Source organism: Suncus etruscus, chromosome 14 (assembly GCF_024139225.1).
Source record: "Suncus etruscus isolate mSunEtr1 chromosome 14, mSunEtr1.pri.cur, whole genome shotgun sequence".
In the NCBI taxonomy this organism is placed as follows: Eukaryota; Metazoa; Chordata; class Mammalia; order Eulipotyphla; family Soricidae; genus Suncus; species Suncus etruscus.
In genome coordinates, this window is record NC_064861.1 from 63,058,724 (window position 1) to 63,129,262 (window position 70,539).

At 46.6% G+C, this 70,539-nt stretch overlaps 3 protein-coding genes and 1 non-coding gene across 4 annotated transcripts; 3 read left to right on the forward strand and 1 right to left on the reverse strand.

Annotated features, from left to right (window-relative positions):
- The first annotated feature begins 4,269 nt into the window (after positions 1-4,269).
- On the forward strand, positions 4,270-20,408 carry ZFP90 (ZFP90 zinc finger protein). Its single transcript, XM_049786400.1, has 5 exons — positions 4,270-4,518; positions 4,654-4,715; positions 7,431-7,557; positions 7,878-7,973; positions 18,136-20,408. Exons 2-5 carry the CDS (start codon positions 4,683-4,685, stop codon positions 19,776-19,778), a joined length of 1,899 nt encoding a protein of 632 aa, XP_049642357.1. The 5' UTR covers positions 4,270-4,518; positions 4,654-4,682; the 3' UTR covers positions 19,779-20,408.
- On the forward strand, positions 11,522-11,653 carry LOC126029324 (small nucleolar RNA SNORA13). Its single transcript, XR_007502940.1, has one exon. It is a non-coding gene; the product is annotated as a small nucleolar RNA SNORA13 (small nucleolar RNA).
- Positions 20,409-31,797: 11,389 nt separating the features above from the next.
- On the forward strand, positions 31,798-34,143 carry LOC126028445 (skin secretory protein xP2-like). Its single transcript, XM_049787426.1, has 2 exons — positions 31,798-31,864; positions 33,551-34,143. Exons 1-2 carry the CDS (start codon positions 31,798-31,800, stop codon positions 34,141-34,143), a joined length of 660 nt encoding a protein of 219 aa, XP_049643383.1.
- A 16,252-nt stretch (positions 34,144-50,395) lies between these two features.
- On the reverse strand, positions 50,396-51,385 carry LOC126028446 (TCF3 fusion partner homolog). The gene is made up of 2 exons (XM_049787427.1): positions 51,126-51,385; positions 50,396-50,879 (listed from the first exon to the last, which is right to left on the reverse strand). The coding sequence occupies exons 1-2, from the start codon at positions 51,383-51,385 to the stop codon at positions 50,435-50,437; spliced, it is 705 nt and encodes a 234-aa protein (XP_049643384.1). The 3' UTR covers positions 50,396-50,434.
- Positions 51,386-70,539: the final 19,154 nt, after the last annotated feature.

A 70,539-nucleotide genomic window follows, 5' to 3' on the forward strand; every position in this document is an offset into this window, starting at 1 on the left:
ATGTTGTCTGTAAGATACCAAACCCTGGATGGGACCTGGCTTTCAGCAGCTGGTTCCTAAGCGTAGAGGACCATGAAAAATTGCTCATTTGGCAAATGGCTTCCAGACGAGTGCTAGCTTTCAGGATTCTAGCTACCATTCAACATCTTTGATTTTGCTCTGGGTTTTTACTTCCTTGCCATTGTTGCAACTCATCAATGCATTTATTTTTGAAAAAGTGAAAAATGATTTACCTTAAGGCCAGGGTGATTGTACACACTAACCCTGGTACCCTATATGGTCACCCGAGCCAGCCAGGAGAAATTTCTGAGTGCAGAGCCAAGAGTAACCCCTGAACACCACTGGATGTGTCCCAAACATCACCACCCCCCCCCCCGGAAAAAGATTTACCCAGCAGCATTAACATTGTTTAGTTACACAGTAGAACTGGGAGATCCAACTTTAGCCACTCTCAACCTCCTCATGCCTTCTCACACCCCATTGACTCCACAGCTCTCATTGTTACCAGCTGCAGTTCTCCTTAGGGTGAAAGCTCATTGTGTTCCAAAACATCCACTCACTGCAGAGAAAAGATCCCCAGTTGTCTGTCCCCACCCCCCAACTCTCCTTCTCTAGGAGAAGCATAGGGGTAACCAGACTAGGTGAAGCACTTCTTGTGCTTAGGAAATAATCATCCTTTTCCACTCAATCCTAGAAAGAAGATTTTGGTTCCCAGTGTCAGGGCAAATTCGGCATCCCCCACTTTTGTAAAACTTGAGTTTCGAGGGGTCAAAGAGATAGAATATCGGGTAAGATGCTTTCTTACACAGGATGTACCCTGGTGCCCAGTAACACATGTGGTGGTCAGAGCACTGCCAAGAATCACTTCTGGGCATGGATGGATGTGGCCCAACCCCACCCTCAGGGGACTTGAATCTCAAAAGTTATGCCACTTTTGAGACGCAGAACATATCTGCAGTAGAATCCTGGTTACCAAATCTTGGACAACCGAAAAATTTCTCTTACACTCTCATGGAAACCATGAGCAATTTCCGTTACACAGTAAAATCCAAATATTACAGGTTTGAAAATCTTGCTCAAGAACTAGAGACCACGTGGAAGGCAACTGCCTTGAACACAGCCTTTTGGGTATGATCCAGGGCACTAGCACCAATAGAAGTGGTCCCTGAGCAAAGAGCCAGGAATAAGCCCTGAGCACAGCTGTGTATGACCTAAAACCATCTCCTCCCCTTACTCAAAAGTAAATCAGCATCTTGGGCCAGAGAGATAGCATGGAGGTAGGGCATTTGCCTTGCATGCAGAAGGTCCGTGGTTTGAATCCCAGCATCCCATATGGTCCCCCAAGCCTGCCAGGAGCAATTTCTGAGCATAGAGCCAAGAGTAACTCCTGAGCGATGCTGGGAGTGACCCCAAAACCAAACCAAACCAAACCAAACAAAAACAAACAAACAGAATTCGCTCCTGGCTTGGAGGACCATATGGGAAGCTGGGGGAATTGAATCGCGGTCAGTCCTAGTATAGCGCGGGCAAGGCAGACGCCTTACCACTTGTGTCACCACTCTGGCCCCAAGGACCTATTTCTAGGATACAGCAAGTTTCGCTCCCTTTCTCATGACTTTCCCATCCACAGTCCCAGCATCCTGGACTTTTTTCTTAGGCTCCAGAGTTGCCTGCTTAAGTTTCAGCTCCTAAATCAGTGCCTTAGGAAGGTCTACAAGACAATTCATTTTTATTTCTGTTACACTTTTTTTTTTACTAGTTCCAGGGCATTTACATGGAATGATGGAAAAAATTAGGTGTTTTGGGCTGGGCGGTGGCGCTAAAGGTAAGGTGCCTGCCTTGCCTGTGCTAGCCTTGGACGGACCGCGGTTCGATCCCCCGGTGTCCCATATGGTCCCCCAAGCCAGAAGCAACTTCTGAGCGCATAGCCAGGAGTAACCCCTGAGCGTTACCGGGTGTGGCCCAAAAACCAAAAAAAAAAAAAAAAAATTAGGTGTTTTTCAATTTACTTTATCATACATGTATCATATAATTGACATAGTTGATCATAATACGTGTGTGTCCAGGCAAGTGAGAGAGAAATTTTAAAAAGAATAAAAAGGGGGCCCAGAGAGATAGTACAGCGGTGTTTGCCTTGCAAGCAGCTGATCCAGGACCAAAGGTGGTTGGTTCGAATTCCGGTGTCCCATATGGTCCCCCGTGCCTGCCAGCAACTATTTCTGAGCAGACAGCCAGGAGTAACCCCTAAGCAACACTGGGTGTGGCCCAAAAACCAAAAAAAAAAAAAAAGAATAAAAAAGGAAAAATTATGGGCCAGAGAGATAATACAGCGATAGGGCGTTTGCCTTGCCAACAGAAGGATGGTGGTTCAAATCCCAGCATCCTATATGTTCCCCCAAGCTTGCCAGGAGCGACTGATTTCTGAGCATAGAGCCAGAAGTAACCCCTGAGTGCTGCTGGGTGTGACCCAAAAACAAAAACAAAAAAGGGAAAAATTACAAAATAATTAAAAGGAAGAGAAAATAAGGAGTACAGCAACAAGAAAATTCGTGAAAATTATTATATCTCCAAAAAGGTCATTATGTCATTGTCAGAAGGTTTAGTAAACTCTTGTCAGTTGACCATTTTGTTGCTTGATTTGTTTCTGAACATTAGGAGCTTCAGATACACATTGGTATCTAAATTGTTGTGTTCCTACAGGGATGACAATATCAATCAAAAATGGTGTTGTCAGGATTGGAGCAATAGCACAGCGGGTACGGTGTTGACCTACATGTGGCTGACCCAGGTTCCATCCCCAGCATCCCATATGACCCCCCCCCAAGCCTTCCAGGAGTGATTTCTGAGCGCAGAGATAGGATTAATGCTGGATGTGCCCTTCTCCCCGCCAAATAAAAGGTGTTATCCAGGAACTCCAGCACTATTGTTGAGACTGGCTTTTGTGGGATCGTATTTTTTTTTTATTCTAGAAGTAGGAGAAGGCTAGGGGAGAGTGCCCTCACTCACTCCAAAAAATATTCTGATCATATCAGTCCAAATACTGGCCTAACTAGAGTTTTGGTCAGATTGGAATCTCTGCAGAGAGCCGTAAAAGAGTGGTGAAGCAGATTGAATCGTTGGCAAAGCAACGATTGTGGGATATGGGTGCAGAAGACATGCTTTGGTAGTGCGGGACTTAGCCTGCTCTCTCCTCCCAAACTTGAGAGATTTTAACTGCATTTTTAATTTGCTTTACATCTCTTTCCAGAACAGAATATGTCTATAGAGCTGGAGGCACAGATATGGTGACTGTGTTTGTGGGCGTCAGGTTTTTGTTTTTGTTTTTTGTTTTTTGCTTTTTGGGCCACACCCGCTGACGCTCAAGGGTTACTTCTGGCTATGCGCTCAGAAATCGCTCTAGCTTGGGGGACCATATGGGATGCTGGGGGATCGGAACCGTGGTCCTTCCTAGGTCAGCTCGGGCAAGGCAAATGCCCTACCACTTGCGCCACCGCTTTGGCCCGAATCTTTTAATCCTCTTGTCAAAATAATGTGACTAGGAATCTTTGGTTATATTCCATACTTTTCCATGTGGTGGATAATACTCTAATATTTATGCAAATCTAAATCTAGGACATTTAGGTGTGGAAAAAAGCACCACATCCAGAGGAACTAGGGGATTCATGTGCTGTCTTGGATGAAACCAGAGTTGGCTGCATGCAGTGTGGACCTTCCCACCTATACTATTGTTTGGGCTCAAGTTTCAGATTTTCAATCAGTTATTTGTGATATCCAAATACTGTATCTGTCTTTCACCTATCTTTGTGTCACTGACAAATTATCCCAAAATCATGACACCTCTAAAAGGAGTGAAATAACATGGTATTCACTCCATTCACTTTTGCACACTATTCAGGACACAACGGATTTACCTGGTTGCTTTTTCCTTCTTATTGTCTTGTTCCCTGGTGTGCATACTCGAGTCTAGAAATGAAGATCCTTTCCTGTCCGATCTGCCCCCTAGCAACATGCCTGGAGCATGAAGTGACACTCAATGACTACTGGAATAAGTGAACACCCGAGCCCCTAACACGAGCCTGGCCCCTTCCAAGCAGCAGCGCAAGAGGGAGGGAAACAAACCCTGAGACAGTCACCAGCCAGCTCCGGGCGCGGCGCGCGGGGTCCGCTGGGAAATGTAGTCCGCGCGGCCGCCACGACCCGGGGGCCCCGGGGGCTTCCTCCGAGTGCGCAGGCGCACTTCCGGTCGCTGCGGCCATTGTCCGGCCCTGATGCGCCTGGAAGAGGCCGCTCAGGGGCCGCCCCCTCCGTGCCGTGCCCCGAGCCTGCCGCGGGGACGACTGGGCCCTGCGTCGGCCCGAAGTGGCCGAAGCCGAAGCCGAAGCCGGAGGAGCCCCACGGGGGCGGCGATCCCGGAGCAGCGCGCGAGTTCGCTTCCGAGACTTGGCGCGTGTCGGGGAGGCCGCGCCCCCGTCCTGCGGGTGGCACTGGGCGTGGCTAGCGGAGCGGGTCTGGGACGCGGTGAGCCTCTAGTTGGCAGGAGGGGAGTCCCGGGCACGGGTGGGGTCCTGCACCCCTCACCTAAGGAGGTGTAACCCGAGGGGGGCGGAGGCGGTCCTTGCTTAGATTGAGCGCACCCCTTGAATCTCTCTGCAGCCTGCAAGCTCGGCCCGGACCACCCAGGAATGGCCCCGAGGCCTCCGGCCATCGCGCCGCAGGTAAGCGTGGGTTGGGAGTTCCAGGCAGATTTGGAGCAGTCATTGATTGCTTTCCTCCCTCGCTGATCGATCCCCCCTTTCCTGGCCCCCCTGCCGCCCGCCAAACCTCCCGATCTAGATCTAGCAAAAATCTAGGCTAGCCAGAACTGGGGTGGAGTGTAAACAGTGGAGAAGACACGGTGGAGAAGTGGGGGGCCCGGGAAGGTAGGGTCTTGGACAGTGTGGCCCAGTGGAGGAGCTGGAGGGAGTGTTTGGGAAGTGTCAGAGTGGGATGTGCTGATTGCATTCTCACAACTCTGGCCCTGGGAAGAGGAAGACGGGTGACAGAAGACAGAAGACAGAGGAGGAGGAAGTGATTGAAGACCTGAGAGAGAGAGAGAGAGAGAGAGTTCTTAAGGCAGCTAAAAAAAAAAACCTCCTTCCGGATCTCTATAAGAGAGATGCTGTAAATCAGCTCTGGGGTGAGGAGAGGAAACGCTGGGAGGACGTGTCCCATCTCTTTTCATGTTAGCTCACTTCCCCCTTGGTGCTAGGAAACTTTTCTACTACGAGAAAAGAATGTTTCAAGGCCTTTGCATTTGTTCGTGGAGCTTTAAGCCTAGAAGGAGAGTGAGTAACTTACTTCCTGGAGAGAGGGCTTAAAAGGCAGAGAGGGGGCGTGTGGATAATGGGGATATGTGAGAGGACACAGTTTAGTGGTCAAAATAGGCTGGTTGTCTCTTTCTGAGATGCTGACATCTGAACGACAGGAAGGAGGATGGAGAGTTTAGGACCTGGGAATGCCTCCCAGGCATTTGGCGGGCTTGTGGTGTGAGTGAGAGATCTCTGGCCTAGGATCAAGGATGGGCCTGGTGAGTAAGAGTCAACAGCAATAATGTTTCTTTTCTCTATATCACTCTTAGTCTCTTAGCTGTGCTGCTAGCTCTCAGCTCACCCAGCTTTATTGATCTGGTATCTTAGAGCACAGGGCAGTAGATGAAATCACCATAATGTAGTCAGTTACGAGCTGGCTGGGCTGGTAGGACTTGCACATGGCTGACCTGGGTTCAATCCCTGGCATCCCGTATTGTATCGCAAGCACTGCCAGGAGTAATTCTTGAGTGCAGAGTCAGGAATAAGACATGAGCACTTCTGGATGTGGCCCTAACCCCAAACCAAACCAAAACAAATAAACAAGTGTTCTAATCAGGCAAATTAACTCTGGTCTTTACTCAGCTGCTGTTCTCTGGTTTTCAGTGTTGCAATTTTCTAGGTTACAGTTTCTTGGTTCCACTTGCAATGGATTTCTCCTCTAGAGTGTGTGTGTATGTGAGTTGGAAGAGGATATTTCTTTGTATTTGTATTTCTTGCGCAAGTGCCCTTTCTTGGAAAAGGACATCTTGGAAGTGTCCTTTCACCCTTTTCTTTTTTTTTTTTTTTTGGTTTTGGGGCCACACCCTGTGACGCTCAGGGGTTACTCCTGGCTATGCGCTCAGAAGTTGCTCCTGGCTTCTTGGGGGACCATATGGGACGCCGGGGGATCGAACCGCGGTCCGTCCTAGGCTAGCGCAGGCAAGGCAGGCACCTTACCTCCAGCGCCACCGCCCGGCCCCTCACCCTTTTCTTAAAACTCATTTCTGTCCCATGTAGGTCTTTGAACATCGCCCTGAGTAATTCCTGAGTGCAGAACTAGAAGTAACCCTTGAGGGGCCAGAGAAACAGTTAGCATGGCAGTAGAGCTTTTGCCTTGCACACAGCTGACACAAGATGGACCTGGGTTCTATTCCTGGCATCCCATAAAATTCCCCTATCCTGCCAGGAGCGATTTCTGAGCAGAGAGCCAAGAGCAACTTCTGAGCTCTTTTGGGTGTGGCCCAACAACAAAAACAAAGGGGGAAAAAAAAAGAAGTAATCCTTCATCATCTTCAGATGTGGCTTAAAACAAAACTAAAGAAACATTCCCCCCCCCCGCCCCAAAATAAATATTTTTGGCTAGAGAGACAGTACAGCCTTGACAGTATGTACCTTGCTTTGATCTAACTAATCCAGCTTGATAACTAGCACTACATATGGTCCTCTGAATACAGAGCCAGGAATAAATCCTGAGGAATGCAAGTGCAACCCTCCACTCAAAATTTTTTTTCATTTCTTCAGGTGATTGTATATTAAGGAATTGGGAAAAGGGGACTTCAAGGATGTCTGTGATTGACTGTGTTAGTCTGCCTTTATTATTAGTCATGAGTCTTTCAGGAGCTCACAAGATTAAATCTTCTCAATTTATTATTTGCTATTTCTGCTAGTTTTGCTTTGGCTGCCAACTGTTTGATCATGGCCCTTTTTATGTCACTGTGGAGAAAGGGAATGTTTGATGTTTCCTGGGATTGTTTTGGAATGCTTTAGTTTGTTTTAGTGGGTTTTTTGTTTGTTTGTTTGTTTGTTTGTTTTTGAGCCACCGTTGGTGGTGTACAGGGCTTACTTCTGGCCCGGTGCTCAGGTGTGCTGAGCTAGCAAGGGTCAACTTCCTCCTCCCCTGGTGGTCCTCCTTTCCTTCCAGGAATACCAGGAGTGATCCCTAAGCAGAGCTAGGAGTAAGCCCTGAGCATGGAGGGTATGACTCAAACACACTCTTCTGCACCCACCCAACACCCATTTTCCCCTGAACTGCTAGTGCTATGGGGCTCATACTCAGCAACCTGTGTGGCAACAAGCACTGAAATCAGAATCTTCTCCCTACAGGAGTCTGTGACATTCAAAGATGTGTCTGTGAACTTCACCCAGGAAGAATGGCATTATATGGGCCCCGAGCAGAAGTGCCTGTACAGGGAGGTCATGCTGGAGAATTACAGCCACCTGGTTTCTCTGGGTAAGGACTCACGCGGTGCTGCCTGCAGATGGCGTTCCTTCCTCTGTTGCCAGGCTTATGCGATTCATTGCTTTGGTGATTGTTGCCTGGGGTCTATATCAGCTCATTCTTCATGGGTCCCCTGCCTGACAGGGGTCTGGGCCCACTCTTCCTTTAGGAAGCTCTTTTGCAAACAGGCCACTTGGTTGCATGACTCCTTAAGTTTCCCACTTTTCTTTCCTTCAGCGTTGCTGAGGATCAGGAACTAGTGCTGACTTGTCAGGAGGGCTCTTTGTCCTCTGGCACAAACAACCAGATCTTGTGTATTTACTCATGAGCAGGATATCCAGATTCCAAGCCAGAGGTCATCTACAAATTGGAGCAAGGACAAGAGCCATGGATCTCAGAGGAGGAAAGTCAAAGCCTTTTCTGTCCAGGTAAGTACTCGAGTTTGTGTCAGTCATGTTGGACCACTAACAGCAGCTCTGCTGAGGAAGGGGATGAGGCGTGAGGACAGCTGCTCACCTGCTGGGGAAGCAGAGCTGGGTCCCATATTCCTGTCACCCACATGTCTTCCTGCTGTGTGTGGGTACTCCTTCTGAGACATAGAAAGGTACCTGTTTCCTTTCTGAGAGCAGCCTTTTGTCCAACATTCAGAATCCCATCTCTCTCTGTTCGAAACCCTCCTTCATGTTTTTCTTTCCCCTCTGTCCACCTTCCCTGCAGAGGGAGCCCTTTTACTTGTTTTCTCTTCTTCCTTCTTCTCTGTGTCGATGCCCTGGTTCTCCCTCCCCTCAGCACTTTTGCCCATCACACCACACACCACCTATCTGTAAGCACAACTGCTCTCTGTCCCTCCTGTGGCTGGGACCTTGGCCCTAGTTCTATGCCTCCTGACCAGTTACCTGCCTCTGCTCTGCTTGCTGACAGTTGTTGGGCTTTAAGACTTGTTAGACTTTTCCTCTTCAGGGAATCTACCCAACCTTCCTCATCTTCCCGCTTCTTCCAATAATACCACCCTAGAGCAGCATTTGTCCCTGGATCTTTACCCTTCTGTGGAGACTCAGAATTTGTCCTTCATTGTAGTCTGGTCACTCTCACTTCTCACAGGAGATCTCCGGTTCTTATTGTTTGTTTGTTTGTTTGTTTGTTTTTGGGCCACACCCGGAGGTGCTCAGGGGTTACTCCTGGCTATCTGCTCAGAAATAGCTCCTGGCAGGCACAGGGGACCTTATGAGACACCGGGATTCGAACCAACCATTTTAGATTCTGCTTGCAAGGCAAACACCGCTGTGCTATCTCTCCGACCCCACATTCAGTTCTTATTAAATACAGAAACACTACATGAATACTCTTTTTCTCTCTCTTTCCCGTTACTCATTTCTCCCCTTGCCTGTTAAAAATCATCATTTTTCTCATCCCACAGGACAGAAACCATCATTGTTTTGATCCTTTCAATCCAGAGTATTTCCCTCTTTTGACCATGTATTAGATTTATCTTCCTTTTAACTTCCATTTGTAAAATCCTGGACCGAGTCCCCAGACTTAGATAACTCTCAGTCCTAATTAGAACTGGTCACTCATATCTTTTCCTTTTATAATTCATTCTTGGTATTTAGGGGTATTTTTTTTTGTCTGTTAGTTTGTTTTGTTTTTGTTTTTATCCCAGAGACCAAACTCAGCAGTGCTCAAGAGGCTGCTCTTGGCTCATGCTTTGTGCTGGGGATGTTTGGGGGACCATAGTACTGGGGATCTTTCTTCGAAAGATAAACCTTAACCCCTGTCCTATCCCTTTCCAGTGCAGCTCAGTTTGTTCTTCATCATTTTACTCATAGGTAATTCATATGCTTGACAATTCAGGGTTATCTCCCCACAGTCTTACTTTATTTTAAAGCGTGTTCATTGAAAGGAGCCCATACTTATTAGCCACTTTTTCGTTCCCTATTTTCCTTGGCTCCTGGCAACTAGTAATCTGCTTTTATCTTGCTTATTTGGGAAGCCTTATTTATAAATGGAATAATTTAATTTTCATTGACCTTTGGTAACTTCTTTCACTTTGCATATCTTCAAAATTTATTCTTATAATAGCCTATATTGGTTTTTAATTTATTTTCATTGCTCAGTTATCTTGTGTTTCATAGATATACTAAACTAGTAATTTGTTTATCACTAGGTAGTAGATTTTTGGGGTGGAAGGGCCAAACCAGTGGTGCTCAGGGATTCTTTCTGTGGATTGAACCCAGTTTGGTCTTGTGCAAGACAAGTACTATAACTGTTTTACTGTCATAATAGATTTTAGTGCTTTATCTTCATAAACCACCCACCTCTGACAAAATCTTCCTATTATTCCTTTTTCACCATAATAGGAAAGAAAACACCCTTAATATAAATGTACTCTTATTTAATCTAGTAATAGATTAAATAAATTAAAATAATCTAATATTAGTTTACAATACTAATATTATTCCAGTATTATTTTTTTTGTTTGTTTTTTTTGGGGGGGCCACACCCGGCGGTGCTCAGGAGTTACTCCTGGCTGTCTGCTCAGAAACAGCTCCTGGCAGGCACAGGGGACCATATGGGACACCGGGATTCGAACCAACCACCTTAGATCCTGGATCGGCTGCTTGCAAGGCAAACGCCACTGTGCTATCTCTCCGGGCCCCATTCCAGTATTATTTTTTGTTCCTAAGGTTGAACTTTTTTTGTTTGTTTGTTTGGACCACACCCTGCAGGACTCAGGAATTACTCCTGGCTCTACACTCAGAAATTGCTCCTGGCAGGCTCGGGGGGCCATATGGGATGCTGGAATTCAAACCACCGTCCTTCTGTGTGCAAAGCAAATGCCTTACCTCCATGCTATCTCTCCGGCCCCCAAGGTTGAACTTTTTAATGGTGTTTTTTGTAAGTTAGTTACACTTTTCTTCATCAGATTATGCTTGTCCAGTTCATCTGTTCTATAAATTCAACCTAATGTAAGCCAGGAAACCTAATTTAAACTGTTATATTTATTTCTTCCTTCCCTGATCACACATGATTCTCATCATTACCTTTCAAACTTAGATATAAGCGGGGGACGGTGTTGGATCATACCCAGCAGCACTCAAGGTATACTCCTGGCTCCTTGTTCAGAAATCACTCATGGGCAGCTTGGGGGACCATATGGGATGCCAGGAATCAAACCAGGGTTGTCCTGGGTTGGCCACATATAAGGCAAATGCCCTGTCTACTGCTGTACTATGGCTCTGGCCCCTGTCTTTATCTTCTTAAGGAAGAGCTTTGTGCTTTGAAGATAGTTGTAGCAATTTATAGCCCCAACCATGGGAGTTCCTTTTTCTTTCACATCCTCTTTAGTACTTGTTATTGCTGGGTTTTTTGTTTGTTTTGTTTTGAACCACACCAGGAAGTATTTATTGTTTAGGAGACCATATGGTGCCAGGGATCAAATCCTGGACCTCCTGAATGTAAGGTGTGTGCTCAACCTGTTGAGCTCTTTTTCCAGTCCTGTGATTGCTGCTTTTGATGGATAGGTATGAGGTGGGATCTCATTGTACTCTTATTTTTTTTTTTGTTTTTGACCCGCACCCAGTGAGCTCAGAAGTTACTCCTGACTATGCGCTCAGAAATTGCTCCTGTCTAGGGTGACCATATGGGATTCTGTGATGGGATCGATTCAGGTCTGTCCTGGATCTGCTGCATGCATGGCAAATGCCCTACACCTGTGCTATCTCTCACAACCCCTCATTGTACTCTTTATTTTTGGGGGGCTTTGGGTCATACCCGGCAGCACTTGGGTTACTCCTGGCTCTGTGCTCTGAAATCACTCCTGGCAGACTCAGGGGACCATATGGGATGCCGGGATTCGAACCACCGACCTTCTACATGCAAGGCTTTACTCCATGCTGTCTCTCCAGCCCCGTCAGCTCAGTTCTTAATTGATTGCTTTGGGGGGTTTATTTGTCATGTTTGTCTTTAAAAAAAAAGCCGCCTCTGTGTTGCCTGTTCACCTTGGAACTAGTGGACACGGTGTCAAATGAGGCGGAAAGGAAAGCTCTAGGCAGGGTTTGCTCGCCCGAGACCCACCTGTCTCGGGTCAGGAACTGCCTTGGGAACAGGTTTAGATGAAAGAAAAAAAAAATAATATCTTGGGTAACTCTCTAGTAAATGTATGCTGGGCAGTTATTTCCTCTCATTGAATAAACTGCTTTTTAAAAGAAAATTGGCCATACCCAGTGGTGCTTAGGTGTTATTCCTAGCTCAGTGAGCCCTATATGCTCAAGGAACTGTATAGGGTGCCTGAGATCAAGCCCAGGTATAGTCTACCCTCTGTTCTATGGCTCTGTCCCCAATAAGCTGCCTCTTTGTTCTGCTTATACATATATTTTTTTTTTTCTGTTTTGGGGCTACATATAGTGATTCTAGGGGATTACTCTCAGCTTCTTGAAGTACTCAGAGGACCATGCTGGGGATTGAACCCAAGGGCCCCTACATGCAAAGCATGTGCTCAGCCCTATAAGCTGCCTCTCCAGCCCAATGTTTTCCTTGCTGTACAAAGGCTTTTCAATGAAATGTAAACCCAGTTTTTACCTTTATGTTCTTTAGTCTTGATCAAGTCTCCAAAGAATCTCTAATTCTGTCATTGAATTTCTCACCTTTAATTACTAATTTTGGATCTTATTGTAATTAAGGATGTTAATCTATTTAAAAATTTTTTTTTGTTTTTTGTTTTTGTTTTTGGGCCACACCCAGCGGTGCTCAGGGGTTACTCCTGGCTGTCTGCTCAGAAATAGCTCCTGGCAGGCACGGGGGACCATATGGGACACTGGGATTCGAACCAACCACCTTTGGTCCTGGATCGGCTGCTTGCAAGGCAAATGCTGCTGTGCTATTTCTCCGGGCCCTATTTTAAATTTTTATATGTGGGAGTTAGTAGTCCAGCTTAGTTCTTCTGTATTGCTATCTAGTATCTCTATACTATTTATTTATTTATTGTTTGTTTGTTTGGTTGGTTTTTGGGTCACACTCGGCTGTGCTCAGGGGTTACTCCTGGCTCTATGCTCAGAAATTGCTCCTGGCAGGCTCAGTGAACCATATGGGATGCCGGGATTCAAATCACTGTCCTTCTGCGTGCAAGGCAAACACCCTACCTCCATGCTAAATCTTCAGCCCAGGTTTTTTTTTTTTTTTGGTTTTTGGGCCACACCTGGTGGTGCTCAGGGGTTACTCCTGGCTGTCTGCTCAGAAATAGCCCCTGGAAGGCACAGGGGACCATATGGGACACTGGGATTCGAACCAACCACCTTTGGTCCTGTATTGGCTGCTTGCAAGGCAAACGCCACTGTGCTATCTCTCCGGGCCCAAGGCCAGTTTTTTTGTTTCTCTTTTTTGGGTCACTCCTGCTAATGCTCATGGCTTACTCCTGTTCAGCACTTGGGGAGCGGTGGAGAGGAGGATCGTATAAGATGCTGAGACCAAACTTTGGTTGGCTGCACTCAAGGCAAGCACCATATTTAAGACAGTATCTTTCCATCCTCATGGTTGTTTAGACTCTTTAGGGGTCTATTTTTTTTGTTTTTGTTTTGGGCCACACCCGGCATTGCTCAGGGGTTACTCCTGGCTGTCTGCTCAGAAATAGCTCCTGGCAGACACAGGGTACCATATGGAACACCGGGATTCGAACCAACTACCTTTGGTCCTGGATCGGCTGCTTGCAAGGCAAACACCGCTGTGCTATCTCTCCGGGCCCTCTTTTCTTTTTTTTGGGGAGGTCACACCAGGCAGCGCTCAGAGGTTACTCCTGGCTCTACGCTCAGAAATTGCTTCCTGCAGGCTTGGGATGCCAGGATTTGAACCACCATCCTTCTGCATGCAAGGCAAACACCCTACCTCCATGCTAACCCTTCAGCCCAGGTTTTTTTTTTTTTTGGTTTTTGGTTTTTGGGCCACACCCGGTGGTGCTCAGGGGTTACTCCTGGCTGTCTGCTCAGAAATAGCTCCTGGTAGGCACGGGGGACCATATGGGACACCGAGATTCGAACCAACCACCTTTGGTTCTGGATCGACTGCTTGCAAGGCAAACGCCACTGTGCTATCTCTCCAGGCCCCCAGTATTTTTTTTAATATATATTACTCTTGTACTGCTATCTAGTTTTCCCTATACCTTTGAATTTCTTAGAATTGCTTTAGTTTGAATGTCCTTATGATCCATGTAAATCTCAGTGTTATTCTTTTTCTTAAATGTATTATTGGTGGCGCCAGATAGAATACTGGGTAGGGTGCTTGCCTTGCATGAAGCCAGCCTGGATTCAATCTTCAGCACTACATATGGTCCCTTGAGTCCACTAGGTATAATCTCTGAGCACAAAGATAAGCTGAGTACTGCTGGGAATGACCCCCTCCAAAAAAAAAAAAAAAAACCCAAAACACATCATTGGGATTTGTATTGGGATTACAGTAAATTTGTATATTACTTTTTAATAGAATGGACATTGAGTAATTAATTCTCCTTACTCACATAATGATGTTTTTTCTTCTCTGTCATATTCTATTTTTTAATAGTATCATCTAATTTTTATTTGTCTTCACTTTCTTTGTTCATTTTATTCTTAGGTGTTCTTTTTAATGTAATTGTAAATATTACTTTCTTAGTTTCTTTTCTTTTTTGGGGGGGGATTTTGGGGTCACACCCAGCAGCGCACATGGGCTTCTCCTGGCTCTATGCTCAGAAATCGCTCCTGACAGGCTTAGGGGACCATATAGGATGCTGGGATTCGAACCACTATTCTTCTGCATGCAAGGCAAACACCCTACCACTGTGCTATGGGACCATATGGGATGCCGGGATTCTCTCCGGCACCACTTTCTTAGTTTTTTCCTATTCATTCTTTGTATAGGAATGTACCAATATTTTGTGTGTAATTTGTAACCAGCCACCTTGCTGTATCCATTATTTTTATAGCGTTTTAATAGTCTTGAGGATTTTCTAGATATTATCATATCATCTGCACATAATTATAGTCTCACATTTATTCCAAGATCAATTTCTTTTCTTTGTCATTACTTAATTTCTCTTGCTTGGGTCAGAAAGATAGTACATATGCTTGCCTTGCATACAGCCTACCCAGATTCTATTCCTGGTACTTTAGATGGCTCCCTGAGCCCCACTAGGAGTGATTCATGAACATAGAATCAGAATTAATCCTTAAATACTACTGGGGTGACCCCAAAATTAACTAAGAAATAAATAACTGTTCTTGCTAAGATCTCTGATACTAAATTTAATGCAAGTGGCTGTAGTGTGCGGCCGGAAAGATAGCATGCAGGTAAGGCGTTTACCTTTCATGCCGGAGGTCAGTGGTTCAAATCCTGGCATCCCATATGGTCCCCTGAGCCTGCCAGGAGCAATTTCTGAGCCAGGAGTAACCCCTGAGTGCTGCCGGATGTAACCCAAAAATAAAAAAAATAAAATAAAAAAAGTGGCTGTAGTGGATACCTTCTCTTGTTCCTGATTTTTTTTGTTTGTTTGGTTGGTTGGTTTTTGGGTCACACTTGGCAGCACTCAGGGGTTAATTTTGGCTCTTCGCTCAGAAATTGGCCCTGGCATGGGGCTGGAGAGAGAGCATGGAGGTAGGGCATTTGCCTTCATGCAGAAGGATGGTGGTCCGAATCCCGGCATCCCATATGGTTCCTCCGAGCCTGCCAGAAGCAATTTCTGAGCGTAGATTCAGGAGTGACCCCTGAGCGCTGCCGGGTGTGACCCAAAAACAAAAAACAAAAATATCCACTCCTGACAGGCTTGGGGGACCATATGGGATGCCGGGATTTGAACCACTGTTCTTCTACATGCAAAGCAAATGCCCTACCTCCATGCTACTATCACTCTGGCCCCGTCTTGTTCCTGATTTTAAAGAAAAAACTTTGACTTTTTATTGAATATAAAATTAACTGTGTGTTTATAGTATATGTACAATATTAGTAGATGCTAAGAAAAAGTTTGACAAATTCCTCTCTCTTTTATTAAAAAAAATCATTAAAATGGAAACAGGTAATACATCTCACCACAATAAGAGACATATCTTTTCTTAGCATTTATGATACTTTATAATTTCTCTTTCCTTTTATTTTATTTGGGGGGGGGGGCGGATTTGGGTCACACCTGTGAACACTCAGGGTAACTCCTGGCTCTGCGCTCAGAAATCGCTCCTGGCAGGCGCAGGGTCATATGGGTTACCAGGATTTGAACCACCATCGTCCTGGGGTAGCTATGTACAAAGCAAATGCCCTACTACTGTGCTATCTCTTCGGCATCTTTCTTTTCTCCCCCCTTTTTTTTTTGGTTTTGGGGGACACACCCATTTTTTTTTATCTAAACACCTTGATTACATACATGATTGTGTTTGGGTTTCAGTCATGTAAAGAACACCACCCATCACCAGTGCAACGTTCCCATCACCAATGTCCAAAATCTCCCTTCTCCCCACCCAACCCCTGCCTGTACTGTAGACAAGCTTTCTATTTCCCTCATTCATTCTCATTATTAGGATAGTTCAAAATGTACTTATTTCTCTAACTAAACTCATCACTCTTTGTGGTGTGCTTCATGAGGTGAGCTGTAACTTCCAGCCCTTCTCTCTTTTGTGTCTGAAAATTATTATTGCAAGAATGTCTTTTATTTTTCTTAAAACCTATAGATGAGTGAGACTGTTCTGCGTTTCTCTCTCTCTCTCTCTCTCTCTCTCTGACTTATTTTACTCAGCATAATAGATTCCATGTACATCCATGTATAGGTAAATTTCATGATTTCATCTCTCCTGACAGCTGCATAATATTCCATTGTGTATATGTACCACAGTTTCTTTAGCCATTCGTCTGTTGAAGGGCATCTTGGTTGTTTCCAGAGTCTTGCTATGGTAAATAGTGCTGCAATGAATATAGGTGTAAGGAAGGAATTTTTGTATTGTATTTTTGTGTTCCTAGGGTATATTCCTAGGAGTAGTATAGCTGGATCGTATGGGAGCTCGATTTCTAGTTTTTTGAGCCACACCCGTTTGATGCTCAGGGTTTACTCTTGGCTAAGCGCTCAGAAATTGCCCCTGGCTTGGGGGGACCATATGGGATGCTGGGGGATCGTACCGCGGTCCTTCCTTGGCTAGCGCTTGTAAGGCAGACACCTTACCTCTAGCGCCACCTCACCGGCCCTCCCTTTTTTAATATATTATATCATACTGACTTTTGTATGTCTAACACAAGTTAGACCTTTTGTGCCTTGAATCAACCCCCCTTTTTCACGATGTGATATTTTTGATACATTGTTGGATTTGATTTAGTAAAGAATATTCTTGAGAGAAATTAATCTGTAACTTTCCCCTGGATTTTTTTGGGGGGAGCACAACTGGTAGGGTTTATTCCTGGCTGTACATACAGTGATCACTCTAATCCTGGAAGGCTTTGGAGACAATATACGGTATAGGTGATATAATCTGAGTCAACTGTGTGCAAGGCAAACACCTTACCCACTCTCCAGGCTCTATAACTTTCTTGGTTTTGAAGTCTTGTCTAGTTTTGATATAATGATAATGTTGGCCTTATAAAATATATAGGGAATATGTTCAATTCTTCTTGTAAGAAAACAGTGCATACCCAAAATTGTATTCTCTTTTTGTATCACTCCATTGGCTTTGACAAGGCATTCACCCATCCAATCTAAACCTCCACTGAAATAGAATGTTGGGTTTTTTTTTGGTTTTTGGTTTTTGGGCTACATCTGGCAGTGCTCAGTACTCCTCACTCTATGCTCTATGCCCAGAGGACCATACGGGATGCCGGGATTCAAACCAACATTGGTCCTTGATCTGCCACTTGCAAGGCAAACGCCCTACCACTGTGCTATCTTTCCGGCTCCTGAAATAGAATAAGTTATTCCCAGAAAGCGCCGTACCATGTTTTTAAAGGTTGTCATTCTTGTAGTGTAGAAATTAATTCTAGGGGCTAGAGAGATAGCATGGAGGTAAGGCATTTGCCTTGCATGCAGAAGGTCAGTGGTTTGAATCCCAGCATCCCATGTGGTCCCCCGTGCCTACCAGGAGCAATTTCTGAGCGCAGAGCCAGAAGTGATCCCTGGGTGCCACTGGATGTGACCCCAAAAAATAATCAGTTGCAGGTTTTCTTTCCAGGATTCCAGGTTATGGAGCCTCAGAGGTGGCTTTAAAGAAATTATAAATGGATTCTATTAAGACAGACTTCTGTGGTGTTTCATGAAATAGACAGAAGATATGGAGAGCAGATAGGATTTCACATGGTAGATCCAAATCTATTCATATTTATGCCTTAACACCCCCTCCTCACTTAGTCCCATACTTGTTAGTCAGCCCTTCTACATGGAATTCCTCATTCTGAACTTTACCAAATGCTCTGATCTTTGATATGCATCACCCTTACTCTATATTCTTTTACTGCATTTGTTGTCTTTTCCCCAAGATATACCACTAATTCAAAGCAGAATCATAGGCCATTTATGTCTTTCTCATTCCTTCATTCTACTCTAGTATTATGTTGTAATAGGAGTGAACAGTGGAGTTTTGTACTTTGGATTTCTTTCAGACTGGAAGACCAGGCTTGAAGCCAAATCCTCACATCTGCAGCAGAGCATGTTTGAAATATCCTGTAGCACAGATGAGTCCTCCTGTGCCATGCTAAAAGATGTTTGGAACGTTAACCCATTGGACAGGCACCAGGAAAACTGGAAATGGTGTATGGGGCCAGACACATCTATCCAGAAGATAATCACACCAGAGACAAATTTCGAACACAATAAATATGGTGAAAACTCAAAATCCAGCACAGACTTGGCTGCACAATTGAACATCCCTTCCGAGTCTGCTAAGTGTGATATACCGGGAAACAATTTGGCTCCCAGTTTAGACTTACCGAATCAGAATAATAGCCTTGCAAAAAAGAAACCTTATAAGTGTAATAAATGCAGAAAAGCCTTTATTCATCGGTCATCACTAACCAAACATGAGAAAACTCATAAAGGAGAGGAAGCCTTTTCCAACGGTACAGACCAGGGGCTTTATCCTGGAAAGAAGCACCATGAATGTATTGACTGTGGGAAAACCTTTCTCTGGAAGACACAACTCACTGAGCATCAGAGAATTCATACTGGGGAGAAACCCTTTGAATGTAACGTGTGTGGGAAGGCCTTCCGGCACAGCTCCTCCCTGGGTCAGCATGAGAATGCACACACTGGGGAGAAACCCTACCAGTGCAGTCTCTGTGGGAAAGCCTTCCAGCGCAGCTCCTCCCTTGTCCAACACCAGAGAATTCACACCGGGGAGAAGCCCTACCGGTGTAACTTATGTGGGAGGTCCTTTAGGCACGGCACATCCCTCACTCAACATGAGGTCACACACAGTGGCGAGAAGCCCTTCCAGTGTAAGGAATGTGGAAAGGCCTTCAGTAGGTGTTCTTCCCTTGTCCAGCACGAGAGGACTCACACGGGAGAGAAACCTTTTGAATGTAGCATCTGTGGGAGGGCTTTTGGTCAGAGCCCATCCCTTTACAAGCATATGAGGATTCATAAGCGAGGAAAACCTTACCAAAGCACAGACTACAGCATAGATTTCAAGCACAGCTCATCTCTCATTCAAGATGGAAGCACTCTCACTGAAGTGAGCTCCTACAATGGCGCTGACCACGGGGAAGACTTCAGTCACACCACAGACTTGACCAATCAGTCAAAGAGCCATAGTGGGGAAAATTCTTATGATTGTGAGCAAACTTTCAGTCAGCAACCAACTTCTCATCCTGGAGAGAGACCCTATCAGTGTAATGTGTGTGGCAAAGCTTTCAAACGGAGTACGAGTTTCATTGAGCACCACAGGATTCACACTGGAGAAAAACCTTATGAATGTAACGAGTGTGGAGAAGCATTTAGTCGGCGCTCATCACTTACTCAGCATGAGAGAACCCACACTGGAGAGAAGCCTTATGAATGCATTGACTGTGGCAAAGCATTCAGTCAGAGTTCCTCCCTCATTCAACATGAGAGAACTCACACTGGAGAGAAACCATTTGAATGTAATGAATGTGGCCGGGCCTTCCGCAAGAAAACCAACCTGCAAGATCACCAGAGAATTCATACTGGGGAAAAGCCTTATACTTGTAAAGAATGTGGGAAAAACTTCAGTCGAAGCTCAGCTCTTACTAAACACCTGAGAATTCATATGCGAGATAAATCCTAGAAATCTTGAAGTTAAAGATTGTTCAGAAAGCTTCTTCTAAAATTGTGGTTCTTATTTACAGTATTAAAGAATTCTTACTGGAGAGAAAGCTTGAGAATATAGTGCAGTTGTCATTATATATGCGTGGAGAGGAAACTCTAGTTGGCAATGCAGGTTGGTTTTTTTTTGGCTACATTTGCCAATTTAATGATAGACTTTTATAAAAAAAAATGACATTGTGTATAACCAGATGGAAATGATATGCCTATACATTGAACTTTATAAAGCTTCTAGGTATATGTGCAGGAGATCACCAACTTTGAAAAGCTTGACTTGTGACTCTGTTTACAGCCTTTTTAAAATAAAACTCCTGCAATAATGACCAAAACTAATTTTTAAATTTGCTTGACAATGGTATTCAACTTCCACTCTTAGTTTATCATGGAAACTAAATCCACCTCCTGGAATTCATCAATCAAAGAATTAGATCAATTGGTCCAACCACTTCATTGTACAGATTAAAGAAACTGAAAACCAAAGATGTGAAGTGGTTTGCACAGTGATAACAGTTTATTATGACAAAGTTGGGTGGATAGTGCAGGTTCCTGGACCTTTGGCCTTGTGATGCTTTTCAATAAATTATATAACTAAACTATGTACAAGCATTTAATTAATACTGCTGATAACGTTTGGGAGTTTGTGAAAACAAGGTATATGCAAATTTCTTACAAATTCATCGAAAACCACTGTTGGAAACTTACAAACCAAAACGTTACCAGAAAACCATAATGACTAACTGATGTTTTTTGTTGTTATTTTGGTGGGGTTTTTTTTTGTTTTTGTTTTTTTGTTTTTTTGTTTTTTGTTTTTTTGGTTTTTGGATCATACCCAGCAGCACTCAGGGGTTACTCCTGGCTCTGCACTCAGAAGTCACTCCTGGCAGGCTCTAGGGGACTCTCTGGGGTGCCGGGATTCAAACCGGGGTCTGTTCTGTGTTGGCCGCCTGCAAGGCAAACACCTTACTGCTGTACTGTCACTTCGGCCCTAACTGATGTTTTTTCTTTTACTAAGTGTCCTGAACCTACTTTCTGTTGACATATATAAGTTCCACAGAAATATTACGTCCTTGTATACTTTTTATATGATACTCCCAGGAAAAAATGTACTATGAGGGAATAGTTCTTGACATTTAAAATACTGTAAAGGAGATTAAATTAAGTTCATCACTGCCAATTAGTCAGTGTTGAGAACCAGCATACAAAGGCTCATTCTGTGTGTCAAGAAAATACTTCATGAAATATATTAAGTACTTAGGCTGTATGTAACTATCCATCAGTTAAAATTCTGTTGAGCCTGAGTAACCTACTCCAATCTGTAATGTCCCCAAATGCTACCAGTCGACTCTTCCAATGGAATTTCTGGAACCTTCGTTGCTTCATTGAGTCCTACAGTGCAGATAAGCTTGGAAGTAATTATGGGTATTGACCTTTCTCATCTCCAGGAAGTTCTCAAAATGTCACACAATATTGTGGCAAAATAGCAAGCAGTGGTGATGAATCAGGATAAGGGATTGAAGGGATAATATTGATGCTGATCTTTTACTGACTTCTTGGCATGAGAGGGAGTGGGATCATGTCTGGTTCTAGACAGCATAAAGCTACTCCCATATTTTCTGTATTGTGCATGGGAGCAGAAACATAGGTCATCTAGCTTAATAACACCAGTGGCAGATTTGCCCTTCCATTTTTTTTAACCAACTTGAAACATTTTGTTTATGATGCTCCCTGCTTAGAACACACTGTGAAGGCCATATTTGTATTGTTTGATACATAGATTGCCAATGGGTCAGTCTACTAAGACCCTCCCCAACTGATTGTCTAAAATGCCCATCAGGAAACCATTCTGCTGCTGATTATATGGGGTTCTCCATAGTGTACTATGCAAAAAAGCCATGAAGTAATTGAGTGACACCCGCACCCATAGGGAAGTATTTAGACTCAGTTACAGAAGACCCAAAGGTGACCTCTTAGCAATTTCAACCAATTTCAGAATCTTAGCACATCTACACCAGGGAAGGTGCTGGTGCCCAAGATGTGTTTGTGTAATTGGTAGAGCAGAAAATGCTCTTGAACCTCCAACCACATACCATGCTCTTAGGAACACCTAGTTTTCTGGACAATGTAAAATGCGTCCTGTAACGTGTGATTTCAATAAAGAGCCTTAGTTGAATGGGAGTAAGTGTGTCATTTTCAATTTGAGAACTTTGCATAGATCCCAAAATAGCGCAGCCAGGAAGATGGCTAAATTCTCTATCGAGTGGGTAAGTGAGAGATACCTGCAAGTGGTTGAACTGGGTCTGGTCCCTGGTACCTCAGGGTCCCCTGAATCAACTACAAATGGTCCCTGAGCTCATAGCCAGGAGTATATAACTCTTGAGTGTCAGTATGTGTGCTTCTCCAACACACACAAGAGAAAGAAAAACTGGATGCAAGAATGCAGGTAACTTGAAATTGAAAAAAAAAATCTGCTTCCCTCTCACACTGTGTCTTGCAAAGGCCCCAAAGCAAGCATAACTGTTCTTCCAGAGTATCTGACACACCTCTGGGCCAGTGTGTGAAGATAGAAAAAACACTTCTATAGCTATTAGGCATATTAATGACAGCAATGCTCAGTTCTTATGGCTGCAGTGGGCTTTCTACATACCAAGCAAGTTAACTCTTGCTCCTCTGTTAAAATGCAAATGGCACTGTCTGCTTTACTTCAGTTAAGTTCATCTTTAAGATAAAAATCTTGGCTGGTCTGATGGCAGTGATTTATCAGAACTTATTAACGTTAGTATCACAAAAGTTGGTATATAACCCCCCCCCACTGCTCAATTTGACTGACTAGAAATGACAATGGGTAATGGGCTTGCCTTGCACACAACTGACACGGGTTTGGCACCATATATGGTCTCTTGAACATCACCAAGAATGATCCCTAAGTGCAGAGCCAGAATAAGCCCAGAGCACAGTCTGGTATGACTTAGAAAACAAAGCAAACACAAAAGGTTAATCTAATTTGGTTTTCTCTCTGCAGGTTCTTTAGTCTCAGAAAAGCAGAGTCCACATCTGTTTTTCTAACTTCTTATCACAATGACAGGGATATTTACTTAGAGGTTACTTAGTATACTTTTTTGTTTTATTAAGGGGCTACACCCAGCTATGCTCAAGGATTGCTCCTGGCAGGGCTCAGGAAACCTTGGAATGAGGCTGCTTCTCTCTTTTTTTTTTTTTTTGGGGGGGGGGGCCACACCCAGCGTTGCTCAGGGGTTACTCCTGGCTGTGCTCAGAAATAGCTCCTGGCAGGCACGGGGGACCATATGGGACACCGGGATTCGAACCAACCGCCTTTGGTCCTGGATCGGCTGCTTGCAAGGCAAATGCTGCTGTGCTATCTCTCCTGGGCCCAAGGCTGCTTCTCTTTTCTAGAATTACATTTATAGGGTTTTCTTTCTCATTTCTTGCCCATATGTCCTAAAAACGAATCTCTGACTTCTCTAGATAAATATTTTTAGGTTTATGTTTGTACCATGGTGGCAGTGCTCAGGCTACATCTGTCTCAGTTATTGGGGGTCACTCCTGGTGACCTCTGGAGGCCAGTATGGTGCTAGGGCTCCAACCTGGGACTCCTGCACACAAAACATGTGCTTCAGCCTTTGAGCATCTCCCTGGCCCAGCAACTTGATTATTGTGCAAGTTTTGTATCTTGTTCAGTGCTGTGTTTTCCACACAGGAGATAGTAAAATGTTTAAGGAATGGTTGATCTAGTGGGCCCATTCTTAAATTTGGGGAACTGAGGGTGGGTGGGACCCACCTGGCAGTGCTCAGGAATTATTCCTGGCTCTGCTCAGGGATCACTCCTGGTGGGGCTTGAGGGTGTTGGAGATCAAATCCAGGTTGGCTATGTGTAAGGCAAGTGCTCTACCATCTACATTCTCTAGCCCTGTTCTTAAATTTCAATGTCCATTGTCCAAAGTTTTCCAAAGAAGTGCTGGTAAAACCCCACACTCAAAGCAAGGGTAAGATTAAAAAGAAAGGAATATGTGGGCTGGAGCTATAGCACAGTGGTAGGGCATTTGCCTTGCACACGGCTGCCCCAGGATGGATCTGGATTCTATTCCCAGCATCTCATATGGTCCCCCAAGCCTTCCAGAAGTGATTCAGAGTACAGAGCCAGGACTAACCCCTGAGCACTGCCAGGTGTGGCCCCAAAACCAAAATAAATAAAGAAATATGACCATCCCTTCCCACATTCAAAAGTGTCCCTTTGGACAAAGCACACTATCTTAAAGGAGGGGAGACATTCTCATACCTTCTTGACTTACTCCCCACTGACATTGAATCCTGCCCCAAGGATCAAATCCAAAACAGAAGCCTTGTCCTCCTGGATGATGCTTCTGGCCACATCCTTTATGGTCTTGGTGGTTGGGGATGCTCAGCACCAAGAGCCCCACTAGAATTTAGGGGAGGGTTTGAGAATTAAAGGAGTTTGGTGTCTTCGTCCCCCAGTGAAACCATAGGTCTTTATGGAGTTGCTAAGCTTAATACTTAAGAGAACCAGTATGTATCATCACCTGTAAAACTGTCTGGGGAAGGGGGAGGCATTGAGGACAGAATATTCAGGAAATTCCTGAAGCAAGTGGGTTTGCAGGAGGAAACCCTTTCCCATGAGAGTGAAGCCACTTTGGATGGGTCTACACTTTAGAGAACAAAGGACAGGATCACTCCCTGGATTCTCTTTACTATCACAGACCTAAGAATACTTTAGTTGATCCTGGAGGGTAACATTGATGATCTTTATAGTACAGGGCAAAGTAGGGTGCTTGCCATTCACACAACCTACCAGTGTTCAATCCTCTCTACCTTCTATGGTCCCTAAGTCCCATCAGATCCCTGAGTGCAGAGAAAGGGAGGGGTAAGTCCTGGTTGCAACTGCGTTTGGCTCCAATCCAGAACAACCATAACAAAAACCAGCCTTGGAGTATGAAGGGGGCACTAACCAGCATCTGGGGTACTAGAGTTTCTGGAAGTCAGACAGGGAGGTAGGTGCCACAGGTCTGAGTCTTTGACCAGCCAAAGAGAAGGTGCTCCACCGAGCAAGGGGTAGGATAGACTGTGGGACTAAAAAGGAATCAACCAGGGCTGGAGTGGTGGCGCAGCATTAGGGTGTTTGCCTTGCAGGCGACACGCGGTTCAATCCCCCGGTGTCCCATATGTTACCCCAAGCCAGGAGTGATTTCTGAGTTCATAGCCAGGAGTAACCCGTGAGTGTCACCAGTGTGACCCAAAAACCAAAAAAAGGGATTAGTTTGGGGTGAAGCTGAATGCAAGTCCTCAAACAAGCAAGTGTCGCCCCTTAAGGAGAGTCACTGATCCCAGGCCCAACAGGACTAACCCAGTGAAGGTAACCAGAAACTGTGCTCAGCCTCTTCACTGACGTCCTTTCATCTGAACCCTCTCTGGGCAAGGCATCTAAGAACACAGAAGTTTTAAGTTTTAATCTGGGCTGGATAGTTTTTTTTTTTTTGTTTTTTTTTTTTTTTTTGTTTGTTTTTTGGTTTTTGCGTCACACCCGGCAGCGCCCAGGGGTTACTCCTGGCTTCATGCTCAGAAATCGCTCCTGGCAGGCTCGGGGGACCATATGGGACGCCGGGATTCGAACCGATGACCTTCTGCATGAAAGGCAAACGCCTTACCCTCCATGCTATCTCTCCGGCCCCTGGGCTGGATAGTTTTAGTAACCGAAAATAAGCACCTCAAAATTGCTTTTTCTCTACTATTAGGTACATGTCTCATGTCTTCTGTGTGAGAAGCCCTTGATTCGAACCCTCAAAATAAAAAAAAAGTTGCATTTTCTCACGTTAAGGGCTCCAAGTAATGAGAGTTAGAAGACTTCTCATCCCATTACTTAGAAAGGTTTATTCCACTACATTTAGAACTCGACATTCTGGGCAAGCCTTTTAAAAAGCTGTCAAAGGAATCGCACATCTGTGTCAGAAAATGCAGTCTCTGGGTATAAAGAATTATGTTGCTGGGTGGGAAATATAGCCCACAGCTAGCAGAGGTCTTGTCCCAGACCAGCATGTGACATGGTTGATACTACATTTCCTGAAAGCCTTGGCAATAAGGTGTAGCATGAAATAATGTGGGTCTCAGATAGGTATCCTACAATAAGGTACTTCTGCCTTTCAGGATTGATGTATTCAACTACAAACTTACTCAAGTGGAAAAGGAAGCTTAGTGTTTCCCTGTGGGTCAATAAGCACAGAATGGGCTACAGTTGGTGTCCAAAGTGCCCTTGTCAAGGCATAGCCCTTCAGGAAACCCATCACCAGCCACTCGTCTGTAAGGCAAGGACTCCCCCAGGCTAAGTCTCTCTCTTTTTTTTTTTGTTTGTTTGTTTTGTTTTTGGGCCACACCCGGCGATGCTCAGGGGTTACTCCTGGCTGTCTGCTCAGAAATAGCTCCTGGCAGGCACGGGGGACCATATGGGACACTGGGATTCCAACCAACCACCTTTGGTGCTGGATAGGCTGCTTGCAAGGCAAACGCCACTGTGCTATCTCTCCAGGCCCACTAAGTCTCTTTCTTTCTCTAGCACTTTGCTAATAGTTTGGACACCCCAGCTCCTCACATGGCCTGAATTATGAAATAGAAATCTGAAACTTGTGAAATTGTCCAGGTAAGTGGAGTAATGCAGGTGGGTTTCCTTACCACCATGAAGGTGCAGTTTTGCGGGGGCCTTTTCTGCACTTTCCAAACAAAGGCCTCAAAAAGTCCCTGTCTGTTTTGTCCCCTTACTTCTTCCCCTTTCTGTAAAGCAGGAGTGAGAATAATTGATCCCACCAGTCGATTTTGGATTCTTTCTTAGAACATAAATGGAATGAAACAGTGAAAGAAGAAAAACATTCCAAAGAGCTGCCTACCGGTTCATAGAAGAAGTAAGCCTGAATCCATCTCCAGCTGCTTTTGCTAGAGGCATTTGCTACCAAAGAGAAATAAAGCTGTATTAATTAATAGTCCAATTAATCACCTCACATTTAATCTGGGACCCAGGAGAATACATCTATAAGGTAGTATTGGGGTATGCAAGTCTGGTATAGACTCAGGCCCCACATTCAGGTGATCTTTCCAGAGTAAGACAGCCCAGCGTTAGGGCTTTGTCATCATCCAGACCATACAGAAGCAAATGAAAATGATTCTCAGCTGGGATTACCAGCTCAAACACCAACAAGTCACCATCTCCCCTCTTTCCTCAAAGATAACAAGGAACAGACCTATAGACTTATATATGTACTAAGGAGTACATACAGAACTAGCCCAGATACAGACACAAATACTCCAGATGTCAGAATTATTAAATAATATTCTAAAATAACTGTTCTTTCTTGGTGTAGTTTTTTTGAGGGGTGGAGGGCGGGGGTGGTCTCCCTAGCAGTGATCAAGAGGTCTCAGGACCCTATCAGCAATTCTCTGCCAGTCAGTGGAAATTTAGGTCACTTGCTAGGGCATGTGATACTACTCAGCCTGGTGGTGCAACCTGGGCAGTGCTGGGGCCTCCAAGGTCACACACTGTCATATTCAGGGGCATATGTGTGTCTATGTGTGCACATGTACGTGAATTCTTGCTGGAGACAAGTTCACAGAAGCAGAGGGGCTGCCAAGCAAGGAGCAGCCAGAAAAAACTCTGAAGGATTCTGGGAGAGCCAGAGCCACAGACACCCTGGGACAAGTGGGTTGGAGCTTCAGACTGCAGGTGCCAGGTGTTTCCTTAGAATTTAGAGTTCTGATGGGAGGGAATGGGGTGCACTCCCACACTGACAGGAGGGGCCCTGGCCAGCAAGGCAGCCGCTGGGCAGGAAGATTGCTGGAGAAGGCCTTAGGAGTCTGGAAAGCCTTCACTGCTATCCATTCCAGTCTCCCACCTCTGGGTTCCGCTGTGACAAAGTGTTCTGGAGGAGGAGTGGGTGGTTGGCACACTAGCGCTCCTGCCACTCTAACGTGTCCCCCAGAAACTGATGTGCAGGGTGGGGGTGAGGATGGATGGATGCAACTTAGCGAGACTAGAGATGTGGCCCAGCATGAGGGCATTTGCTAGACATGTGAGAGAGAGGCTCTGGGTGTCCCCCTCCCCGCCAGCTCGACCAGAAACCAAATCTTTACAGCCTGAGCATGTAGGACTCTGCCTGGCACGAGGCTGGCCCAGGTCCCAGGTGCAATCATGGCCTTCTCCCATGTGATTCGCTGGAAACTGCCAAGAGAGGTTTTCAGCACAAAGCCTGAAGAATCCCTGAGGTCCCTGGGGCTGGAGGGAAAGCCGGGCCCAGGCGCCCAGGCAGCACAGGAGAGAAGCTCAGAGCGCGGCGTTGCCATCCCCGGTTGACCTCTGACCAGGGAATGCTGGCCAAGTTTCCTGCGCGGAGGTGCTCAGGCCACCACAGCCGTGAGCCCGGAGCTGGCGCGTCAGACCCCGGACCCCCGGCGTCCCCAGGCTCCTAACTCGGCCTACGTATGCCTGGCGAGCCCGAGCTGAGCATCACGCTGAACTTTCTCCTGCCTCGACTTCCCCGGGCGCCTGGCCCACGCCTTCTGCTCTGCTGCTCCTGGTGGCGCTGATGCTGATGGCTCCGCCTAAACCATTCCACGCGCCCGGGAGCCCCCGCAAGGCCCCCAGCGCCCCAACAAGTGCAGTAGCTGCAGTGCGCAACCAACTTCCCGCTCTTGGAAGTTTGCGTGCCAGCGGGCAGTCCGTGGGAGTTTGCGGGAAGGGAATGCAGGGCAGGGCAGGGCTGGGGCCGGCGGCTGGGCAGGCTCTCCCCACGCGAGGAAGGCAGGAGGGCGGCCTGAGCAAGTGGGCCTCGACGGGCGTCGCCCACACCACACCAGCTGACCTTCCTTCGCCTCACCAAGCTCAGACTCCCCGGGACACACCTTGGGACAGTACTGGAAGGGTTCCCTGGGGGAACCAGGTTAGGCCTGCCCTGTCGCATCCCAGAGACCCAAAAGCCCCTGCTCACCCCCGGGTCTAACTTCCCTCCAGCCACAAGGACCTGGCCCTGGGCCTGAGGCGGCTGCACCACGGCCAGCTGAGGGACAATGTTCCCCCCTGCATGACTTCCGAAGCGCCCACACCAGCCTGCACCACCTGAGGTACTAGGTACCACCAGGTATCACACGTGGAGGTTTTGCTTTGGGGATTCTCTATTTTGTGCTTTGGGTCACAACCAGAGATGCTCAAGGTTACTCCTGGAATCACTCCTGGAGACATTCAGGGACGCTATGGTGTCCTGGATATGGGTGCAAGGCAAGTACCTTGCCCATTAATATTACCTCTCCTGCCTCAAGGTAATTTTTTCTTCTATTTAATTTTGTTTTTATGGCTTCCAAGCTATAGGGAACTGTGCTCATAGCCGACTCCTGGCTCTGCACTCAGATCCCTCCTGGTAGTGCTCAGGGGACCATCGGTGGTGCCAGGGATTAAAACTGGGATTAATCAGGTATAGGCAAGTACTCTAGCCCCTATGCCATCTCTCTGGCCACTATATTTCCTTTTTATTGTTGTATCTATTTATTGTTTTTGAATCACACCTGGCAGCGCTCAGGGTTTATTCCTGGCTCTGCGATCAGAAGTCGCTCCTGGCAGGTTCGGGGGATCATACTGGATGCCTGGTTTCAAACTGGGGTCCATCTTGTAATGGCCATGTGCAAGGCAAATACCTTACAGCTGTGCTATCGCTCTGGACCACATGTTTATTTTCTAATCATGAAAGCACTGCTAGAAGTTGCTATCAGCTCTATACTCTGGGGTCACTCCCCACAGTGGAGGGGGTATAAAATGTGGAGCCAATCCTACCTGGGCACCTACATGCAGGACACATGCTCCAGACCATTGAGCCATCTCTCAGGCTTCACACAGGGAAGCTGCTTGACTATGGTGTCTGGGGGACCAGACCTACCCTATTAGTCACATGAAAATTCATTAACAGAGTGAACCCCACAAAGTGCCATGACACAGATTGGGGAGATGGGGACTGGGCTTTATGATATAAAATTGTCACAGGAAAAATAGCATATTATGGAAATCTCTGAGCCTATTGGGTATTTGTTATACCTAGGAATCATGGGAAGTCAAGGTGGCCACAGAGCAGCCCCTGCTCAAACTAATAAACCAAATATGCACAGTTCTAGTCAGCCTACACTCCAGGCCAGACCCAGGAGTGTGATGCCATTTGCCGCACCTTGGAGATTGAAGATTGACCTCATCCATGCAGGTATGCCTCTTATGCTGAGCTAGAGCTGGAGACCTTGTCCAAGGAAGATAAGGTGACTGAGCTGGGCAGGGCTGGGCTGCAGGGAGAAGAGCTCACCTGAATACTGTGAAAGTAACCCAACCTCCTCCTACCTCTCGCTCTGAAGGAGTCTAAGAACCTGGTCTGCCTTAACTGTGCTGGTGGTGGGGAGCACTCACTACCCAGTAGCCTCACTGTGCTTTGTGCTTCTATCAGGAGGGCGTCCATTCACTGACACTCATATATACCTGCAGCATACCTTGGTGAGTACTGAGCATATCGGCCCCTCAGCACACTGGGCCTAGACCAGGTGGGAGGATGGAGGGGAGATGGGGTTCAACAACCAAGACTGCTCCCTGGTAGGGCCATCCCAGCACTTGACCTAGGTAGGGTTGGAAGGATGGATTTTCAGGATACTTTTAGACTCTCACTGTCTACATATTGCCCCACAGACACATGACCCCTGTCTGTTCCACAGGGTGGAGAGCACTATGAAGGATGCCCACAATGTCTATATCAACATCAGTGGGCTGACCAACTTCGGAGAGGTGAGAACCTGGTTCCAGCCCTGTCCTCTTGGGAACACCTGTGTCCTGCCTGTTCCACCAGGAAAGGCACATATATGTATACTCCATTCCAATTATGTGTGCCTGGAACTCCCCCACCCTGTAGATGGTACTGGCTGAAATGAACTGTCTGGGCATTATGGTAAGCTTGTCCCATGTTATGAAATCACAGCTCTGCAGGCCATACAAGTGTCCCAGGCACACGTCACCTTTTCTGACTCAGCCACCTGGGGTGTGTGCATGGACACAGGGAATGTTTCTTACAGCAGCTGGTGAAAGCTGATCTGACCCCTTGGACATAAATTCCACCATGCCACCTGGACCCTGGATCCATCAAATTTTGGGAAGCCCACATTGAACGGCTCCAATCACAGTGCAGTCTTGGTAACCTTGAAGCATTATGGGTAGGGCTTCTAGTGAATACTTACTTACTTAGGTCTTTGAGAACAAAGCCAGGAGGAACCAATGAGCATGGTCATATAGGTTCTCCAAAAACAATATCGAAAACAACCATACCACAAAAAAACAAAAAATGAAAAACTCTAAGGACTGGGGATGAATACACATAGATCCATGACGTTATCTTCCCACTAAACCATGAGTATCCAATGGCACAGCGATTGAACACATCTAATGGACACAGACAGTGTGTAAGGTTGTCCCTGAGCTGCTTGGTTCACCGACTCCAAAGGGTGTCCAAAGGACAGTGGACCACGAATCCACATTGGACTAGCATGAGAGCATGAGCAAAGAACGTGGCTTACCTTTTATTCTCAACTGGAAAGTGTTCTGTCCAGTTCACGTGTGCAAGCCTCAGCTGCACTTCAGGCACACCTGCAGAAACCTTCCGTGATGACCCAAGTATACACATAGCTGCTGCACCAACTGTTCACTTAAGTCAGCATCCAAGCTAGTCTTTAGGTTGATCTAAGCAACCTGAAACTGGAAGTCAAGCATTCCCCAGGAAAGCAACATGAGCGAAGTTGGGGAGATCAAACTGGGTGTCCACATGCTTCAGAACCTTGTGAGCTCACTGGGTGGAAGTGACCTCATAGAATTCCGTTGCCACGGCACCGCCAATAATCAAACTGATGGTTTTGAGAAGAAGTTTGTTTCTCGTGGAGGGACTAGTTGGTTAGGCACAATGATTGACCGCATCCTCTACATCATCTCTAACATGTCCTCTGTCCCTTGGGAAAGCGCCTATGCAGGTAAGCCAGTGCCTGCTGTCTGCACAACAGGTGCCGCTCTTCAGCCACTTGAACTCCTATGCTTCCACACCTCCCAACAGACCAGGATCCGGGGTAGACGCCTGTGGCCTGTCACCTCAGGGAGCCACCATGGTTCCACTCCAACCAATACCCTAGGGCCATTCTTCCCTGGAGAAGCAGTCAGGAAGCTTTTGGTCTTGAGAAATACAGCCCTGCCCTCGAGCCTCCTAGAGGTTTCCATCTAGTCTCTTGCCCTAATTGGCCTGAGTCCAAAGTCAAGTGCCTTTTGGTGAGCAAGTGAGAAATACCAGTAAGGTAGAACTGCTGTCAGCCTTCTTGAGCCAGACACATTGCTCTCCTTAGACATCCAAGCCAGTCCCTTCACACTTGGACCAAACGGAGGCACTGAGTCCCTTGAAAGGGAGGGCTGTGCTATGTGACTGGGAAGAACTGAAGAGCCCAGGGAGTGATGACTCTGAGATCCTGTGGAAGGGGTGGAGACTGAGTGAGTGAAGGGAGTCTCAGGAGGTGGGGTCACTTTGAGCCTGGAGCAGGACAGAACCTGACTTCAAACCTCTTGCTCGCTCAACATAGAATAGGACACTTTTCTAATTCCCAGTCAGAAAGGACTCATGGGGTCTCAATCATTCAGTATCAAAGGAGTTGTCAAGTTGCCAGTGGATTCTTAACTGATTTTTTTTTTTTTTTTTTTTTTTTTGCTGTTTGTCTTTGAGCCACATCTGGTTTTCCTCAGGCGTTCCTCTAGGAGCTATGCTCAGGAAGGATTGCAAGAAGTACTGGGTGTTGTGGGGACTGCAGGAGAGGATGGACCGAGATAGAACCTGGGTCCAACACATGCAAGGCCAACATGCTACCAAGTGTCTTATTGCTCCTGCCTTCTTAACCGATTCATACTCCATTTTTCACCCAACGCAAAAGCCAATTCTGTAAAACCCTGATAAATCACCTAAAGCGGGGCCTGGAGAGATCGCACAGTGGTAGGGAGTTGGCCTAGTCTATGGCTCACCCAGGACGGACCCAGGTTCGATTCTGGGCATCTTCTATAATCCCCCAGCCTACCAGGAGCGAATTCTTAGTGCAGAGCCAGGCTTAACCCCTGAGTGCCACAGGGTGTGGCCCAAATCCCAAAGAATACATAAAAAATAGAACTTTAAGCTGACGTGGCTCCAAGACCACCCCCCCCCAGCACCCCGCCAAATCCAATACTAATTTCTCAAATGGATAGACAACTCAACAGATTGGAGCAGATGCTTTGCATGTGGGAGGGCCAGATTTCTATTCTCAGCACCACAAGTGTGACCCCTAAGCACAGAGCCAAGAGTAGCCCCGCAACACCAAATGGTGCCTCACCAAATCGAATCCAGGGAAGCTAATTGGTTTTGTTCAAGTAGAGAGTGATGGGAACTGCCTGCTTCCTGTGTACAGTGCTTTCTGCTGGTTAGGACTGAGAGTTCCCATGCTTCAGACATGCATCTGGGGATGCTTTTGCTGTCAGCACCCAGGCTCTTGGAGACTCTGGACTCAATGGCCAAGGCTAGGTCTTAGGGATGCTAAACAGATAAGGAGGGGTCAGCCCCAAACAGGGAGAGCTCCAAGAGAGGGAAGGTTGCCAGGACGTGGCAGCTGTGTGTGTCTGTGTGTGACTGAGTCTAATTTTCTTTCCAGCTGTGGCCCCCAGTACTCCCTCCCGTGGATACTCCCACCTCTACTATAGAGGGTATGGAGAGAGGCAGGTGGGCTGGCACGGAGAAACCTACTGCGTGCTGGGCAGCTACAGGTCGTATGGCGATCTCCCCCTGGCCACTCCAGCCAAGCGAGAAGTCCAGCAGCTGGCACCCCGACGGGCCCCCAAGAGGCGCCACCCAGTGGACCCCTCGGACTTGGAGCTGGGCTGTCCTAGAGCAAAGAAGCCCCGCTTGCAGTTGGAGCCTGGCAGAGGCGAGGGGACCTCTGGGGAATTCCCCCTGCTTGCCCCAGCAGAGCTCCTTGGGGAGATGCCGGCGCCCCGACGGGCCCTCAAGAGGCGCCACGCAGTGGACCCCTCGGACTTGGAGCTGGGCTGTCCTAGACCAAAGAAGCCCCGCTTGGAGTTGGAGCCCGGCACAGGCGACGGGACCTCTCCAGAATCCCCCCTGGCTGCACCAGCAGAGCTCCATGGCCAGAAGCCTGAACCCCGACGGGCCCCCAAGAGGCGCCACCCGGTGGACCCCTCGGACTTGGAGTTGGGCTCTCCCAAACCAAAGAGGCCCCGCTTATAGTCTGCCAACATGCAGAAGCTCGCTCCATGAGCCCCCTGCCCCAACTACCTAGTCTCTTCCTGCCTCTCCCCTTCACAACCCCATTGCAGGGTGTGCTGGCACAGCGCACAGCAGTCCTTTTTTCCCTGCCCTCCACCTGGTGTGATCCCCTCCAAGCAAATAAAAAATATTTTCGAGAACTGTTTGAAGTTCACTTGGTCCACTCCAGGCCCCAAACCTCCCAGTTCCCTGAGGGACATGCCCCCGTAGGTGTCCTCCCTTCTAAGACCTTCTACAGCACCACAGAGGGTCTTTAGTGGCCTCCAGAAAGGACTCTTGGCTGCAGCCTCTGTGGGATCACAAGGACTCCAGAGCCTATGGACAGGATCTAGGCAGGGGATTGAACAAGTCCATAGCCTGGCTGGCTCTTCAAGCACGTGTTCTCGCTTGAACACATATTCCTCTCTTTCACTCTCCTCATACTAAGTCCATTTTGTTGAATACTAACTTCTCTTGGGGGTGGGACAAGAGGAGCCATACCACAGCGTGTAGGCTGTTTGCATGGACGTGATGAAATTAACCTGGGTTCATTACCTGGTGTCCCAGAGAGTCCCAAGAGCCAGCCAGGAGTTATTTCTGAGTGGACAGCTGGGAGTAATCCCTGAGTGCTACTGAATGTTGCCGCCCATAATTAAGCGAAAGAAAAGAAAGAAAGAAAGAAAGAAAGAAAGAAAGAAAGAAAGAAAGAAAAGAAAGAAAGAAAAGAAAGAAAGAAAGAAAGAAAGAAAGAAAAGAAAGAAAGAAAGAAAGAAAGAAAGAAAAGAAAGAAAGAAAGAAAGAAAGAGAGAGAGAGAGAGAGAGAGAGAAAGAAAGAAAGAAAGAAAAGAAAGAAGAAGAAGAAAGAAAGAAAAAGAAAGAAAGAAAGAGAGAAAGAGAGAAAGAAAGAAAGAAAGAAAGAAAGAAAGAAAGAAAGAAAGAAAGAAAGAAAGAGAAAGAAAGAAAGAAAAGAAAGAGAAAGAAAGAAAGAAAGAAAGGAGGGAGGGAGGGAGGGAGGGAGGGGAGGGAGGGAGGGAGAGAGAGAGAGAAAGAAAGAAAGAAGAAAGAAAGAAGAAAGAAAGAAAGAAAGAAAGAAAGAAAGAAAGAAAGAAAGAAAGAAAGAAACAAACAAAGAAAGAAACAAAGAAAGAAAGAAAGAAAGAAAGACAGAAAGAAAGAAAGAAAGAAAGAAAGAAAGAAAGAAAGAAAATGGGGCTGGCGAGGTGGCGCTAGAGGTAAGGTGTCTGCCTTGCAAGCGCTAGCCAAGGATCAGGACCATGGTTAGATCCCCCGGTGTCCCATATGGTCCTCCCAAGCCAGGGGCAATTTCTGAGCGCTTAGCCAGGAATAACCCCTGAGCACCAAACGGGTGTGGCCCGAAAAAAAACAAACAAAAAACAAAAAAAAAGAAAGAAAGAAAGAAAGAAAGAAAGAAAGAAAGAAAGAAAGAAAGAAAGAAAGAAAGAAAGAAAGAAAGAAAGAAAGAAAGAAAGAAAGAAAGAAAGAAAGAAAGAAAGAAAGAAAGAAAGAAAGAAAGAAAGAAAGAAAGAAAGAAAGAAGAAAGAAAGAAAGAAAGAAAGAAAGAAAGAAAGAGAGAGAAATTAAAAGCCATTTTCATGTGGTTCAATAGCATTTCTTTGGCATGTAGGGTATTTGCCTTGCATGCAGCCAACCCCATTTCAATCCTGGCATCCCATCTGGTTCCATGACCTGTCGTTTGGAAATTTTTTCCATGTTTCTATATTATTTCTTTTCAGGATTAGCTAGCTTCATGCCCCCTGGATCCGTCCATAAGGGTTGAATTTTACTATTCGTTTTGCCTGGAACAAAGACATGACCAGCTTTACTGGTCCATTTTATTTTTTGACGTGGGGGTTTTGATTAGTTGGTTTAGGGGCCACTCTCAGTGATGCTCAGGGCTTTCTCCTGAGTCTGTGCTCAAGGATTATGGCAGAGTCAGCATCCTAGTGGTGCTGGGGATCAAACATGGGTCTGCATGTGCAAGGCAAGCACCCTACCACCATACAATCTCTCTGGCTCAGAACTGGCCAGTTCAAGACCAATAGACCTAATTTTCAATAGACCTAACTTGTCAATCATAGCCTGGAGGATTCCTGGAGATGATTCTAGCTTCTCTGCTTTCATTTAGCTTCTCTCTATTCACTTTCAATTTCCCATCAAGTCCTGGCAGGTTCGATATTCAGTTCCTGGAGAACACACACACACACACACACACACACACACACACACACACACTCTCAAATCCAAACACAAAACATCTTTCTATTTCTCACTGAAGCTTTGTTTGATTGTTTTTGGTTTTGTCATTTAATTTTTTTTTAGTTTATTTTTTGGGCACATTATTTGAGGTTCAGATTTTACTCTTGGCACTCCTGGTGGGAAGGGCTGGTCACATAGAGTGCCCGGGATCCAACCCTATCAGCCTCATGAGAAGCATTTTATTTCTCAAACCTCTTCTTTGAATTTAGAAACCAGAAGCGTCTTCTTTTATTACAAGCATGTGTTTTTTTTTAGGTTTTAACTTATTTTTTTTTGTTTTTTTGTTTTTGTTTTTTTTTTTTGGGGGGGCCACACCCGGCGGTGCCCAGGGGTTACTCCTGGCTGTCTGCTCAGAAATAGCTCCTGGCAGGCACGGGGGACCATAGGGGACACTGTGATTTGAACCAACCACCTTTGGTCCTGGATCAGCTGCTTGCAAGGCAAACGTCGCTGTGCTATTTAACATATTTTAACGAAACAAAAATCTGGATCCTGGGGCCAGGCGGTGGCGCTAAAAGTAAGGTGCCTGCCTTGCCTGTGCTAGCCTTGGATGGACCGTGGTTCGATCCCCCGGTGTCCCATATGGTCCCCCAAGCCAGGAGACTTCCGAGCACATAGCGAGGAGTAACCCCTGAGAGTTACAGGGTGTGGCCCAAAAACCAAAAAAAAAAAAAAAAAATCTGGATCCTTTGTATGTTTGTTTATAACTTGGAATTAGCCCCAACAGAGATGCTCTTTCCTGGGACTGGCTCAGGATAGCTTGAGCTATCTGTCCTTAGTGCCCCTGCCAGGGCTGATCTCTCAACTCAATAAAAACAGCAATTTTCACAGGCAGCCTGCTCTCCATGTGAGGAAGAAGACTGACAGTCTACATGTGTTTTACCCTCACCTTGTCTGAATTATGTCTTCTACGACTCTGATTCACCCGGGGTTCGAGATATAGTGCGTGGGATGACTTTATAAGTTTTCTTTATCTCTATCTCAGGGAGTTTTCCAGGGTCTCCTATGTTACTCTAGGGTACTTCCTCTGCACTGGTCCATCTGCCTCCTGGGAAAGTTTAAAAAACTAGCTACCACATAGGGTGCAAGAGTGTGAAAAGTCTAGTGGGACCTGGAGCTTTAGCACTAGTGTGGGCGTTTACCTTGCACAAAGCTAACTGGATCTACCCCTGGCATCCCATATGGTTCCCTGGCACCGTCAGAAGTGATTCTTGATTGCAAAGCTAGGAGTAAGCCCAGATCAGTGTCAATGTGGTCTCAAAAACAGAACAAAACAAACCACAACAACCAAAAAAATGCCTCAAGGGACTCAGGATGGATGAAAATAGACCCCAAAGACTCAGTAGAGAGAAATAGCTCTGAGAAAAGACATTTCTTGCATGGATGTGTTATGTGTGCCTAATCTATGTAGATAGCTGTGGTTCTTTTTATGTGTGTATCCTAGGCGGGTGTATGTGGCAGCACCATTGGCATGTGAATTGCTCATGATCCTCTTCTTGGTTCATTCTACATGAAGGTCTCCTGATCTATATCATCACTCTGTTTGCTGCTGCTGCTGCTGCTGTCGGAGTTACTTGAGTTCTTGAACACTATTGAGAGATCTTAGGAACTAGGCAATTCCTGATCTGTGAATGCTGTGAGCCATTTTCCAGACTTCGCAAGACTGCGTTGCACACTGCATTTGGAAACCAGAATATCTCTTTTCTCAGACTACCTAAAAAGACTTAGGGGATATGTATAACCTCTTTGTATATTGCTTAAGTGTATTGTATCTCTTTAACATGTATATATGTTCTATGGTATATTATGATTTCCCTTTTTATTTTGATATGCTAGTAGAAATTCTTAGAAAAGAGTACTAGAGAGCACTTATGAAGTCTTTTTGTGCTTTTGATAGAGCCAGGATAGGATCTGTTGGTTTATTCTCCTCCCATAGGCCAAGATAGTATCCTATGGCACTGTTTCTTTTGCATAGGTGCATAAAATTGGAAAATATTAGAAACTAAGAGGAGTTATGATCTATTAGGGACGAAGACTCAATAATTTCCCACTACAGGGGGCATTCCACTCTGAACATTTGCCTTGGTGTCTTGAATTGAGCAGCATTCCTGAACCTTGGGACAGCACGGTTCTCTGCACCTACTCTAGGAATCAACCATCTACCAGTACAAGACCCTGGATTGGTACCAATTAGCCACAGTCTGGTCTTCCTCTCTATACCTATAAAAGTTCTGGAAATCAGAGTCTATCCCTACCCCGAAGAGGCTTGGGAAAGACCCATCCTAACAGGACATGGAACAGAGGACAATAGGCTCAAGATCAACTTATGGCTCCAACGGTTTTTGATGGAAATTTTCCAACAACCTTGAAGAAGAACGAGATAGGGTTAGACAAATTACTGTGCTCGGGAGACTACAGATGGCACTAAAGCCTGGATGCTTTGTGGGTAGGAATAACCTGTTTTGAGGTCAAAAAGTTTCATTTTATTATGTTTTTCCACGACCCTCTGCTGTGCCTATACAAAATATTGCCAACCTTTATCTTTAGAAGCATATGCCATCATCTGAGGAATCATGGAATATGAATTAGTTTTGTCTATAAGTCAACTAGAGGGAGATGTTGGGTTAGTAATCCTACACTAATTCAATGATTGTACTCCCCCCTAGGGTGCGATCTGGGGATAGTAATATTGTAGTATCCCTTCCTTGGTATTCTTCTCTTGCTTAGGGTGGGACCTGACTCTTGTCAATAAAAGCAGGGTCCTGAGGAAGGCAGGGACTCTCTTTGGTCTTCTCCATGGAACTCGGCGCTCCATCTTAGGGAGCATGAAAGCTTGGGTGGTTTGAATTCCTTGCTGAGCACTGGATTTCCTGACCCATTCTTGTACCTCTTCACTGTGAATTATTTCTTGCTAATTATTTCTCTATACCTGGAACTGTTCTCCTGTCCTAATTGGACAAGGGGAATGTGAACTGCCTTTCCTGTCTGGAGCTCAGTGAGAATCAAACCTCAACCAATCTCTAGAGAATGGGACTGGTGGGATTGACTCAGGTGAACTGTCCTTACTGCCCCAGGCAGGGCTGGTCTCTGGACTCAATCAAACTAATGGTTTTGGCAGGCAGCTTGATCTCCGTGTGAGGAAGAAGACTGACAGACGACATGTGCTTTAGCCTCAGCCTGGTCTGGATGCTATCTTCCTTGAGTCTGATTCAACTGGGGCTGGAGATCCAGTGCACGGGGTGATTTGACACGTTTGACTCATCTCCATCTCAAGGAGTTTTCCATGGTCTCCCATGTCACCTTAGGTCATTCCCTCTGCACTGGACCCTCTGCCACTTGGGAAAGTTGACCAAACTGGAGCCACCACATAGGTTGCAAGAGTGATAAAAGTCTCTCGGGATCTGGAGCACAAGTGTAGGGTGCTTGTTTACCTTGCACAAAGCTAACCGAATTGGACCCCTGGCATCCCATATGGTCCCCTAGCACCATCAGGAGTGATTCTTGAATGTAAAGCCGGGAGTAATCCCTGAGCATTGTCAATGTGGTCACCAAAAACAAATACAAACACAAACCAAACCAGGACAGACACACACACACACACACACACACACACACACACACACACACACACAAACTCTCAAGGGACTGAGGATAGATGAATATAGACCCAAAAGATTCAGCAGAGAGAAATGGCTCTGAGAAAAGACATTTCTTGCTTGGAAGGGGTATGTGCATGCCTAATCTATGTAGACAGCTGGTATTTTTCATGTGTGTATACTATGTGGTATGTACATATCTGTGTGTATCAGGGGTCTCCAGATCTCATCTGACCACCAGGAGGTGGTGCCATAAAAGTCTCTTTCCTTCTCTTTTTTTTTTTTTTTTTTTTTTTTTTTGGTTTTTGGGCCACACCCGGCATTGCTCAGGGGTTACTCCTGGCTGTCTGCTCAGAAATAGCTCCTGGCAGGCACGGGGGACCATATAGGATACCGGGATTCGAACCAACCACCTTTGGTCCTGGATCGGCTGCTTGCAAGGCAAATGCCACTGTGCTATCTCTCCGGGCCCCTCTTTCCTTCTCTTAATACGTTTAAAGACAAAAACAAAAAAACCTAGAAAATTTAGAGCACAATGTTTTCCCACTAATGTGACTCCTGATTTACCTACAGGAGTCTGGGCTCCATCTTGACACCACAAAACAAGAAGGAAAGAAAGAAGGAGGAAGGAACCTGGGGCAACTCCCAGTGGTATCAGAGAACTGTGAGGTGCTGGGGATTGAGCCTGGTCTCTGGCATGCCAGCATGTACTCAGTGCTTTGAACTCTCTTCCTCAACACGCATGAACTGCATGTTCATGGACTTGTCCAAAAATGGACAGTTCCAAGCCTCTGCATTGCTTCTGTGGACATTCCTCTCTAAGTAACCTGAAGCCGCTTTTTTCATTTTACTTCCCTCGCCCATAAAATGGGGTGCTAAAACCTCCCCAGGGGTGTTGTGGGTCAAATGTCTTAGTAAGGAGCTCACAGTGCAAGGGCTGAATATATTTCTTATTATTATTGTATTATCATCATCTTATTATTGGAATCAGCTAACGCTGACCTGAGCATAGTATTGGATAAAAATATGTAGCATGGGCTGTGCAGTCCCTACACAAATCCTCTAGCTGCAGTTGTCTTAAAAATAAGTGTTACCAAAAAAATCTATAGAAAGGGCCGGAGAGAGCACAGGGGTAAGGCATTTGCCTTGCATACAGAAGGACGGTGGTTCAAGTCCCGGCATCCCATATGGTCCCCCGAGTCTGCCGGGGGCAATTTCTGAGCATAGAGCTGGGAGTGTTAAGTCCAGGAGAATGATGCGCCGTTCAAAGACACCAAGACCACAGTCTCATGCAAAAACAGGGGGTTTATTTTCTTACAAGCATGCAGGGGCTGTGCTAGAATCCAGCATAAGCCAGAATCTGCCAGCCCTGAGCCATGAGCTTACAAGCTGTATATAGTATTTCAAACAATAGAAAGGTACAGTAGATTGATTTGCTTTAGGAAGTACATGACATCTGGCATTTGCTCAATTACATTTTTGCAAGGTGCAGGTGCAAGCTTACAGGGTTAACATGGCCAGGTTAAAACCATGTAGGAACAGAAAGAAAGTTAAACTATAACTGGGTCTACAAGTTCCCACAATTGTGAAGGGGAGTGAGTGATCAGGGCAGTCAGGAAATTCAGGGGAAACTTAAGTTCCCAGAATTGTGAAGGGGGGGTAGATGATCAGGGCAGTTAGCAAACTCAGGGGAAACTTTTCCTTTACATTCCCCCCTTTTTCTTTTGTTTGATCTCTAATCCTAGAGATCTTGGGTTGTTTGATTAAGTGCCTCATATTGCTGCCTAATAATCATAAGGTCCTATAGTCAGTAATAGCAGCAGGAGCACAAGTGGGCCTGTAATGGCAGACATTAGAGTTAGCCAGGGGGACTGCTTGAACCAGGACTGAAACCAATTGTCTTGAACCCGGGATTTTTGTTCCTTTTTGTCTAGCCTTTAAGTTTTTCCATGAATGCCTGTACGACCCTAGTGTCTTTGAGGGCCACGCATAGCCCACTTTTCTGTTCAAAGAGGAGATTATCCCCCTTCTATTCTGGAGCACAACTTCTGACAGGGAAGTTAGCGAGTCTTTGAGAGCTTGAACTGAGGTTTATTTCTCTTAGGTCTTGCCTGACGTCTGTTTCAAGCTTACTGATTTGATCGGCCCCCCTTAAGAGCGCAGTTGTTCCTGTTTTAATTTCAGCAGCTAACCCCATCCCTAAGATGAATGCCAGGGTGAGGGAAACCAGTTTTCGAGGGTACCAGGTGGAGCAGCTACTAAACCTTGCCTTAAAGAAATCAGAATTATACTATAGCACTCTGGGCAGCTTCTGAATTAGCACACAATAATGGGAGGCCAGATTAAAAACTTTAAGGGCAATGCAAGACATTTTTTTTATGCCCCCTTCCCCAGCTGCTCTTCAAAAAGTGTGATTCAAATCTGGTTATCACGATTCAGTCCCAACTAGAAGGGAGCTTCCAGTATGCCTGACCGGTGGTTTTACAGTCCCATGCTGTCATCTGGTCTTCATTTTGCCCCGGTCCAGGAAGTTGAGTCAGATGGATATGCAGGGGGGGTCCTTTGAGGTCACCAGATAGTCTGTCCAGGCCACTGACCACCCGAGCTGCGGGCTTCTGAGAAGTATCTGAAAAAGACTTATGAAGAGGTTCCCGGGGGGTTTCTTACTTGTTCTGTATCGAAGGTCTTTTACACCTAGTGTGTAACAATTAATGATAACACAAGTTAAACAACAGAAATCAAAAGCATCATAGCATTATTAACAAACAGCTTTAAATTAATTTTAGTTAGACTTATGCTTGCATTTATAATTTATGATTTGTTCTAGTACAATTAATGAGACACATAGTAACACATAGGTTACTTTAATTATAAAAATTATTTTCTTTCCACCTTCACCCTGCACCTTACCAGATATTTGAAAAAATTTTGGCTCTTTTCTTCGCATAAACACAATACTACTGGAGAAATCTCCATTTGGGGCACCCCCAATACTCACAGAGAATTTTTGAGGATAGGGTGGGGACACAGCAGGTTTGTCACGTCACAATTACTTAGGCTAGGCTGATGTAAGAACGAGTTGGTTCGAGGATGGCTGTTGTTTTCTCACCCACTGCAGGATTTCCTAGAGGTAGCCTGTTCCACTCCTCTTCAGGCTTGGAAGAGACTCTGACCTCAAGTCCTTTCTTGAGACTGAGAGTGAGGGTGAGAGTGGCCGTGGCCAGTTAGTGCAGGTTCAGAAATCTCCCATTTCCTTTTTCAGGCCATTCATTTTGATGTCTTCCTGGTTTTGTTAGCCAGATGCCTAAAGGTGCCTGCTCGTCACACCACCTTAAGCCTGATTATTTCCCCAAAAGAGGGCTTTGGGGTCCCCTTACTAATTTTAAGATTTCCTGTTTGCACGGGGATTACTCCTCATGCAGAGAGGAAATTTACCTGTTTGTATTTCATGCAAAGCAAACTGATGCCATGACATAAAAATGATATTAAAAGGTGCTAGGAAGAGAGAAAAAGCAAATGTTACTTAATTTTGCACAGAAAATTTTAAACCTGATTATTGTCTGGAGGCTTTTACAATACGATTTTTCATATTATTATTAATTCTTTAAACCATGACTATATTTATAAAGTTTCTTGTGATACACTTATTAATATTTTTGGCAGCAAATAAATTTACATACAGAGAGTAGAAGTTTGCTTATTCTTTTGGACTTAGCTTAAAGCAGAAAACATATTAGACACCAGCAATTTATATTTTACAAAATTTTCTGGCAGACTTTAGACTTTTAAAAAATTTTAAAATTAACAATCACAATTTTTTAAACCTTTAAACTGAACCTCAATATTTTAAATTTTTGATTATTTTTTTTAAAACCTTTATATATATATATATTTTTTAAATGTTTATAATACCTCATTATTATTTCATTTTTACCCAACAATATATGAACACTATAACATGGTTTAAAACATTCAAAATTTTTCTGCACAAAACATTGGCTAATTCCTGAGTTAGAGGCATTTTAATAATAATAATAATAATAACAATAATAATCCAACTTAATCTGATAGTTTCTTTTTTTAGTACACCTCCTTAGTTCCTTTTACACATTTTTAAATTTTTCTTTTCTAAATTTACTCTACAAATTTCCTTTAGTTTTACCAACTGGCTACTTTTTTTCAGAGTTTTATTATTTTTTTTCCCAGTATTAAATATCTATCTTTTCATTTTGCATAACCACATATTTTTCTACATAAATAATATTTGATAAGACTTTTAATTAAAACATTAAACAAATTTTTAAAAGCTATGCTTTAGACCAAAGCAAAACATAAATTTTCTTAAAAGTATTTTAAATTTACAATTTAGAGAAGTTATAGTTCTTAAAGTCTGATCCTTTCACTCAATTTTAATTACTTTATTTTTCTGAACAACTTAGTACATTATTTAAAATGGTTTTTTGTCTTTAACTATTTCAAACATAGCATTTTGCAGTTTCTAAAAATTTATTTTACAATTTCTTACTGCTTTATAACTAATTATAGGTCCAAATGAGTTTACTACAAATTTACCCTGTTTATTGATGAAAATGCTAAATTTATGACAGTGTTCAGAACATATTATATTTTAAATTCCAGTTACCAAGTTACTTAGGCTTTACAAGATGCAACTTCAGCAAATGAGAGGTAGGTATTGTAACCATCCAAGCACTACAGCATAACTTAAGTTATAAAAACCTTAGAGATATTAAAAATGACTAATTTTACTTTAATTTTAAAAGGTCTGCACTTTATACAAATACCTAAAACTTTTATTTCTTTTATTTTTCCCAATTAGAAAACAAATTGCTAGAATTACTTTTATCTGAGAGGACCAAGTTTTCTTTGTTACACTTAGTAAAGACAATTTAGGCATTTTTACATTAAGACCTTAAAACCACATTAAATTTTATATTGTTATCTAGATTTAGTTATTTTAACACTATTTAAGCGTTCACAAGATTAACAATATTATCAAAATGCTAACCACAACATTTTTCGCACAGTTTTGGCCTCTTAAAATTAATATTATTTTTAACAAAAATAGAAATATAAAAAATTGTATTATTCCCACATTACAAAGCTGTTGGAACCTGTCTCGAACTGATTGATAATTTCTTAGAGTTGGTGAAATTTCTTATGGCAGGTGGCATTTTCCAGTTTGTATTAGAACTCAGTTTCATCAGAAAAGTTAATTACAATAATTTGCAACATTTCCTACCAAATTATTCATTCTAAGAAACCTTTAAGTCAGAGGAATTTCTTAAAGAGATTTAAAGACCCAATTTTTCCTTCTGGACTCCCAACTTTTTCTTTGATATGTAAACCAGGGGGGGCGTTGGGTAAGTTTTCCTTTCTTGGATAAGCTCCAGTAAATAATTTTTTTAACTGACTAATTTCTTAGCTTCCCAGCCAGAAGCAACAAGACGGCAGCTCTCAAGATTTTTCTGATTTTTACCTTTTGGCTGAGGTGTTTAGTCACAAAGTCCAGCCCCTCCAGGACAAATTTAAGTCCTGCTGGCCAGCAAAGAGGCAGAGTTTGCGACCACCACCTTGCCCTGTCCCTAACAGAGCCTGCCTTGAAATACAAAAACACAACGAAACAGAAAATAACAAGGAAGTATAGAAATTGCCACTTAACACCAATTTTTGCACCTCTGGGAAGTTCGCCAGCAAGAGACCTTGGACTGAGCAATCTGAGCCTGCTCCATGGTTGACTGAGAAAAGGCAATAGATAATAACAATCAAGAAATCAGTTATCACACAAATTCCCCACACATTCTGCCAAGCACTTTACCACTCACACTGACCGGTCTTCACTCTCACTTTAAAATTTACAAATTTCTTTTGCTCTCCGGGCCATGCCCAATGAACTCCACACCTCTCCAGGACTGGGAGGGATTTTTCCCTCACTGAGTAACTTCCAGTTTTGAAGAGAGAGATAGGAGAAAATGAACCAGAGAAGTGGAAAGCCAAAAAATAAAACCAAAACTAAAAATTAGATCAAAATGAAATCAAACCAACCTGAAGGATCTGCGAAGGGCTCACGCCCACTTTGGAAAGCCCAGGCGGGACTTGCACTGATCCTTGGAGCTCTGTGGAGTCTCCTACGTTTGGAGCCAAGATTTCTGTTCCCTGCTGAGGAGGCCTCGCCCAACCTCCTCCCTGATGAGAAGGGCCCCTCTGGCCACTTCTCCCTCGGGCTCCTTAATAAAACAAGTCACACAAGACAAGGAGAAACAACTCACACAAAACAGTAGACAGACAAACAGAATCTGACCTAGGTCCCGATACTTGGGCAGTTTACCAATGTATACCCCACTAAGGGTCATACATACAGAAGGGCTCCTGAGCGTCCTCGGGATCCCCAAACCTCACTGAGGCGTCCCTCAGATCTGTGACCTGCGGCCCTCTAGACACGTCTGTCAGCCGCCACCGAGAACCCTCACGGGCTCGTACGGCAGTCACACTGCCCACACCAAGTGCACATTTTACCTCCTAGGCGCCGGTGTTCTCAAAACCCCGAGGTGAAGCGTTGATGTCCCTGAACAGGCGTGAATATCTCGCTGGGGCCTCCAATGTTAAGTCCAGGAGAATGATGCGCCGTTCAAAGACACCAAGACCACAGTCTCATGCAAAAACAGGGGGTTTATTTTCTTACAAGCATGCAGGGGCTGTGCTAGAATCCAGCATAAGCCAGAATCTGCCAGCCCTGAGCCATGAGCTTACAAGCTGTATATAGTATTTCAAACAATAGAAAGGTACAGTAGATTGATTTGCTTTAGGAAGTACATGACATCTGGCATTTGCTCAATTACATTTTTGCAAGGTGCAGGTGCAAGCTTACAGGGTTAACATGGCCAGGTTAAAACCATGTAGGAACAGAAAGAAAGTTAAACTATAACTGGGTCTACAAGTTCCCACAATTGTGAAGGGGAGTGAGTGATCAGGGCAGTCAGGAAATTCAGGGGAAACTTAAGTTCCCAGAATTGTGAAGGGGGGGTAGATGATCAGGGCAGTTAGCAAACTCAGGGAAAACTTTTCCTTTACAGGAGGAACCCCTGAGTGCTGCCAGGTGTGACCCCCAACCCCTCCCCAAATAAGTATTTCTGGGGCCAGAGAGATAGCATGGAGATGAGGCGTTTGCCTTGCATGCAGAAGGACAATGGTTCGAATCCTGGCATCCCAGATGGTCCCCCGAGCCTGCCAGGAGCGATTTTTGAGCATAGCGCCAGGAGAAACCCCTGAGCGCTGCCGGGTGTGACCCAAAAACAAACAAACAAAAAGTGTTAACACGGCTGGGGCAATAGAACAGCAGGGTGTTTGCTTTACACACAGATGACCCAGACTCCTCTAGGCCACCCCAGAGTGGATTGCCAGAAATGATTCCTAAGCTCACTCACTCCTGGAGTGAACCTAGAGCACAGTTGTGTGGGGCCCAAAAATCAAGGCTACCAGTATCCCTTGTCATAGTGAATTGAAGACTGCACCTTTCCAGGCTGAGTTGATGTTCTTTCAAACGTCAGTACCAAGATAACAGGTCCCAGCTATGAATTGAACTCTGCAGAGCTCTAGCCTGCTCAGGAGCCCTCCGTGGGCAGGTCCTAGTAAGTGATGCTGCAGGTCCTCTGTAGGCCTCCTAGCTGAGCTACTGAGTCTATTCATGCTAGTGACCACCAGAGGGCGATGCGATGCCGCAGACAGTGCCTAGGAAGCTGCCAGACCTCTAGAGTACAGTAAACCTCTCTCTTGCTCTCCTTGACACTCCTGGAGTAATTTACTGGTATTGAAATGATGATCTTAATTCTCAGAACCTCCACCCACTGCTTTCTGCTTCTGAGTGAAAGAGATCTGGAAAAACCAGAACTCCATACAAATCCTGGACACCCCTGATATAAAAGATGTCAGTAGTTTTTCCAGGGCAAAACAAACTTTTCTCCCCCCACCAAATAAATTTTTTAAAGATTTTTAAAATAAAATATCCAAACCAGGGATTGGTGAGCTAGTATCAGGGTACAGCACTTGCCTTTTCTACAACTAATCAGGGTTTAATCCCCCAGACCCCAGGTGGCCCCCTAAGTATCACCAAGATTGATCTCTGAACACAGAGCCCTGAACACAGCCAGGTATGACCCCAAAGCAAAACTTCCAAGTAAAATATTTTTAAAAATTTTTTTTATCGGGGCTGAAGAGATAGCATGGAGGTAGGGCGTTTGCCTTGCATGCAGAAAGACGGTGGTTCCAATCCCGGCATCCCATATGGTCCCCCGAGCCTGCCAGGTGTGATTTCTGAGCATAGAGCCATGAGTAGCCCCTGAGTGCTGTCGGGTGAGACCCCAAAACCAAAAAAAATGTTTTTCTCCAAGGGGCCAGAGTGGTAGCGCTAGAGGTAAGGTGTTTGCTTTGCAAGTGCTAGCCTAGGACAACCAGGGTCTCATCCCCGGTGTCCCATATGGTCCCCCAAGCCAGGAGCGATTTCTGAGCTCCAATGGGTGTGGCCAAAAAACAAAACAAAACAAAACAAAAAAATTGCTATCCACAAACCTAAAACTCATGTAAATTTAAATTAACCAATTAGCATGACAATATTAGATTATACACAATCACACATTTAATTTTTCTTTCTTTTTTGGGGGGGTAGTGTATGGGAAAAAATAAGGCCATTTTCTTACATAGCCATATGACCATTAGCAAATCTATGTAACTCAACTTTTTTTGTTTGTTTGTTTTTGAGCCACATCTGGGGAGGCTCAGGGTTTACTTCTGGCTATGCACTCAGAAATCGCTCCAGGCTCAGGGGACTATGTGAGATGCTGGGGATCAAACCCAGGTCCATCCTGGGTCAGTCGCATGCAAGGCAAATGCCCTACCACTGTTGATATGCTGGAGAGAGAGCACAGCAGCGTTTGCCTTGCAAGCAGCCGATCCAGGACCAAAGGTGGTTGGTTCGAATCCCGGCGTCCCATATGGTCCCCCGTGCCTGCCAGGAGCTATTTCTGAGCAGACAGCCAGGAGTAACCCCTGAGCACTGCCGGGTGTGACCCAAAAACCAAAAAAAAAACAAAAAAAAAAAAAAAAAAAGAGAGAGGAGTAAGCGTGAATTCATACCCAGCTGCTTTTGCTAGAGTCATTTGCTACCAAAGAGAAATAAAGCTTTATTAATTAATAGTCCAATTAATCACCTCATATTTAATCTGGGACCCAGGAGAAGACACCTACAAGGTAGTATTGGGGTATACAAGCCTGCTATAGACCCAGGCCCCACATTCAGGTGATCTTTCCAGAGTAAGACAGCCCAGCGTTAGGGCTCTGTCATCATCCAGACCTGTGGGGGTACCCATACAGAAGCAAATGAAAATGATTCTCAGCTGGGATTACCATCTCAAACACCAACATGTCACCATCTCCCCTCTTTCCTCAAAGATAACAAGGAACAGACCTACAGACTTATATATGTACTAAGGAGTACATACAGAACTAGCCCAGATGCAGACACAAACACTCCAGATGTCAGAATTATTAAAGAATATTCTAAAATAACTGTTCTTTCTTGCTGTAATTTTTTTGAGGGGTGGAGGGCGGGGGTGGTCTCCCAAGCAGTGCTCAAGAGGTCTCAGGACCCTACCAGCAATTCTCTGCCAGCCAGTGGAGATTTAGGTCACTTGCTAGGGCATGTGATACTACTCAGCCTGGTGGTGCAACCTGGGCAGTGCTGGGGCCTCCAAGGTCACACACTGTCATATTCAGGGGCATATGTGTGTCTATGTGTGCACATGTACGTGAATTCTTCTTGGAGACAAGTTCACAGAAGCAGAGGGGCTGCCAAGCAAGGAGCAGCAAGAAAAAACTGTGAAGGATTCTGGGAGAGCCAGAGCCACAGACACCCTGAGACAAGTGGGTTGGAGCTTCAGACTGCAGGTGCCAAGTGTTTCCTTAGAATTTAGAGTTCTGATGGGAGGGAATGGGGTGCACTCCCACACTGACAGGAGGGGCCCTGGCCAGCAAGGCAGCCGCTGGGCAGGAAGGTTGCTGGGGGAAAGCCTTAGGGGTCTGGAAAGCCTTCACTGCTGTCCACTCCAGTCTCCCACCTCTGGGTTCCGCTGTGACCAAGTGCTCTGGAGGAGTGGGTGGTTGGCACACTAGCGCTCCTGCCACTCTCACGCGTCCCCCAGAAACTGATGTGCAGAGTGGGGGTGCGGATGGATGGATGCAACTTAGCGAGACTAGAGATGTGGCCCAGCATGAGGACACTTGCTAGACATGTGAGAAAGAGATTCCGGGTGTCCCCCTCCCTGCCAGCTCGACCAGAAATCAAAAAAAAATTTTTTTGCGGTGGGTGGGTAGGTTTATTTGGGGGGGTGTCAGTCGAAGGAAGGGCTGGCCAGGGTGGGGTAGGGCAGCAGTTTGTCGGGTTCCTGTGAAACCCAGCCAGAGTCCAGGGCCTCGTCGGCTTCCAGGCCAAAGTCCTCCTCCACCTTGATCGGGGCCAGTTCTGGGGTCAGTGAGGCACCTCCTCGCCGGCCATCATGGGGTGCTCGTCGCCTCTTCCGTCCTCTAGGCCCCTCTCCAGGTGCCGGGCTGCTGGATTCGCGGGGTATGGGTGTCCTTCTGGGGGGCGAGGGCCCATCTTTCTCCGGGGGCTCATTTTCTGTGTTGCTGGGAGTGGGGGCGTCAGTGCCCTGACTGCCTTCATCCTCCAGCACGAAGGTGAACTGGCCGGCCCGGTAGTCGTCGCCGTAGGAGTCCAACACCCTCATGAGGAACCTGCATTCCTGCTGCAGCCGCCGCGTTATCCAGAAATCAAATCTTTATGGCCATAGCGATAGCACAGAGGGTAGGACTCTGCCGGGCACGGGGCTGGCCCAGGTCCCAGGTGCAATCCTGGCCTCCTCCCATCTGATCCGCTGGAAACTGCCAAGAGAGGTTTTCAGCACAAAACCTAAAGAATCCCTGAGGTCCCTGGGGCTGGAGGGAAAGCCGGGCCCAGGCGCCCAGGCAGCACAGGAGAGAAGCTCAGAGCGCCGCGTTGCCATCCCCGGCTGACCAGCTGACCTCTGGCCGGGGAATGCTGGCCTGGCTTCCTGCGGGGAGGTGCGCAGGCCGCCACAGCCGTAAGCCCGGAGCTGGCGCATTAGACCCCGGACCCCCGGCGTCCCCAGGCTCCTAACTTGGCCTACGTCTGCCTGGCGGCCCGTGCTGAGCGTCACGCTGAACTTTTGCCTGCCTCGACTTCCCCGGGCGCCTGGCCCACGCCTTCTGCTCTGCTGCTCCTGGTGGCGCTGATGCTGATGGCTCCGCCTAAACCATTCCATGGGCCCGGGAGCGCCCCCCCCCCGCAAGGCCCCCAGCGCCCCAACAAGTGCAATAGCTGCAGTGCGCAACCAACTTCCCTCTCTTGGAAGTTTGCATGCCTGCTGGCGATCCGTGGGAGTTTGCGGGAAGGGAATGCAGGGCAGGGCAGGGCTGGGGCTGGCGGCTGGGCAGGCTAACCCCACGCGAGGAAAGCAAGAGGGCTGCCTGAGCAATCAATTGGGCTTCGAGGGGCGTCTCCCACACCACACCAGCTGACCTTTCTTCGCCCCACCAAGCTCAGACTCCCGGGGACTCACCTTGGGACAGTGCTGGAAGGGTTCCCTGGGGGAACCAGGTTAGGCCTGCCCTGCCGCATCCCAGAGACCCAAGAGCCCCCTGCTCACCCCCGGGTCTAACTTCCCTCCAGCCACAACGACCTGGCCCTGGGCCTGAGGCGGCTGCACCCCGGCCAGCTGAGGGACAATGTCCCCCCCTGCATGACTTCCGCAGCGCCCACACCAGCCTGCACCACCTGAGGTACTAGGTACCACCAGGTATCACACGTGGAGGTTTTGGTTTGGGGATTCTCTATTTTGTGCTTTGGGTCACAACCAGAGATGCTCAAGCACCTTGCCCATTAATATTACCTCTCCTGCCTCAAGGTAATTTTTTCTTCTATTTAATTTTGTTTTTATGGCTTCCAAGCTATAGGGAACTGTGCTCATAGCCGACTCCTGGCTCTGCACTCAGATCACTCCTGGTAGTGCTCAGGGGACCATCGGTGGCGCCAGGGATTAAAACTGGGATTAATCAGGTATAGGCAAGTACTCTAGCCCCTATGCCATCTCTCTGGCCACTATATTTCCTTTTTGTTGTTGTATCTATTTATTCTTTTTGAATCACACCTGGCAGCGCTCAGGGTTTATTCCTGGCTCTGCAATCAGAAGTCGCTCCTGGCAGGTTCGGGGGACCATACGGGATGCCTGGCTTCAAACTGGGGTCCATCTTGTAATGGCCATGTGCAAGGCAAATACCTTACAGCTGTGCTATCGCTCTGGACAACGTTTATTTTCTAATCACGAAGGCACTGCTAGAAGTTGCTATCAGCTCTATACACTGGGGTCACTCCCCACAGTGGAAAGGGTATAAAATGTGGAGCCAATCCTACCTGGGCACCTACATGCAGGACACATGCTCCAGACTATTGAGCCATCTCTCAGGCTTCACACAGGGAAGCTGCTTGACTATGGCGTCTGGGGGACCAGACCTACCCTATTAGTCACCTGAAAATTCATTAACAGAGTGAACCCCACAAAGTGCCATGACACAGATTGGGGAGATGGGGACTGGGCTTTATGATATAAAATTGTCACAGGAAAAATAGCATATTATGAAAATCTCTGAACCTATTGGGTATTTGTTATACCTAGGAATCATGGGAAGTCAAGGTGGCCACAGAGCAGCCCCTGCTCAAACTAATAAACCAAATGTGCACAGTTCTAATCAGCCTACACTCCATGCCAGACCCAGGAGTGTGATGCCATTTGCCGCACCTTGAAGATTGAAGATTGACCTCATCCATGCAGGTGTGCCTCTTATGCTGAGCTAGAGCTGGAGACCTTGTCCAAGGAAGATAAGGTGACTGAGCTGGGCAGGGCTGGGCTGCAGGGAGAAGAGCTCACCTGAATGCTGTGAAAGTAACCCAACCTCCTCCTGCCTCTAGCTCTGAAGGAGTCTAAGAACCTGGTCTGCCTTACCTGTGCTGGTGGCGCGGAGCACTCACTACCCAGTAGCCTCACTGTGCTTTGTGCTTCTACCAGGAGGGCGTCCATTCACTGACACTCATATATACCTGCAGCATACCTTGGTGAGTACTGAGCATATCGGCCCCTCAGCACACTGGGCCTAGACCAGGTGGGAGGATGGAGGGGAGATGGGGTTCAACAACCAAGACTGCTCCCTGGTAGGGCCATCCCAGCATTTGACCTAGGTAGGGTTGGAAGGATGGATTTTCAGGATACTTTTAGACTCTCACTGTCTACATATTGCCCCACAGACACATGACCCCTGTCTGTTCCACAGGGTGGAGAGCACTATGAAGGATGCCCACAATGTCTATATCAACATCAGTGGGCTGACCAACTTCGGAGAGGTGAGAACCCTGGTTCCAGCCCTGTCCCCTTGGGAACACCTGTGCCCTGCCTGTTCCACCAGAAAAGGCACATATATGTACACTTCATTCCAATTATGTGTGCCTGGAACTCCCCCATCCTGTAGATGGTACTGCTGAAATGAGCTATCTGGGCATTATGGTAAGCTTGTCCCATGTCATGAAATCACAGCTCTGCAGGCCATACAAGTGTCCCAGGCACACGTCACCTTCTCTGACTCAGCCACCTGGGGTGTGTGCATGGACACAGGGATTGTTTGCTACAGCAGCTGGTGAAAGCTGATCTGACCCCTTGGACATAAATTCCACCATGCCACCTGGACCCTGGATCCATCAAATTTTGGGAAGCCCACATTGAACGGCTCCAATCACAGTCCAGTCTTAGTATCCTTGAAGCATTATGGGTAGGGCTTCTAGTGAATACTTACTTACTTAGGTCTTTGAGAACAAAGCCAGGAGGAATCAATGAGCATGGACATATAGGTTCTCCAAAAACAATATCAAAAACAACCATACCACAAAAAAACAAAAAATGAAAAACTCTAGGTACTGGGGATGAATACACATAGATCCAAGACGTTATCTTCCCACTAAGCCATGAGTATCCAATGGCACAGCGTTTGAACACATCTAATGGACACAGACAGTGTGTAAGGTTGTCCCTGAGCTGCTTGGTTCACCGTCTCCAAAGGGTGTCCAAAGGACAGTGGACCACGAATCCACATTGGACTAGCATGAGAGCATGAGCAAAGAACGTGGCTTAGCTTTTATTCTCAACTGGAAAGTGTTCTGTCCAGTTCACGTGTGCAAGCGTCAGCTGGACTTCAGGCACACCTGCAGAAACCTTCCCTGATGACCCCAGTATACACATAGCTGCTGCACCAACTGTTCACTTAGTTCAGCATCCAAGCTAGTCTTTAGGTTGATCTAAGCAACCTGAAACTGGAAGTCAAGCATTCCCCAGGAAAGCAACATGAGAGAAGTTGGGGAGATCAAACTGGGTGTCCACATGCTTCAGAACCTTGTGAGCTCACTGGGTGGAAGTGACCTCATAGAATTCCGTTGCCACGGCACCGCCAATAATCAAACTGATGGTTTTGAGAAGAAGTTTGTTTCTCGTGGAGGGACTAGTTGGTTAGGCACAATGATTGACCGCATCCTCTACATCATCTCTAACATGTCCTCTGTCCCTTGGGAAAGCGCCTATGCAGGTAAGCCAGTGCCTGCTGTCTGCACAACAGGTGCCGCTCTTCAGCCACTTGAACTCCTATGCTGCCACACCTCCCAACAGACCAGGATCCGGGGTAGATACCTGTGGCCTGTCACCTCAGGGAGCCACCATGGTTCCCCTCCAACCAATACCCTAGGGCCATTCTTCCCTGGAGAAGCAGTCAGGAAGCTTTTGGTCTTGAGAAATACAGCCCTGCCCTCAAGCCTCCTAGAGGTTTCCATCTAGTCTCTTGCCCTAATTGGCCTCAGTCCAAAGTCAAGTGCCTTTTGGTGAGCAAGTGAGAAATACCAGTAAGATAGAATTGCTGCCAGCCCCCTTGAGCCAGACACATTGCTCTCCTTAGACATCCAAGCCATTCCCTTTACACTTGGACCAAACGGAGGCACTGAGTCCCTTGAAAGGGAGGGCTGTGCTATGTGACCGGGAAGGACTGAAGAGCCCAGGGAGTGATGACTCTGAGATCCTGTGGAAGGGGTGGAGACTGAGTGAGTGGAGGGAGTCTCAGGAGGTGGGGTCACTTTGAGCCTGGAGCAGGACAGAACCTGACTTCATACCTCTTGCTCGCTCAACAAAGAATAGGACTCTTTTCTAATCTCCAGTCAGAAAGGACTCATGGGGTCTCAATCATTCAGTATCAAAGGAGTTGTCAAGTTGCCAGTGGATTCTTAACTGATTTTTTTTTTTTTTGCTGTTTGTCTTTGAGCCACATCTGGTGATGCTTAGGCATTCCTCTAGGAGCTATGCTCAGGGAGGATTCCTAGAAGTACTGGGTGTTGTGGAGACTGCAGGAGAGGATGGACCGAGATAGAACCTGGGTCCAACACATGCAAGGCCAACATGCTACCAAGTGTCTTATTGCTCCTGCCTTCTTAACCGATTCATACTCCATTTTTCACCCAACGCAAAAGCCAATTCTGTAAAACCCTGATAAATCACCTAAAGTGGGGCCTGGAGAGATCGCACAGTGGTAGGGAGTTGGCCTAGTCTATGGCTCACCCAGGATGGACCCAGGTTCGATTCCTGGCATCTTCTATGGTCCCCAAGCCTACCAGGAGCGAATTCTTAGCGCAGAGCCAGGCTTAACTCCTGAGTGTCACAGGGTGTGCCCGAAATCCTAAAGAACACATAAAAAATAGAACCTTAAGCTGACGTGGCTCAAAGGCCACCTGCCCCCTGCCAAATCCAAAACTGTTTTCTCAAATGGATAGACAACACAACAGATTGGAGCAGATGCTTTGCATGTGGGAGGGCCAGATTTCTATCCTCAGCACCACAAATGGGACCCCTAAGCACAGAGCCAAGAGTAGCCCCGCAACACCAAATGGTGCCTCACCAAATCGAATCCAGGGAAGCTAATTGGTTCTGTTCAAGTAGAGAGTGATGGGAACCCGCCTGCAATCTTTGTGCGGTGCTTTCTGCTGGTTAGGACTGAGAGTTCCCATGCTTCAGACATGCTTCTGGGGATGCTTTTACGGTCAGCACCCAGGCTCTTGGAGACTCTAGACTCAATGGCCAAGGCTAGGCCTTCTTGGATGCTAAACAGATAAGGAGGGGTCAGCCCCAAACAGGGAGAGCTCCAAGAGAGGGAAGGTTGCCAGGACATGGCAGTTGGTGTGTGTGTGACTGAGTCTAATTTTCTTTCCAGCTGTGGCCCCCAGTACTCCCTCCCGTGGATACTCCCACCTCTACTATAGAGGGTATGGAGAGAGGCAGGTAGGCTGGCACGGAGAAACCTACAGCGTGCTGGGCAGCTACAGGTCGTATGGCGATCTCCCCCTGGCCACTCCAGCCAAGGGAGAAGTCCAGCAGCCGGCACCCCGACGGGCCCCCAAGAGGCGCCACGCAGTGGACCCCTCGGACATGGAGCTGGGCTGTCCTAGACCGAAGAAGCCCCGCTTGCAGTTGGAGCACGGCACAGGCGACGGGACCTCTGGAGAATTCCCCCTGGTTGCCCCAACAGAGCTCCATGGCCAGAAGCCTGCGCCCCGACGGGCCCCCAAGAGGCGCCACGCCGTGGACCCCTCGGACTTGGAGCTGGGCTGTTCTAGACCAAAGAAGCCCCGACTGCAGTTTGAGCCAGGCAGAGGCGAGGGGACCTCTGGAGAATTCCCCCTGGTTGCCCCAGCAAGGCTCCTTGGGGAGATGCCGGCGCCCCGACGGGCCCCCAAGAGGCGCCACCCAGTGGACCCCTCGGACTTGGAGCTGGGCTCTCCTAGACCAAAGAGGCCCCGCTTGCAGTTGGAGCCGGGCACAGGCGACGGGACCTCTCAAGAACCCCCCCTGGCTGCACCAGCAGAGCTCCATGGCCAGAAGCCTGCGCCCCGACGGGCCACCAAGAGGCGCCACCCGGTGGGCTCCTCGGACTTGGAGTTGGGCTGTCCGAAACCAAAGAGGCCCCGCTTATAGTCAGCCAACATGCAGAAGCTCACTAAATGAGCCCCCTGCCCCAACTACCTAGTCTCTTCCTGCCTCTCCCCTTCACCACCCCATTGCAGGGTGTGCTGGCACAGCGCACAGCAGTCCTTTTTTCCCTGCCTTCCACCTGGTGTCATCCCCTCCAAGCAAATAAAAAATATTTTCGAGAACTGTTTGAAGTTCACTTGGTCCACTCCAGGCCCCAAACCTCCCAGTTCCCTGAGGGACATGCCCCCGTAGGTGTCCTCCCTTCTAAGACCTTCTACAGCACCACAGAGGGTCTTTAGTGGCCTCCAGAAAGGACTCTTGGCTGCAGCCTCTGTGGGATCACAAGGACTCCAGAGCCTATGGGACAGAATCTAGGCAGGGGATTGAACAAGTCCAGAGCCTGGCTGGCTCTTCAAGCACGTGTTCTCTCTTGAACACATATTCCTCTCTTTCACTCTCCTCATACTAAGTCCATTTTGTTGAATACTAACTTCTCTTGGGGGTGGGACAAGAGGAGCCATACCACAGCGTGTAGGCTGTTTGCATGGACGTGATGAAATTAACCTGGGTTCATTACCTGGTGTCCCAGAGAGTCCCAAGAGCCAGCCAGGAGTTATTTCTGAGTGGACAGCTGGGAGTAATCACTGAGTGGTACTGAATGTTGCCGCCCATAATTAAGCGAAAGAAAGAATGAAAGAAAGAAAGAATGAAAAGAAAGAAAGAAAGAAAGAAGAAAGAAGAAAAGAAAAAGAAAGAAAGAAAGAAAGAAAGAAAGAAAGAAAGAAAGAAAGAGAAAGAAAGAAAGAAAAGAAAGAAAGAAAGAAAGAAAGAAGAAAGAAAAAGGAAAGAAAAGAAAAAGAAGAAAGAAAAGAGAGAGAGAGAAAGAGAGAAAGAAAGAAAGAGAAGAAAGAAAGAAAGAAAGAGAGAGAAAGAGAAAAAGAAAGAAAGAAAGAAGAAAGAAAGAAAGAAAGAAAGAAAGAAGAAAGAAAAAGAGAAAAAGAAAGAAAGAAAGAAAGAAAGAGAGAGAGAGAGAGAAATTAAAAGCCATTTTCATGTGGTTCAATAGCATTTCTTTGGCATGTAGGGTATTTGCCTTGCATGCAGCCAACCCCGCTTCAATCCTGGCATCCCATCTGGTTCCATGACCTGTCGTTTGGAAATTTTTTCAATGTTTCTATATTATTTCTTTTCAGGATTAGCTAGCTTCATGCCCCCAGGATCCATCCATACGGGTTGAATTTTACTATTCGTTTTGCCTGGAACAAAGACATGACCAGCTTTACTGGTCCATTTTATTTTTTGACGTGGGCGTTTTGATTAGTTGGTTTAGGGGCCACTCTCAGTGATGCTCAGGGCTTTCTCCTGAGTCTGTGCTCAAGGATTATGGCAGAGTCAGCATCCTAGTGGTGCTGGGGATCAAACATGGGTCTGCATGTGCAAGGCAAGCACCCTACCACCATACAATCTCTCTGGCTCAGAACTGGCCAGTTCAAGACCAATAGACCTAATGTTCAATAGACCTAACTTGTCAATCATAGCCTGGAGGATTCCTGGAGATGGTTCTAGCTTCTCTGCTTTCAATTAGCTTCTCTCTATTCACTTTCAATTTCCCAACAAGTCCTGGCAAGTTCGATATTCAGTTCCTGGAGAACACACACACACACACACACACACACACACACACACACACACAGACATACTCAAATCCAAACACACAACATCTTTCTTTTTCTCACTGAAGCTTTGTTTGGTTGTTTTTGGTTTTGTCATTTAATTTTATTTAGTTTATTTTTTGGGCACATTATTTGAGGTTCAGATTTTACTCTTGGTACTCCTGGTGGGAAGGGCTGGTCACATAGAGTGCCCGGGATCCAACCCTATCAGCCTCATGAGAAGCATTTTATTTCTCAAACCTCTTCTTTGAAATTAGTAAACAGAAGCGTCTTCTTTTATTACAAGCATGTGTTTTTTTAGGTTTTAACTTATTTTTTTTTGTTTTTTGTTTTTTGGTTTTTTTTTGGGGGGGGGGGCCACACCCGGCGGTGCTCAAGGGTTACTCCTGGCTGTCTGCTCAGAAATAGCTCCTGGCAGGCACGGGGGACCATATGGGACACTGTAATTTGAACCAACCACCTTTGGTCCTGGATCAGCTGCTTGCAAGGCAAAAGTCGCTGTGCTATTTAACTTATTTTAACAAAACAAAAGTCTGGATCCTGGGGCCGGGCGGTGGCGCTAAAGGTAAGGTGCCTGCCTTGCCTGTGCTAGCCTTGGACGGACCTCGGTTCGATCCCCCGGTGTCCCATATGGTCCCCCAAGCCAGGAGCAACTTCTGAGCACATAGCCAGGAGTAACCCCTGAGTGTTACCGGGTGTGGCCCAAAAACAAACAAACAAAAAAATCTGGATGCTTTGTATGTTTGTTTATAACTTGGAATTAACGCCAACAGAGATGCTCTTTCCTGGGACTGGCTCAGGATAGCTTGAGCTATCTGTCCTTAGTGCCCCTGCCAGGGCTGATCTCTCAACTCAATAAAAACAGCAATTTTCACAGGCAGCCTGCTCTCCATGTGAGGAAGAAGACTGACAGTCTACATGTGTTTTACCCTCACCTTGTCTGAATTATGTCTTCTATGACTCTGATTCACCCGGGGTTGGAGATATAGTGCGTGGGATGACTTTATAGGTTTTCCTTATCTCTATCTCAGGGAGTTTTCCAGGGTCTCCTATGTTACTCTAGGTTACTTCCTCTGCACTGGTCCATCTGCCTCCTGGGAAAGTTTAAAAAACTAGCTACCACATAGGGTGCAAGAGTGTGAGAAGTCTAGTGGGACCTGGAGCTTTAGCACTAGTGTGGGCGTTTACCTTGCACAAAGCTAACTGGATCTACCCCTGGCATCCCATATGGTTCCCTGGCACCATCAGAAGTAATTCTTGATTGCAAAGCTATGAGTAACCCCAGATCAGTGTCAATGTGGTCTCAAAAACAAAACAAAACAAACCACAACAACCAAAAAAATGCCTCAAGGGACTCAGGATGGATGAACATAGACTCCAAAGACTCAGTAGAGAGAAATAGCTCTGAGAAAAGACATTTCTTGCATGGATGTGTTATGTGTGCCTAATCTATGTAGATAGCTGTGGTTCTTTTTATGTGTGTATCCTAGGCGGGTGTATGTGGCAGCACCATTTGCATGTGAATTGCTCATGATCCTCTTCTTGGTTCATTCTACATGAAGGTCTCCTGCTCTATGTCATCACTGTGTTTGCTGCTGCTGCTGCTGCTGTTGGAGTTACTTGAGTTCTTGAACACTATTGAGAGATCTTAGGAACTAGGCAATTCCTGATCTGTGAATGCTGTGAGCCATTTTCCAGACTTCACAAGACTGTGCTGCAAACTGCATTTGGAAACCAGAATATCTCTATTCTCAGACTACCTCAAAAGACTTAGGGGATATGTATAACCTCTTTGTATATTGCTTAAGTGTATTGTATCACTTTAACATGTATATGTTCTATGGTATATTATGATTTCCCTTTTTTATTTTGATATGCTAGTAGAAATTCTTAGAAAAGAGTACAGAGAGCACTTATGAAGTCTTTTTATGCTTTTGATAGAGCCAGGATAGGATCTGTTGGTTTATTATCCTCCCATAGGCCAAGATAGTATCCTATGGCACTGTTTCTTTTGCATAGGTGCATAAAATTGGAAAATATTAGAAACTAAGAGGAGTTATGATCTATTAGGGACGAAGATTCAATAATTTCCTACTACAGGGGGCATTCCACTCTGAACATTTGCCTTGGTGTCTTGAATTGAGCAGCATTCCTGAACCTTGGGACAGCACGGTTCTCTGCACCTACTCTAGGAATCAACCATCTACCAGTACAAGACCCTGGATTGGCACCAATTAGCCACAGTCTGGTCTTCCTCTCTATACCTATAAAAGTTCTGGAAATCAGAGTCTATCCTCCCCCGAAGAGGCTTGGGAAAGACCCATCCTAACAGGACATGGAACAGAGGACAATAGGCTCAAGATCAACTTATGGCTCCAACGGTTTTTGATGGAAATTTTCCAACAACCTTGAAGAAGACTATAGGGTTAGACAAATTACTGTGCCTGGAGACTACGGATGGCACTAAGCCTGGATGCTTTGTGGGTAGGAATACCCTGTTTTGAGGTCAAAAAGTTCATTTTATTATGTTTTTCCACACCTCTGCTGTGCCTATACAAAATATTGCCAACCTTTATCTTTAGAAGCATATGCCATCCTCTGAGAATCATGAAATATGAATTAGTTTTTTTCTATAAGTCAACTAGAGGGAGATGTTGGGTTAGTAATCCTACACTAATCAATGATTATACTCCCCCCTAGGGTGTGATCTGGGGATAGTATATTGGAGTATCCCTTCCTTGGTTTTTTTTTTTTTTTTTTTTTTTTTTTGGTTTTTGGGCCACACCCGTTTGACGCTCAGGGGTTACTCCTGGCTATGTGCTCAGAAATCGCCCCTGGCTTGGGTGGACCATATGGGACGCCGGGGGATCGAACTGCGGTCCTTCCTTGGCTAGCGCTTGCAAGGCAGACACCTTACCTCCAGCGCCACCTACCCGGCCCCGTATCCCTTCCTTGGTATTCTTCTCTTGCTTAGGGTGGGACCTGACTCTTGTCAATAAAAGCAGGGGTCTGAGGAAGGCAGGGACTCTCTTTGGTCTTCTTCCATGGAACTGCGATCCATCTTAGGAGCAGAAAGCTTGGGTGGTTTGAAATCCTTGCTGAGCACTGGATTTCCTAAACCCATTCTTGTACCTCTTCACTGTGAATTATTCTTGCTAATTATTTCTCTATACCTGGAACTGTTCTCCTGCCTAATTGGACAAGGGAATGTGAACTGCCTTTTCTGTCTGGGAGCTCAGTGAGAATCAAACCTCAACCAATCTCTAGAGAATGGGACCCTTCACACTCCCACACTGACAGGAGGGACCCTGGCCAGCAAGGCAGCTGCTGGGCAGGAAGGTTGCTGGGGAAGGCCTTCGGGGTCTGGAAAGCCTTCACTGCTGTCCACTCCAGTCTCCCACCTCTGGGTTTCGCCGTGACCAAGTGCTCTGGAGGAGGAGTGGTTGGTTGGCACACTAGCGCTCCTGCCACTCTCACGTGTCCCCCAGAAACTGATGAGCAGGGTGGTGGTGCGGATGGATGGATGCAACTTAGCACGACTAGAGATGTGGCCCAGCATGAGGGCACTTGCTAGGCATGTGAGAGAGAGGCTCTGGGTGTCCCCCTCCCCGCCAGCTCGACCAGAAATCAAATCTTTACAGCCTGAGCATGGAGGACTCTGCCTGGCACGCGGCTGCCCAGGTCCCAGGTGCAATCCTGGCCTCTTCCCGTCTGATTCCCTGGAGCCTGCCAAGAGATCATTTCCACCACAGAGCCTGAGGAACCCTTGAGGTCCCGGGGGCTGGAGGGAAAGTCAGGCCCCAGAGCGTTGCGACCCCTAGCTGACTCCCCGCCCGGCCCATCCTACCACGGAGTCGCGTGGGCATAGGTGCACTGGCCGCCATGGCCGTTTTGCAGGCCGCCCGTTAGCCTGAGCTGGCTCGTCAGACCCCGGACCCCGACGTGGCAAGACTCTGTATTCGGCCCTACCTATGCCTGGTGGCCCCGCTGAAATCTTCATGAACTTTCTTTCGCCTGCTTCAACGTCCCTCTGCCTCTGCTGCTCCTGCTGGAGCTGATGCTGATGGCGGCACCTGAACCAGGCCACGTGCCCGGGAGCCCCCCCCCCCCCCCGTGAGGTCCCCAGCGCCCCAACAAGTGCAGGAGCCCAGCGCGCGACCAACTTCCAGCTCTCTCGTGGACGTTTGCGGGGAGGGCAGTGCGTGGGAGTTTGCAGGAAGAGAAGGCAGAGCAAGGCAGGGCTGGGGCAGGCAGCTGGGCAGGCTCACCCCACGGGAGGAAGGCAGGAGGGCGGCCTAAGCAAGTGGGCTTCTAGGGGCGTCGCCCACACCACACCAGCTGACCTTCCTTTCGTCTCTCCACCCAGCTCTGACTCCCAGGGACCGACCTTGGGACAGTGTGGGTCCGGGATTCCCCGGGGGGACCAGGCCGGGCCTACCCAGCTGCAACCCAGAGGCCCCAAGAACCCCACTGTTCACCCCCAGGCCTTACTTCCCTCCAGCCATAGCGACGACCTCACCTGTCTCATCTGTGGTGGGGGCATGGAGCCACTCACTAACCAGCAACCTTGCTGTTTTCTGCTTGTACCATCTGGGCATCCATTCACTGACACTCATATATACCTGCAGCATACCTTGGTGAGTACTGAGCGCATCTGCCCCTCAGCACCTGGGCCCAGACCAGGTGGAAGTATGGAAGGTGATGAGGTTCAACAACCAAGACTGGCTCCCTGGTAGGGCCATCGCAGCACTTGCCCTCGGGTTTGGATGGATGGATTTTCAGGATACTTTTAGACTCTCACTGTCTATATATTGCCCCACAGACACATGACCCCTGTCTGTTCCTCAGGGCAGAGCGCTCAATGAAGGTTTAGTCGTTTGATTTTTCTTTTTCTTTATCTTTGGGGCACATTAGTTGAGGTTCAGGGCTTACTCCTGGCACTCCTGGCAGGAAGGGCTGGCCCCATGGAGTGCCAGGGATCTAACGCTGTCAGCCTCATGAGAAGGATGTCATTCCCCAAACCTCCTCTTTGAGCCTCGAGACCAGAAACATCTTCGTTTGGTGTAGCACGCAGATGTTTTGTTAGGTTCTACCATATTTGAACTAAAAAAAAAGATCTTCCCTGGTTCCTTTGTATGTTGGTTTACAACTTGGAATTACCACCAAGCAGAGATGGTCTTACTTGTAAACCTGGTGGGATTGACTCAGGAGAACTGTCCTTACTGCCCCAGCCAGGGCTGGTCTCTGGACTCAATCAAACTAATGGTTTTGGCAGGCAGCTTGCTCTCCGTGTGAGGAAGAAGACTGACAGACGACATGTGCTTTAGCCTCAGCCTGGTCTGGATGCTATCTTCCTTGAGTCTGATTCAACTGGGGTTGGAGATCCAGTGCACGGGGTGATTTGACACGTTTGACTCATCTCCATCTCAAGGAGTTTTCCATGGTCTTCCATGTCACCTTAGGTCACTCCCTTTGCACTGGACCCTCTGCCACTTGGGAAAGTTTACCAAACTGGAGCCACCACATAGGTTGCAAGAGTGATAAAAGTCTCTCGGGATCTGGAGCTGTAGCACAAGTGTAGGGTGTTTGTTTACCTTGCACAAAGCTAACCGGATTGGACCCCTGGCATCCCATATGGTCCCCTAGCACCATCAGGAGTGATTCTTGAATGTAAAGCTGGGAGTAATCCCTGAGCATTGTCAATGTGGTCACCATAAACAAATACAAACACAAACCAAACCAGAACAGACATACACACACACACACACACACACACACACACACACACACACACACACACACAAACTCTCAAGGGACTGAGGATAGATGAACATAGACTCAAAAGATTCAGCAGAGAGAAATGGCTCTGAAAGGGGCCGGGCGGTGGCGCTAAAGGTAAGGTGCCTGCCTTGCCTGCGCTAGCCTTGGACGGACCGCAGTTCGATCCCCCGGTGTCCCATATGGTCCCCCAAGCCAGGAGCAACTTCTGAGCGCATAGCCAGGAGTAACCCCTGAGCGTTACCGGGTGTGGCCCAAAAACCAAAAAAAAAAAAAAAAAAAATGGCTCTGAAAAAAGACATTTCTTGCTTGGATGGGATATGTGCATGCCTAATCTATGTAGACAGCTGGTATTTTTCATGTGTGTATCCTATGTGGTATGTACATATCTGTGTGTATCAGGGGTCTCCAGATCTCATCTGACCACCAGGAGGTGGTACCATAAGTCTCTTTCCTTCTCTTAATATGTTTTAAGGCAAAAACAAAAAACCTAGAAAATTCAGAGCATAATGTTTTCCCACTAATGTGACTCCTGCTTTACCTACAGGAGTCTGGGCTCCATCTTGACAGCACAAAACAAGAAGGAAAGTAAGAAGGAAGAAGGAATTGGGGCAACGCCCAGTGGTATCAGAGAACTGTGAGGTGCTGGGGATTGAGCCTGGTCTCTGGCATGCCAGCATGTACTCAGTGCTTTGAACTCTCTTCCTCAACATGCATGAACTGCATGTTCATGGACATGTCCAAAAATGGACAGTTCCAAGCCTCTGCATTGCTTCTGTGGACATTCCTCTCTGAGTAACCTGAAGCTGCTTTTTTCATTTTACTTCCCTTGTCCATAAAATGGGGTGCTAGAACCTCCCCAGGGGTGTTGTGGGTCAAATGCCTTAGTAAGGAGCTCACAGTGCAAGGGCTGAATATATTTCTTGTTATTATTGTATTATCATCATCTTATTATTGGAATCAGCTAACGCTGACCTGAGCATAGTATTGGATAAAAATATATAACATGGGCTGTGCAGTCCCTACACAAATCCTCTAGCTGCAGTTGTCTTAAAAATAAGTGTTACTAAAAAAATCTATAGAAAGGGCCGGAGAGGGGCCGGGCGGTGGCGCTGGAGGTAAGCTGCCTACCTTGCCTGCGCTAGCCTAGGATGGACCGCGGTTCGATCCCCTGGCGTCCCATATGGTCCCCCAAGAAGCCAGGAGCAACTTCTGAGCGCATAGCCAGGAGTAACCCCTGAGCGTCACAGGGTGTGTTGGGGACTGACTTGTTTGAGGACATTTTGCTGTTCTCTCTGCCATAGCCCAGCTTTTCACCTAAAAGCAATATGCAGTCTTGCTGTAAATTTTTGAGCTAAGAGAAAAGAATGTGCAGCTGCAGGACATAATTAAGCTCTATGCCCGGAGGAGAGTAAAAACTGCCTGGTACAGTTATCAGAAACTAGGCCCCATTCCTTAAGACCACATTCCGGAGTGAATTAGGCTGTTATCAATAAGTATATACTACATTGTCTGTTCAAGATCACTGAGGCAAGCACATATTGCACCATTTCCTGATAGTCAAGCAATTAGGAATGCAGCTAGAAGGACACTAGAAGTTTCCATTGAAACAGCACGTTCAGCATAGCTTGAAGGTCATCCAGCCCCTAGCCCACTGCCCACTTCCTTATGAGCCTTCGCGCCAAAAGTATGATTGACAGCACCTTTGTACTGCCCCCTTCTCCTTCACTATAAAAGAAGGAGTTGTATTTCAATAAACGCCTTTGAACAGTGAAATATTGTCTTAGGCCATTTATTATTAACCTCTCTTAAATTTCTTACAGTGTGGTTGTGCTTCTACTCAGCAAAATAGAAGTGCGGTCGTCTGAGAAGCCTTCCCAGCTAATTCCTGCTGGCCGGGACCCCCTGGGGGGCTTCTGGACCCTGCAAGGGTGTGGCCCAAAAACCAAAAAAAAAAAAAAAAAGAAAGGGCCGGAGAGAGCACAGGGGTAAGGCATTTGCCTTGCATACAGAAGGACGGTGGTTCAAGTCCCGGCATCCCATATGGTCCCCCGAGTCTGCCGGGGGCAATTTCTGAGCATAGAGCTGGGAGTGTTAAGTCCAGGAGAATGATGCGCCGTTCAAAGACACCAAGACCACAGTCTCATGCAAAAACAGGGGGTTTATTTTCTTACAAGCATGCAGGGGCTGTGCTAGAATCCAGCATAAGCCAGAATCTGCCAGCCCTGAGCCATGAGCTTACAAGCTGTATATAGTATTTCAAACAATAGAAAGGTACAGTAGATTGATTTGCTTTAGGAAGTACATGACATCTGGCATTTGCTCAATTACATTTTTGCAAGGTGCAGGTGCAAGCTTACAGGGTTAACATGGCCAGGTTAAAACCATGTAGGAACAGAAAGAAAGTTAAACTATAACTGGGTCTACAAGTTCCCACAATTGTGAAGGGGAGTGAGTGATCAGGGCAGTCAGGAAATTCAGGGGAAACTTAAGTTCCCAGAATTGTGAAGGGGGGGTAGATGATCAGGGCAGTTAGCAAACTCAGGGAAAACTTTTCCTTTACAGGAGGAACCCCTGAGTGCTGCCAGGTGTGACCCCCAACCCCTCCCCAAATAAGTGTTTCTGGGGCCAGAGAGATAGCATGGAGGTGAGGCGTTTGCCTTGCATGCAGAAGGACAATGGTTCGAATCCTGGCATCCCAGATGGTCCCCCGAGCCTGCCAGGAGCAATTTTTGAGCATAGCACCAGGAGAAACCCCTGAGCGCTGCTGGGTGTGACCCAAAAACAAACAAAAAAAGAAAAAAGTGTTAACACAGCTGGGGCAATAGAACAGCAGTAGGGTGTTTGCTTTACACACAGATGACCCAGGTATGATCCCCAGGACTCCTCTGGGCCACCCCAGAGGGGATTGCCAGAAATGATTCCTTTTTTTTTTTTGGTTTTTGGGCCACACCCGTTTGACGCTCAGGGGTTACTCCTGGCTATGTGCGCAGAAATTGCCCCTGGCTTGGGGGGACCATATGGGACGCTGGGGGATCGAACCAGGTCCGTTCCTTGGCTAGCGCTTGCAAGGCAAACACCTTACCTCTAGCGCCACCTTCCCAGCCCCCAGAAATGATTCCTAAGCTCACTCACTCCTGGAGTGAACCTAGAGCACAGTTGTGTGTGGCCCAAAAAACAAGGCTACCAGTATCCCTTGTCATAGTGAATTGAAGACTGCACCTTTCCAGGCTGAGTTGATGTTCTTTCAAACGTCAGTACTAAGCTAACAGGTCCCCGCTATGAATTGAACTCTGCAGAGCTCTAGTCTGCTCAGGAGCCCTCCGTGGGCAGGTCCTAGTAAGTGATGCTGCAGGTCCTCTGTAGGCCTCCTAGCTGAGCTACTGAGTCTATTCATGCTAGTGACCACCAGAGGGCGATGCGATGCCGCAGACAGTGCCTGGGAAGCTGCCAGACTTCTAGAGTTCAGTAAACCTCTCTCTTGCTCTCCTTGAAACTCCTGGAGTAATTTACTGGTATTGAAATGATGATCTAAGGGGCCGGAGAGATAGCATGGAGGTAGGGCGTTTACCTTTCATGCAGAAGGTCATCAGTTCGAATCCCGGAATCCCGGTGTCCCATATGGTCCCCCTGTGCATGCCAGGAGCAATTTCTCAGCACGGAGCCAGGAAAAACCCCTGAGCACTGCCGGGTGTGACCCAAAAACCACAAAAAAAAAAAAAAAAGAAATGATGATCTTAATTCTCAGAACCTCCACCCACTGCTTTCTGCTTCTGAGTGAAAGAGATCTGGAACAACCAGAACTCCATACAAATCCTGGACACCCCTGATATAGAAGATGTCAGTAGTTTTTCCAGGGCAAAACAAACTTTTCTCCCCCCACCAAATAAACTTTTTTAAAGATTTTAAAATAAAATATCCAAAGCAGGGATTGGTGAGATAGTATCAGGGTACAGCACTTGCCTTTTCTACAACTAATCAGGGTTTAATCCCCCGGACCCTAGATGGCCCCCTAAGTATCACCAAGATTGATTTCTGAACACAGCCAGGTATGACCCCAAAGCAAAACTTCCAAGTAAAATATTTTTTAAAAATTTTTTATCGAGGGGCCGGAGAGATAGCATGGAGGTAAGGCATTTGCCTTTCATGCAGGAGGTCATCGGTTCAAATCCCGGCATCCCATATGGTCCCCCATGCCTGCCAGGAGCAATTTCTGAGCCTGGAGCCAGGAATCACCCCTGAGCACTGCTGGGTGTGACCCAAAAACCACAAAAAAAAAAAAAAAAAAAATTTTTATCGGGGCCGGGCGGTGGCGCTAAAGGTAAGGTAAGGTGCCTGCCTTGCCTGCGCTAGCCTTGGATGGACCGCGGTTCGATCCCCCGGTATCCCATATGGTCCCCCAAGCCAGGAGCAACTTCTGAGCACATAGCCAGGAGTAACCCCTGAGCATTACCGGGTGTGGCCCAAAAAAAAAATTTTTTTTTATCGGGGCTGAAGAGATAGCATGGAGGTAGGGTGTTTGCCTTGCATGTAGAAGGATGGTGGTTCGAATCCCGGAGTCCCATATGGTCCCCCGAGCCTGCCAGGTGTGATTTCTGAGCATAGAGCCATGAGTAGCCCCTGAGTGCTGCCAGGTGAGACCCCAAAACCAAAAAAAAAATTTTTTTTCTCCATGGGGCCAGAATGGTGGCACTAGAGGTAAGGCGTCTGCTTTGCAAGTGCTAGCCTGGGACAGACCAGGGTCTCATCCCCGGTGTCCCATATGGTCCCCCAAGCCAGGAGCGATTTCTGAGCTCCAATGGGTGTGGCCCCAAAACAAAACAAAACAAAAGAATTGCTATCCACAAACCTAAAACTCCTGTAAATTTAAATTAACCAATTAGCATAACAATATTAGATTATACACAATCACACATTTCATTTTTCTTTCTTTTTGGGGGGGTAGTGTATGGAAAAAAATAAAGCCATTTTCTTACATAGCCATATGACCATTAGCAAATCTAAGAAACTCAACTTTTTTTGTTTGTTTGTTTTTGGGCCACATCTGGGGAGGCTCAGGGTTTACTTCTGGCTATGCACTCAGAAATCGCTCCAGGCTCAGGGGACTGAAATGCTGGGGATCAAATCCAGGTCCATCCTGGGTCAGTCGCATGCAAGGCAAATGCCCTACCACTGTGCTATCACCCCAGCATCAAGAAATTCAACATTGGGCCCGGAGCGATAGCACAGCAGTGTTTGCCTTGCAAGCAGCGATCCAGGACCAAAGGTGGTTGGTTCGAATCCCGGTGTCCCATATGGTCCCCCATGCCTGCCAGAAGCTATTTCTGAGCAGACAGCCAGGAGTAACCCCTGAGCACCGCTGGGTGTGGCCAAAAAAAAAAAAAGAAGAAGAATTTCAACATTGATAGATGTGGTTCCAAAGTGCAATTTCCCCAAGTTGTATCTTGTATAATTAGTTAGGTTTGTGATCCAATCAGTGTTAACATCATTTTTCTTTCACTTTTTATTTTTACTTACTCCACCTCTCCTTCATTGTTTTCTAGTATGTTTTGTTTCTGTTTGTGGACCATGCCCAGTGGTGCTCAGCGAACCTTGGATAGAGCCCAGGTCTCCTGCATGTAAACATGTGCACTAGCCTTTTGTCTCCCAGACCTTCTTTGTGTTTTGCTGATGTTGTGATGATTCAAGGTTGCTGTGGTGGTCACACATTCAGTTGTGCCTGTGGGGGTTGTTGACACATCAGGTGTGATGCTTGCATATACAGTCATGGCATTTACCAAAGTTTGAATACCTTTAGTTTTGGTGCTTACACGCTGTTAGGGACAGTTCAAGGAATCGAGATTGCAGCTCAAGGTGGGTAAAAGAGAAAGTTTTTTCTCGATCCTGAGCAAAGGGTTCACTCCATTTTTATGTCTGCAA

What these genes read in the sequence shown, in the direction of transcription:
- ZFP90 (XM_049786400.1), top strand. Translation starts at nt 4,683, where the DNA reads ATGGCCCCGAGGCCTCCGGCCATCGCGCCGCAG. An exon ending in CTCCGGCCATCGCGCCGCAG is followed by an intron (nt 4,716 to 7,430) that starts GTAAGCGTGGGT and finishes TTCTCCCTACAG; the next exon opens with GAGTCTGTGACATTCAAAGA. An exon ending in CAGCCACCTGGTTTCTCTGG is followed by an intron (nt 7,558 to 7,877) that starts GTAAGGACTCAC and finishes ACTCATGAGCAG; the next exon opens with GATATCCAGATTCCAAGCCA.
- LOC126028445 (XM_049787426.1), top strand. Translation starts at nt 31,798, where the DNA reads ATGATTGACCGCATCCTCTACATCATCTCTAACATGTCCTCTGTCCCT. An exon ending in TTGGGAAAGCGCCTATGCAG is followed by an intron (nt 31,865 to 33,550) that starts GTAAGCCAGTGC and finishes TTTTCTTTCCAG; the next exon opens with CTGTGGCCCCCAGTACTCCC.
- LOC126028446 (XM_049787427.1), bottom strand. Translation starts at nt 51,385, where the DNA reads ATGGAATGGTTTAGGCGGAGCCATCAGCATCAGCGCCACCAGGAGCAG. An exon ending in CCAGCATTCCCCGGCCAGAG is followed by an intron (nt 50,880 to 51,125) that starts GTCAGCTGGTCA and finishes ATGGCCATAAAG; the next exon opens with ATTTGATTTCTGGATAACGC.